Raw genomic sequence first — 71,172 nt, forward strand, 5'->3', positions numbered from 1 at the left:
CTGGCTGGCTGGAGTCGTGGCCCCTGCCTGCCTGCCTTGGCTGCCTGGCTGGCTGGAGTCGTGGCCCCTGCCTGCCTGCCTGCCTTGGCTGGCTGGCTGGCTGGCTGGAGTCGTGGCCCCTGCCTGCCTGCCTCCTTGGCTGGCTGGCTGGAGTCGTGGCCCCTGCCTGCCTGCCTTGGCTGGCTGGCTGGCTGGTGTCGTGGCCCCTGCCTCCCTGCCTGCCTTGGCTGGCTGGCTGGAGTCGTGACCCCTGCCTTCCTGCCTTGGCTGACTGGCTGGCTGGAGTCGTGGCCCCTGCCTGCCTGCCTTGGCTGACTGGCTGGCTGGGGCCGTGGCCCCTGCATGCCTGCCTGCCTTGGCTGGCTGGCTGGCTGGCTGGAGTCGTGGCCCCTGCCTGCCTGCCTGCCTGCCTAGGCTGGCTGGCTGGCTGGCTGGAGTCATGGCCCTGCCTGCCTGCCTAGGCTGGCTGGCTGGGATCGTGGTTCCTGCGTCCGTCGGCTGGAGTCGAGGTCTGTTGTTGCGTTGGCTGGAGTTGTGGTCCCTGCCTGCCCGCCTCGGCTGGCTGGCTGGAGTCATGGTGACTGCCTGCCTGCCTTGGCAAGCTAGCTGGAACCGGGGCCCCTGCCTGCCTGCCTGCTTTGGCTGGCTAGCTGGAGCTGTGGCCCCTGCCTGCCTGCCTTGGCTGGCTGGCTGGAGTCGTGGCCCCTGCCTGCCTACCTTGGCTGGCTGGCTGGCTGGAGTCGTGACCCCTGCCTGCCTGCCTTGGCTGGCTGGCTGGCTGGAGTCGTGGCCCCTGCCTGCCTGCCTTGGGAGGCTGGCTGGCTGGCTGGAGTCGTGGCCCCTGCCTGCCTGCCTTGGCTGGCTGGCTGGATTCATGACTCCTGCCTGCCTGCCTTGGCTGACTGGCTGGCTGGGGCCGTGGCCCCTGCCTGCCTGCCTGCCTTGGCTGGCTGGCTGGAGTCGTGGCCCCTGCCTGCCTGCCTGCCTTGGCTGGCTGGCTGGAGTCATGGCCCCTGCCTGCCTGCCTGCCTTGGCTGGCTGGCTGGAGTCGTGGCCCCTGCCTGCCTGCCTGCTTTGGCTGGCTGGCTGGAGCTGTGCCCCCTGCCTGCCTGCCTGCCTTGGCTGGCTGGCTGGAGTCGTGGCCCCTGCCTGCCTGCCTGCTTTGGGTGGCTGGCTGGAGTCGTGGCCCCTGCCTGCCTGCCTGCCTTGGCTGGCTGGCTGGAGTCATGGCCCCTGCCTGCCTGCCTGCCTTGGCTGGCTGGCTGGAGTCGTGGCCCCTGCCTGCCTGCCTGCTTTGGCTGGCTGGCTGGAGTCGTGGCCCCTGCCTGCCTGCCTGCCTTGGCTGGCTGGCTGGAGTCATGGCCCCTGCCTGCCTGCCTGCCTTCGCTGGCTGGATGGAGTCGTGGCCCCTGCCTGCCTGCCTTGGCTGGCTGGCTGGAGCCGTGACCCCTGCCTGCCTGCCTTGGCTGGCTGGCTGGAGTCCTGGCCCCTGCCTGCCTGCCTGCCTTGGCTGGCTGGCTGGAGTCGTGGCCCCTGCCTGCCCGCCTTGGCTGGCTGGCTGGAGCCGTGACCCCTGCCTGCCTGCCTGCCTTGGCTGGCTGGCTGGCTGGAGTCGTGGCCCCTGCCTGCCTGCCTGCCTAGGATGGCTGGCTGGCTGGCTGGAGTTGTGACCCCTGCCTGCCTGCCTTGGCTGGCTGGCTGGCTGGAGTCGTGGCCCCTGCCTGCCTGCCTGCCTAGGATGGCTGGCTGGCTGGCTGGAGTTGTGACCCCTGCCTGCCTGCCTTGGCTGGCTGGCTGGCTGGAGTCGTGGCCCCTGCCTGCCTGCCTTGGCTGGCTGGCTGGCTGGAGTCATGGCCCCTGCCTGCCTGCCTTGGCTGGCTGGCTGGATTCATGACTCCTGCCTGCCTGCCTTGGCTGACTGGCTGGCTGGGGCCGTGGCCCCTGCATGCCTGCCTGCCTTGGCTGGCTGGCTGGAGTCGTGGCCCCTGCCTGCCTGCCTGCCTTGGCTGGCTGACTGGCTGGAGCCGTGGCCCCTGCCTGCCTGCCTGCCTTGGCTGGCTGGCTTGCATCACAGCTGGTGTTCTGTTGTCAGGTTTCCCGTGTTTAGAGCTTTTGTTGGGGTGTTGCCTCATGGCATCATAAAGCCTTGGCTATGGATGCCTTAGAATGTTCCTTGAGAACTAAAACATGGCTGCACTGGAGGATTGGCTGACTTTGTCCTGACAGTTGCCCTGTGTTTTACCACTGGGATTCTGAGGGGCTCCATTTCCAGGCCATTTCTCTATATTGTTTTTACTGTTGGTTCCAATAAAGATCTGTTAGCTGTATCAATGAGTTTGTGGATGATGCTAAGCTGGGAGGAGTTTTGACCTCCTTGAGGATAAAGAGGCCTTGCCTTGAGATCTGGACAAAATGAGGGTGGTTCCCATCTGCACAAAGAAGGGCGAGCGCTGGGTTCTGCACCTGGGATGGGGTGCCCTGGCTCTGTGTGCAGACATTGTGGGTGAAGTTCTGGAGCGCAGCCTGGCAAAAAGGGATCTGGTTTGACGGCAAATTGCATCTGAGGCGGCAGTGCGCCTGGCACTCAGAAGGGTCAACCGTACCCTGGGGTGCGTCAGGCCCAGCACTGGCAGGCGAGGGAAGCGGCCGTCCCGCTCTGCTCTGCGCTGTGCGGCCTCGCCTGCAGCGCTGGGTGCAGGTTGGGGTGTCACTGCATAAGATGCGAGGAGAGAGTGTCCACAGGAGGGCTCCAGAGATGGAGGAGGATCTGAGGGCACAGTGTTTGAGGAGCAGCTGAGCACCGTGGCTGTGCTCAGCCCAGAGCAAAGCAGGTTGAGGGCAGCCCTCATGGCGGCTGCAGCTGCTCACAGGGTGCGGAGGGCAGCGCTGAGTTGTGCTGTGCTGCCTGGTGACAGCGACAGGGCCCGAGGGAACGGCATGGAGCTGTGGCAGGGGGCCCCAGGGGCGGCTGGGGGTCATGGAGAGGGCCTGCACCAGAGAGCGGTGGGCATGGAATGGGCTGCCCCAATGGGCAGTGGGCACGGCCCCGAGGTGCTGCAGATGAAGGACTGTCTGATTTAGGTGGTCCTCTGCGGAGTGAGGGGTTGGACTTGCTGATCCTTGGGGGACCCTTCCAACTGGAGAGATCCGTACCATCCTAGGATCATAGAATTGCCTGCGTTGAAAAGGACCTCAATGATCACGTAGTTTCAACCCCCCTGCTGTGTGCGGGATCGTCAACCACCAGACCAGGCTGCCCAGAGCCACATCCGGCCTGGCCTTGAATGCTTCCAGGGAGGGAGCATCCACAACCTCCTTGGGCAACCTGTGCATCACCACCCTCTGTGTGAATATCTTCCTTTTCATATCTAACCGAAACCTGCCCTGTCTCAGGTTAAGACCATTCCCCCTTGTCCTAGCACTGCGACCCTCATAATCAGCCATTCCCCTCCTCTTTATATGCTCCCCTCAAGTACTGGAAGGCCCTGGAGCCTTCTCTTTCCAAGCTAAACAAGCGCAGTTCCTTCAACCTTTCTTCATAGGAGAGGTGCTCCAGCCCTCTGCTCATCTTAGTGGCCCCGCTCTGGATCCACTCCAAGAAGTTGACTTGTTATTAGACAATGCCTTAACATATACCAAAACAAAACAAAAACAAACAAACAAACAAACAAAAAAAGACCAAAACCACCCAATTAGTCGTGTCTCTGAAAATTTGTTAGGGGGAGAAACTGCCCCAGCATGGTCTCGACAAATCGGACATGACCAAGGAGTGTTTAATTCATTTTTTCTCTGTTTATTTTATTATTCTGAATCCTGGCTGGCGTCACAGCCACTTCCTGACGACAGTTGTTCGATGCGTGGAGTCGTAGCCCCTGCCTGCCTGCCATGGCTGGCTGGCTGGCTGGAGTCGCAGCCCCTGCCTGCCTGCCTTGGCTGGCTGGCTGGAATCGTGGTTCCTGCTTCCGTCGGCTGGAGTCGTGGTCCGTTGTTGCGTTGGCTGGAACCGTGGCCCCTCCTACCGGCCTTGGTTGGCTGGCTGGAGCCGTGGCCCCTGCCTGCCTGCCTTGGCTGGCTGGCTGGAGTCGTGGCCCCTGCCTGCCTGCCTAGGCTGGCTGGCTGGGATCGTGGTTCCTGCGTACGTCGGCTGGAGTCGAGGTCCGTTGCTGCGTCGGCTGGAGTTGTGGTCCCTGCCTGCCCGCCTTGGCTGATTGGCTGGAGTCATGGCGACTGCCTGCCTGCCTTGGCGGGCTAGCTGGAACCAGGGCCCCTGCCTGCCTGCCTGCTTTGGCTGGCTGGCTGGAGCTGTGGCCCCTGCCTGCCTGCCTTGGCTGGCTGGCTGGCTGGAGTCTTGGCCCCTGCCTGCCTGCCTGCCTGCCTAGGCTGGCTGGCTGGCTGGCTGGAGCCGTGACCCCTGCCTGCCTGCCTTGGCTGGCTGGCTGGAGTCCTGGCCCCTGCCTGCCTGCCTGCCTTGGCTGGCTGGCTGGCTGGAGTCGTGGCCCCTGCCTGCCTGCCTGCCTTGGCTGGCTGGCTGGAGTCGTGACCCCTGCCTTCCTGCCTTGGGTGGCTGGCTGGCTGGAGTCGTGGCCCCTGCCTGCCTGCCTTGGCTGCCTGGCTGGCTGGAGTCGTGGCCCCTGCCTGCCTGCCTGCCTTGGCTGGCTGGCTGGCTGGCTGGAGTCGTGGCCCCTGCCTGCCTGCCTTGGCTGGCTGGCTGGAGTCGTGGCCCCTGCCTGCCTGCCTTGGCTGGCTGGCTGGCTGGTGTCGTGGCCCCTGCCTCCCTGCCTGCCTTGGCTGGCTGGCTGGAGTCGTGACCCCTGCCTTCCTGCCTTGGGTGGCTGGCTGGCTGGAGTCGTGGCCCCTGCCTTCCTTCCTTGGCTGACTGGCTGGCTGGAGTCGTGGCCCCTGCCTGCCTGCCTTGGCTGACTGGCTGGCTGGGGCCGTGGCCCCTGCATGCCTGCCTGCCTTGGCTGGCTGGCTGGAGTCGTGGCCCCTGCCTGCCTGCCTGCCTTGGCTGGCTGGCTGGCTGGCTGGAGTCGTGGCCCCTGCCTGCCTGCCTCCTTGGCTGGCTGGCTGGAGTCGTGGCCCCTGCCTGCCTGCCTCCTTGCCTGGCTGGCTGGAGTCGTGACCCCTGCCTGCCTGCCTTGGCTGGCTGGCTGGCTGGAGTCGTGGCCCCTGCCTGCCTGCCTTGGCTGACTGGCTGGCTGGAGTCGTGGCCCCTGCCTGCCTACCTTGGCTGACTGGCTGGCTGGGGCCGTGGCCCCTTCCTGCCTGCCTGCCTTGGCTGGCTGGCTGGAGTCGCGACCCCTGCCTGCCTGCCATGGCTGGCTGGCTGGCTGGAGTCGTGTCCCCTGCCTCCCTGCCTGCCTTGGCTGGCTGGCTGGAGTCGTGGCCCCTGCCTGCCTGCCTTGGCTGACTGGCTGGCTGGAGTCGTGGCCCCTGCCTGCCTGCCATGGCTGGCTGGCTGGCTGGAGTCGTGGCCCCTGCCTGCCTGCCTGCCTTGGCTGGCTGGCTGGAGTCGTGGCCCCTGCCTGCCTGCCTTGGGAGGCTGGCTGGCTGGAGTCATGGCCCCTGCCTGCCTGCCTGCCTTGGCTGGCTGGCTGGAGTCGTGGCCCCTGCCTACCTGCCTCCTTGGCTGGCTGGCTGGAGTCGTGGCCCCTGCCTGCCTGCCTGCCTTCGCTGGCTGGCTGGAGTCGTGGCCCCTGCCTGCCTGCCTGCCTTGGCTGGCTGTCTGGAGTCATGGCCCCTGCCTGCCTGCCTGCCTGCCTAGGCTGGCTGGCTGGCTGGCTGGAGTCGTGGCCCCTGCCTGCCTGCCTTGGCTGGCTGGCTGGAGTCGTGGCCCCTGCCTGCCTGCCTTGGCTGGCTGGCTGGAGTCGTGGCCCCTGCCTGCCTGCCTTGGCTGGCTGGCTGGATTCATGACTCCTGCCTGCCTGCCTTGGCTGACTGGCTGGCTGGAGTCGTGGCCCCTGCCTGCCTGCCTGCCTTGGCTGGCTCGCTGGAGTCGTTGCCCCTGCCTGCCTGCCTGCCTTGGCTGGCTCGCTGGCTGGAGTCGTGGCTCCTGCCTGCCTGCCTTGGGTGGCTGGCTGGCTGGAGTCGTGGCCCCTGCCTGCCTGCCTGCCTTGGCTGGCTGGCTGGATTCATGACTCCTGCCTGCCTGCCTTGGCTGACTGGCTGGCTGGGGCCGTGGCCCCTGCCTGCCTGCCTGCCTTGGCTGGCTGGCTGGAGTCGTGGCCCCTGCCTGCCTGCCTGCCTTGGGTGGCTGGCTGGCTTGAGTCGTGGCCCCTGCCTGCCTGCCTGCCTTGGCTGGCTCGCTGGCTGGAGTCGTGGCTCCTGCCTGCCTGCCTTGGGTGGCTGGCTGGCTGGAGTCGTGGCCCCTGCCTGCCTGCCTTGGCTGGCTGGCTGGATTCACGACTCCTGCCTGCCTGCCTTGGCTGGCTGACTGGCTGGAGCCGTGGCCCCTGCCTGCCTGCCTGCCTTTGCTGGCTGGCTGGAGTTGTGACCCCTGCCTGCCTGCCTTGGCTGACTGGCTGGCTGGAGTCGTGGCCCCTGCCTGCCTGCCTGCCTTGGCTTGCTGGAGTCGTGGCCCCTGTCTGCCTGCCTGCCTTCGCTGGCTGGCTGGAGTCGTGGCCCCTGCCTGCCTGCCTTGGCTGACTGGCTGGCTGGAGTCGTGGCCCCTGCCTGCCTGCCTGCCTTCGCTGGCTGGCTGGAGTCTTGGCCCCTGCCTGCCTGCCTGCCTGCCTAGGCTGGCTGGCTGGCTGGCTGGAGTCATGGCCCCTGCCTGCCTGCTTTTGCTGGCTGGCTGGAATCGTGGTTCCCACGTCCGTCGGCTGGAGTCGAGGTCCGTTGCTGCGTCGGCTGGAGTTGTGGTCCCTGCCTGCCCGCCTTGTCTGGCTGGCTGGAGTCATGGTGACGGCCTGCCTGCCTTGGCAAGCTAGCTGGAACTGGGGCCCCTGCATGCCTGCCTGCTTTGGCTGGCTAGCTGGAGCTGTGGCCCCTGCCTGCCTGCCTCCTTGCCTGGCTGGCTGGATTCATGACTCCTGCCTGCCTGCCTTGGCTGACTGGCTGGCTGGAGTCGTGGCCCCTGCCTGCCTGCCTGCCTAGGATGGCTGGCTGGCTGGCTGGAGTTGTGACCCCTGCCTGCCTGCCTTGGCTGACTGGCTGGCTGGGGCCGTGGCCCCTGCATGCCTGCCTGCCTTGGCTGGCTGGCTGGAGCCGTGGCCCCTGCCTGCCTGCCTGCCTTGGCTGGCTAGCTGGCTGGAGTCGTGGCCCCTGCCTGCCTGCCTGCATCCTTGGCTGGCTGGCTGGCTGGAGTCGTTGCACCTGCCTGCCTGCCTAGGCTGGCTAACTGGCTGGCTGGAGTTGTGGCCCCTGCCTGCCTGCCTAGGCTGACTGGCTGGAATCGTGGTTTCCACGTCCGTCGGCTGGAGTCGAGGTCCGTTGTTGAGTTGGCTGGAGTTGTGGTCCCTGCCTGCCCGCCTTGGCTGGCTGGCTGGAGTGATGGTGACTGCCTGCCTGCCTTGGCAAGCTAGCTGGAACCGGTGCCCCTGCATGACTGCCTGCTTTGGCTGGCTAGCTGGAGCTGTGGCCCCTGCCTGCCTGCCTTGGCTGGCTGGCTGGCTGGAGTCGTGACCCCTGCCTGCCTGCCTCCTTGGCTGGCTGGCTGGAGTCGTGACCCCTGCCTGCATGCCTTGGCTGGCTGGCTGGCTGGCTGGAGTCGTGGCCCCTGCCTGCCTGCCTCCTTGGCTGGCTGGCTGGCTGGAGCCGTGGCCCCTGCCTGCCTGCCTGCCTTGGCTGGCTGGCTTGCATCACAGCTGGTGTTCTTTTGTCAGGTTTCCTGTATTTAGAGCTTTTGTTGGGGTGTTGCCTCATGGCATCATAAAGCCTTGGCTATGGATGCCTTAGAATGTTCCTTGAGAACTAAAACATGGCTGCACTGGAGGATTGGCTGACTTTGTCCTGACAGTTGCCCTGTGTTTTACCACTGGGATTCTGAGGGGCTCCATTTCCAGGCCATTTCTCTATATTGTTTTTACTGTTGGTTCCAATAAAGATCTGTTAGCTGTATCAATGAGTTTGTGGACGATGCTAAGCTGGGAGGAGTTTTGACCTCCTTGAGGATAAAGAGGCCTTGCCTTGAGATCTGGACAAAATGAGGGTGGTTCCCATCTGCACAAAGAAGGGCGAGCGCTGGGTTCTGCACCTGGGATGGGGTGCCCTGGCTCTGTGTGCAGACATTGTGGGTGAAGTTCTGGAGCGCAGCCTGGCAAAAAGGGATCTGGTTTGACGGCAAATTGCATCTGAGGCGGCAGTGCGCCTGGCACTCAGAAGGGTCAACCGTACCCTGGGGTGCGTCAGGCCCAGCACTGGCAGGCGAGGGAAGCGGCCGTCCCGCTCTGCTCTGCGCTGTGCGGCCTCGCCTGCAGCGCTGGGTGCAGGTTGGGGTGCCACTGCATAAGATGCGAGGAGAGAGTGTCCACAGGAGGGCTCCAGAGATGGAGGAGGATCTGAGGGCACAGTGTTTGAGGAGCAGCTGAGCACCGTGGCTGTGCTCAGCCCAGAGCAGAGCAGGTTGAGGGCAGCCCTCATGGCGGCTGCAGCTGCTCACAGGGAGCGGAGGGCAGCGCTGAGTTGTGCTGTGCTGCCTGGTGACAGCGACAGGGCCCGAGGGAACGGCATGGAGCTGTGGCAGGGGGCCCCAGGGGCGGCTGGGGGTCATGGAGAGGGCCTGCACCAGAGAGCGGTGGGCATGGAATGGGCTGCCCCAATGGGCAGTGGGCACGGCCCCGAGGTGCTGCAGATGAAGGACTGTCTGATTTAGGTGGTCCTCTGCGGAGTGAGGGGTTGGACTTGCTGATCCTTGGGGGATCCTTCCAACTGCAGATATCCGTACCATCCTAGGATCATAGAATTGCCTGTGTTGAAAAGGACCTCAATGATCATGTAGTTTCAACCTCTGCTATGTGCAGGATCACCAACCAGGTCCTTGCTCATCACCCCAAATGACAATGTTTTGGAGGTATTTTCACAGGTGCTTCTCACAGTTCTAGGCTCCCTGTCACACTCCACTTGTGTGTGCACCATACCTTTCCATGGCTCTAGAACAGATTTCTATGCCAGTCCAAAATACCTCATTTTCTCCATTGGCAAAAGCATCTAAAATCTTTGTCCTACAGCAGTGTTCAGGCTTTGCACCACCTACTCTCTGGGTGCTTTCTGGTACGTAGAAAACAAATTTTGTTTCATTTTTGCCAAATATTACTGCTTTCTATCTGGAAATAAGATATGTTTAACTGAACAACTCACAGTTGAACAGTTTCTATGTTAAAAGCTAAAATAATTCTTACCTGAAATCACAAGGTCTGATCAAGATTGCAGTTTTATGACTATAGTCATACTACAGAAATCAACATCCACTTGGTCCAGTGAGAACTGAAATAAGGCTGAACAAGGAGCTCATGGCCTGAAGAACAGTATTCTCGAAATCACTTCTCTCATCATTTGATGATTCTCTAGGTCCCTTCCAACCTAAGCCATCCTATGGTTCTGTTATCACCGGTGTCAAGTCCTGAAATTTAGTACTACAACAAGCCCAAGTGGCAGATGAAGGGAAAGAGCTACTTAAAAGCTTTGGAGAGAAACACTGTCTGCATGTACGTGCTAACTAACAAGCTTCCTATATTTTATCAAGAAGACAGACCTCCTTTTTTTTTTTCTTTCTTATTAAAATAATAATCTGTTTTAAAGATGTAATTTCTAACATATGTTAGGTTTGGTACAAGAAGTATTTACACAATAGGAAAAGAGAGAGGTCTTGTAACTCAGTAGTAATCCTCCCATTTAATTACACCAAGCAACAGAAGAAAGTTCAGCCTGACAGGACAGAACAGAACTGAACACCAAGGAAACGTTTTATTATTAAAGCTCTATATTGGAAGAACAACAGAACTAGAATCAGATAATAGAAAACTGGCACATAAAATTAGATCTCCATGTGGCACTGTTGTAGACTGATTTTACACTGACACCCTTTTTCTCTTGCAGCTCTTCTTGTGTTCACAACAAAGGGTCTTCATCCTCTTTGCTCTCCTCAGGCATTTTCTCCCTGCTTTTTTCTTCACAGAAAGCAAAAATCATTTCCTCCCTGTCTCTTCTTAGTGTGGCATGTTTCATAGCCGCATCTGAGCATTTCACATCTGATGCCCAAGTTGGTGGCAGCTGAGCTGGGACACAGAGAAAAATCCTGAATCCTGAAGCTCTAGAAAGTTGAAGCCTTTTGCCCATGACAGGTTCCTTCTTACACCCCACACATATTCTTACACTTAGTGAGTCCCGTCTTTTTTTTTTTTCCACTGTACTTTTCCACAGCTTTAACCCAAATTCAGAGGCTCTCCAAAACCACACATACCTCACCTTCCCCAGCCTAACAAACTTTCTCCCTATCAAGAAAGACCTTACCTTGTTCCCTTCCCTCCTGCCACCTGCTCTGCATGCACTGTTCCACCTTTCACCCCACACTGACTCCTCTCCTGACTCACACACAGCTACACTTCCCTTGCAGCTCACCAGTCACCAAGCTGGCCCCAACCAGTGGAGCAATTTCCATCTCACGGTTATTCAGGTCCAGCCAGTGGCACGTGCTTACAAGTGGCACATATTCCTTCACCCATCCCTCGTCCTCTTGCAGAGTTGCTCTAACTGTCCATGCCTTTGCCTGCCCAACTTTCTTCACCTTTCTTCCTGTTCACTGCTGTTCTCTGACCCTGCACCCCTAGTTCAATGCTGTACTCTCTTCTCTGAGGCTGAAGCCATCCTCTTTCTCCAACAGCTGCCTGCACCCAGGAAGCCAGAAAGAGATCATCCCCTCCCACTACCAGGTGTCGAACCACAAATAGGCCTGTCTTCAGTGCTTTACAAGCTTCCAAATGTGGTGAAGTGGTTTTTTGTTTTGTTTTGTTTTTTCTGCCCAGAGAAGTTGTGATGCCCCATCCGTGGAGGTGCTCAAAGCCAGGCTGGATGAGCCCTGGGCAGCATGAACTGGTGGGGGCAGCCCTGCCCATTGGGGGTTTGGAACTTCCAGCCCGAGTTATTCCGTGACTCATTCTACGATTTTTCAATTACTGAATCGTTGCATCATTTAGGTTGGAAAGAGCCTTTAAGGTCACCTAATCAAAACACCACAGCACCAGTGTGTAACTGCTACCAGTTAGACTTTCATACTACTAAGTTTCATACACAAGTTCTACAAACCGGAGTACAGAACCCTGCTCAAACGCCAGGGCAGGCAGGAGGAGCACCACGAAGGGGCTGGCTTCTCCAGGCCACAAAAGGCAAGAGGGGACTCAGCACGAAACCCAGCTGGCCAGGTCAAGGAAATCCTCGTCCCACGAGGAGCCTCACGGGGCGGGTGGCGAGTGATCAAAACAACACAGCGCTGCTCAACTGAGAGGCGCGCTGCCAAACGCACACCTCCCCCTTTTCCCCCCGCACCTCGGCCGCCCGGGCGACTCTGACGGCTGAGCGCCGCGGCAGGGGAAACTGAAGCGACCGGAGGGGGAGGGCGGCCACCGGGCGGGGCGTCCTTGGCGGGGCGGGTGTGGACGGGGCGGTGCGAGGCCGCTGCCTCTACGCCGCCTCCGCTCGGGTGTTCATAGCCGGGCAAGGGCACTCGAGAAAAGGAGCTGGCTGAGCGGCTGCTCGCGAGTCGGCCGGGCAAGAGCGGGCGGCAGGAAGGCAGGCAGGTAGGAAGGACGGACGGACGGACCTCGCTCGCTCGCTCGCTCGCTCGCTCTCCGTCCCCTGCCCGCACCTGCTCCGCTGGCACTCGGGGCTGTGCGGTGCGTGCTGCCGCCGCGTACTGCCATGGCGGGGTGCGGGCAGCGCTCCGGGCAGCGAGCGGCGGGAGGCAGCGAAGATGGCGGGAGGTGGTCCCCGTGCTGAGGGACCGCTGCGAGGGGCGGCGGAGGCCAGGGGTTCTCGGGGGGAACTGGCGGGGCTCCTGCAGCCGCGACCCTGGGGTGCGGTCCTTCCCCTCCCGGAATCTCGGCACCCGGAGGTCAGCCTGCTCGGCGGGTTCCCCCGGGATGGTGCTTTTTCCCAAACAGTGCGAAGCTTGGTTGCTTGTCTGTGGCTTATTGCCCAAGGGGACCTCAAGAAATTCGTGAGAAGAAGCTCTGGGCTGCTTTTGGAGTTGTGCGTTTTCCTGATGGTCACAAACGTGTGATCTCGAAGGACTGTAAGTGTGTCTGCCTCTGGTTTTTGTCGCTTGATGCTCATCACTTCCTTCTGGAAGTTGCTGTGAAGTGCTCTGCCTTGCTACCTGCCAAAATAAAATCTGTCTGTGGCTTTAATCGTGTGCATGGGCCTCACTTCCCTCTCACATCTCTCTGTTTTCCCTACAGGTGCTCCGGAAAACAAGAGCTGCTTTGCTCCTGTCTGCTGCGAGTGTCTCGTAAACAGCATCCCATTGCCGGGGACCCGCAGAGCTCTTGTTAAATGTGGGTCTTGTCCTCCTTTTCTGTATGGCATCCAGCCCATCAGCTGGTGAACTCTGTCTTGCAGACTCCTGTCTCTGGCCACACATCCTTCCTTGTGTCAGTGTCAGGGCACCTTCCCAGCTAAAGAAGGGAGTGGGGCTGCTTGTAAATTAGTTCGTGTTTTAGCTATTTTTCTCTTATGGCCTGCTGAGATGATGTTGGCAGCTTCTTCAGGAATTGTAGCTTTGTCTGGCATCAGACAGAATCCCTGATGCTCTGCTGGTCTGTGGTGAGAAGGATTCCTTGTGCACATGTGTCTGAAGGCTGGCAGGGTTATTCTGCTTTATGAAGTTTCCCAGCACTTCCCCAGATGCTTATCCTATCACACTTGCAACATTCATAGGTAACAACACAGTGTTACCCTTACTCTATGGGCTGATAACCACTGTTTTTGTCAACTCACATAGACAGTTTCTTTCTGTGCCATCTGCGGACTGCTACGATATCTTTGTGCACAGCTCAAACTTAGAAAACCCTTCTCCTGGGATGTCAGAGTTGTATGCTGTATGAGGTCAGAACACTGTCAGGCACTAATTAGAGACTGCATATGTATGAGAACAAATTGGCATCTCAGAACCTGTTAGTGCTTGTAGCCTTAATGCTGCTTTCTTGTAGGTAGGAAACAATATATAATCCAATCAGGCTAGTTGGCACTTACACCTAGCTTTACACACAAGTGATTAAAACATCAGAGGGAGATGCATGGGAATAAGGTGGTAAACTCCAGCTTGTCTTAGGCTGACCAGCTGAGCTCACAGAGGAATTCCTCTGCTGCCCTTGAAGCTAAGACTGCAATATCTTAGGGAGAAAAGCTGTGGCACAATAAAGAGCAGAAAATGTGGTGGGGGCAGATGCAGACATGAATGGAGAATGAAGTTAGATGGAAGGAGGGTGGGGGGGGGGCAATACAGAGTCTGTTTGTTGTTAGAGTTTTTGTGTGAGAGTTATATCGAATAAAGTTGAGAGGACTTCCCTCCAGATAGCTTGTCCTATTAGGATTCATGGTTTAATTTCTAACCTGAACTAAAAAAATAATAATCATTATCATCGGAGAATAGTGGTAATTTCCCAGTAGGAGGTAAAAAATGGGAAATAAGAACGAAAAGATTTAAAAGGCAAACTGAAAGAGGGTATGTTACAGTTGTGAACAAACAGTTTTTGAAATAGTTGCATGGTTGTGATCCTCCTTCGTGGAAAAAAAAATGGTTCCTTCTGCAAGGAATAGCAGGAATGAGGTCTGTGGTATGAAACATAAAACAGAGAGACAGCAGTGTTTTAATTCTTCCAACACCTTTTTCTTTTAATCCTCAATTTCTGAATTCGTGTAACTGCATGAAGATATCAAATTTCAAGTGGGTAAATTTATAGCTCTAGTATTTGCAATGGAAATCTTGGAAAATACAGTGATTCCAACAGAAAGCAAGAAGTCTTGGGTTTATAAGAAAAAACTGTACTTTTAAATTTATGGAGATGCCTATAATGTGAAAGCTGTGATACAGCTTTGTTACACGCAAAAACAACAGCATTACTTCCTCTTCTGTATACCTGGAATGGGCTAGACTTATAAAAAGGTAAAGCACTGTATCGTTCTGTCTTATAACCAGACCTCTTTTACAGGCAATGTTTTCATTTCCCTCTTCCTTCATGTTTAACTGCCTTTTTGCTGCTGAATTCTGTTCTAGCAGTTTCTCACCTGTTGTTTCCATGTCTGTTCTCAAGCTTAGGGTAAATATAAAGAGAAGACTCCCTTACACCAGGTATGCATGTGGAGATACCTGATCTAGTGGAAGTATTTCAATCACACAATCAATACAAGCTGTTTTCTTAAAATACTTCTTAAAACACAAGAAATGCAGCTTAATCTTAGGTTGGGTTTACTGTCAAGAATTGATGGTAGCACAAATGAAAATTAGTCCTCCCTTGGATACTACAGAGTAAGTCCCTTACTGTTGCTATTTGAGGTAACCAGCCAGGAGATTTTGTGGCTTCCTGCAGTGGCCTTATTGCTGTTGTACAAGAACAGCTTGTTTCTTGCCCTTCATGTCCTGAGCTTGCTGTGCCTTTTGCTGGCATGCTGCTCTTTGCCTCCTGTGCTGCTTGAGGTCCAGCAGTAGAAGATTCAGTAACTTCATCGCTTGTGTCTGGCAGTTCACCCCTTTCTTTAAATGGGACTCTGCTTCTATGAGTCTCTAAGTAAAGTGACTCAGTGTGTTGCCTTGCAGTGAAGACAGATAATTAGTTAATTATGTATGTGAGTGACTGGTGGGTTTTATGGTTCTGTTTTGTTTTCATCCCAGTGGGACACTGCAGCTCCTGGGAAGTGACAGAGAGCTTGTTGTGGCTGACACATGTTCAATGGTTTGCTTCCAGAAATCACAGAATAGTTTCTTGTGGAATAACTGTTGTTGAGGCATATGTAAGGAGGAGTTGGTCTAACTTGACTTGTAGCTTGCAGTTGTCTGAACTCAGTGCAGGGCAGTGGAAGCTGGTAGAGGGGAGGGGCTGAAGGTTAGCTAATAAACAGCTGTAGCTAAACCCATTCCCCATTTCTATCTGTGACAAGCTACTCCAGTAGCTGTCTCCTTATGATATTTCCAAGTCATAACCAAAGAAGACTGACCTGGGAAACTGCTGGTGTGTGGAAGAAAGCCATTAAAACACTGCAGTGTGGGCAGACCTGAGTGCCTCCTGCTGACAATAAGAGAGAAGTTTTACCATGGTGTATCTGGACTTGCTGTTTTCCAGTCTGAAATTTCCCTTGCTTTCAGGTAGCTCCTCGTGCAGAAGGTTGCCACTGTGATTGCAGGTATTGTTCTGATCTCTGTGTCAGAACAATACAACTTTCCTGTTACTAATGGCAGCAGTGAATTTTTTCTAGAGCTCACTGAATAGCACTCTGTCCCAGTTTTCAGGAAGGCTTTCCCTGCCCCGGTATGTCCACATCAGCAGATTGGTTGTCCATATGCACAAAACTACTACTGGGCTCAGCACTGGCTGAATCCAGGCTCTGAGGGCCAATGGGCTTGAAACCTTGTGGGACCACCTTTGTTATTCTTTTTAAGGCTTTCTTGCAGCAAAGAAAAAGTTTTGGGAGCAGGGGAGTTGAATGAAGTGTGGGAGCAGCATGCTTGCTAACTCTGACCATGGAAGTGAAACTTGAAGTACAATCTCTTTCATGCTTTTTTTTTTTTTTTTTTTTTTTTTTTTCTTCCCTGCAGAATAGAACCAAAAATCCTTCAAGTACTTGTTCTTGTAGTTATGTAGGACAGGAAGCTGGCAGGAGAGAAACTGAGAAACTCTGTTGTGTCTCTGGAAGTAGAAACAAGATCTATGCTCTGAAAAGATGTGTTATTATGATTTATGTTGGAAGATTTACTTGGTAAAAAGCCTGGTAGTTATCTGTACTCAGTTGCATTCAGGTTCCTTCTTTCCCTAGTTTTCTTCTCTTACTGTTTACTACAGAAATTTTGCCTAGCTTTCTTCAAGGGTAAAGTTAGCCTCTCCTTGTTCTGAATATTCAGACTTTGATATTAATGTCCCATTAATCATACAACTGTATTTCCAAAGATACAGTTCGTTGAGTTGTACATCAGCAGTTGTGTTGTTTTCAGTCTGTGTCTGGCCTGTCATCTGTTTTAACAGCAACAAACTTAATCAGGCCCTTTATTCCATAACAAAGTTACTGCAAAAGGAAGAATGTACCAAGAGCATGTAATACCAATAGGCTCAGTAGCAAGCATAGTAGTAAAAATCAGTGTAATTCTTTCTGCTATTTTTTTTCTTTTGTCTCCTGTATTTTCACAGATCTACTGTGGATTTCTGCCACTGAATCCTAACAGGAAAAAAAAAAAACCAACCCGTCAGTCTGAGGAGATTCAGTTGTAATGTATTCACTGACTGTTCCAGTACCACTAGGTGAAGAAAATAATGGACATTATAAGAAAGCTGCTTTTTTCCTTTTTCTTTTTGGGGCCATATTGCTCTGTGGTGGATTCTTGCTTTCAGTTTTCACCCTACAGTCATGCCCTTTTGAAACCTTCAATGACTGTAGTGGGGTCCTGAAGGCTTCTGGGCCTGTGCTGGGTGTAATTGGATTGCTTTGCATTTTAATTGCAAGATCAAGGGCCAGGTTTCATACAAGCCAAAGACAATTGCAAAATGAGCAAATATGTCACCTTTTTTTATGTCGAAAGAACTGCCAGTTTGTCCAGTTTCTCATCTTTGGATTCCTGTTTTTGACAAGTGGAATGCTGATTAGCATCCTGGGTATTTGGGTCCCTGGCTGCAGCCCTGGTGGGCCCAATATACAGCTCAACCAGACTAGCAGTTCTGATGAGGACCTCCAGGGCTGTGGATTCCTGTCATTTCAAATCCTGGGGCCTCTCATTGTGCTTACTGGGTTGTGTTTCTTCGTGATAGCTCATGTTAAAAAGAAGCAAAACTTAAATCTCAACGAAGAACCTTTGGGAAATGAAGAGCGTACTCAGAGCCCTGAATCTTTTCAGGTTACACTAGGTGAGTAAATAATGTGAGAACTTTTAAACTTTCTATTTATCTATTAATATTTGTCTATTTCAGGGATTTACTCTGAGCGTTACATGTTTGTGCAGTAAGCATACTGATCCTGTAATCTCCCACCAGACAAGCCAATGGGCAGTTGCTTTGTCTTAGATGTTTTCTGTGTGATCAGTTCAGTTGCCTTTCTCCTGAGGAATTAACCTGTCTTTTGGCAGCATCTGATTTATAATATGGCACAAATGAGTCCAATCTCACTTCCTTTCCCAGAAAGTGTTGCTAACACTCCAAGTCACATGGTCTCATGGTTTCTGTGACTGTGTCTAAGACTTACATTAGCCTAGAACTCTGACCTCCCCCCACCTAAAAAAGCAGTTCATAAGGTTTGTATTGTATTTCCCTGAATAATGGCCACCTCTTCTATCAATCTTCAGATGTAATTGCAACATGGTTCTGTTAATTGTAGAGCATACTGTATTTAATGAACTATTAAGAGGGAATTATGCCCTAAGTGGTACCCTGCTGTTAATAAACCATGAATTTATTCAATATATAGATTATTCTGATAACTTTCTAGTTCTGAGGAAGGATGAATGAGTAAATTATAGCATTGCTCAACTGTCATCTGTCAGGACTTGAAGTCCAGTAAGCAAGGCAGTTGCTCTTCTGTCTGTCAAACTGATGTATAGACCTATAACTTGATGGTCCTTGAAAAAGATGAGGGTTTATTGTCAATTTTGCACGATAAATCAAAGGGGCATGGAGAATCAGTCTGATTACTTTTTAAAGGCAGTAAAGCAGATTTTGTGGATTTCTTCCTTTCATAATTCCATCAAGGAGCGTAAAACTCAAAGGTTAAAGAGTGAGGACTTACTGACAGTCACCACTGTGCCAGAATGTGCCCCTGCCTAACTCAACATCTGTTATGTTCTATGACTTGTCAGTGCAAATTGCAAAATAATAATAATAATAATGAATGCCTGTATGAATTATTCAAGCTCAGTGATTGATACAAACTTTATTTTTAAAAAACAAAAATGTAAGCTCCTCAAATGCAAAATGGAATTGACAGGTAAGCAACAGAGTACACTTAAAACTGAATTATTTATCTACAGTTTTGTGGTACTCAGGTTAGTAGTGTGCCTGAGTAATTTGGCAGAGAAACTGTCAAAACATTCAAAATCACAGAATCATAGTGGTTGGAAGGGACCTCTGGAGATCACCTAGTTCAGCCCCCTAATAAAGCAGGTTCCCTACAGTAGGATGCACATGTAAGTGTCCACGTGGGTTTTGAATATCTCCAGAGAAGATGATTTCACAACCTCTCTGGACAACTTTTTCCAGTGCTCAGTGGTCCTCAAAACAAAGGACTTTTTCCTCATGTTCTCATGGAACTTCCCATGTTCCAGTTTGTGCCTGTTGTCCCTTGTCCTGTCACTAGCTATCACCAGAAAGAGTGTTCATTCGCTTGACCTCCCTCCTCCTCCTCTTTAGGTATTTATAAGCATTGATAAGATCCTCTCTGTCTTCCCTTCTCTGGGCTGAACACCCCCAGATCTCTCAACCTTTCCTCATAAGGGAGATTCCCCGGGCCCCAGACATCTTTGTAGATTGCAGATGGACTCCTTCTGAGTTGTTCTCTGTCTTGAACCAAGAAGCCCAGACCTGGGCACAGTATTCCAAATGTGGCCTCCAGGGCAGAATAGAGGGAGAGGAATCACCTCCATCGCCATGCTGACCATACTCTCTTTAATGCACCCCAGAATGCCATTCTTGGCATCTTCTTGGCCACCAGGGCACACTGCTGGCTCATGGCCAACCTTTTGTCCATGAGCCTTCTCCACAGAGCTCCTCTCTAGCAGGTCAGTGCAGGTTAGGGGCTGATGTGTGCGGTTATTCTTCCCCAGATGCAGGACAGTTCACTTGCCCTTGTGGAACCCCATTAGATTCCTTTCTGCTCAGCTCTCCAGCCTGTCCACGTCTTGCTATATGACATCACAGCTTCTGGTGTGTCAGCCACTCCTCCCAGCTTTGTATTATCAGCAACCTTGCTGAGAGTGCACTCTTATCTGTTCATCCAGGTCACTAATGAAGATGTTCAACAACATGTAATCAGTAATCGAGGCTATCCGTGACTCAAATGTTTTTTATTCCATCAGTATCTACTTCAAGGCTATACTTAGAAAATGCCTGTTTTAGATGCATGAGGAAAAACCAAGTACTCATCTGCTCTTAAGCTGAGCCAACAGTAGCTGTTGTCTTTGTACTTGTTTCTGAGGACAACCAACATGTAAGAGATTTGTCTCTTTGCTAAATGAATCACTTCCTCCCACTTAGTGGTATTTTCTAGAAGAAATATTCCGTTCATGATTGTGCTTTTTTGGGGGGGAACAAAACTTCAGTGTACACCTGCATTGCAGAATATAACAGATCCTTATGTAGCGTCATTGCTTTTTGTCTTAAAAGTTAGACAAGTACCACTACCATAATTCTGAAGACAGGAAACATTCTGAAATTCAACTAGAATAGACAGGGGAGCTCAGTTTTCCAGAGGTAGTAATTGGTGCTTCTTTTTCATAAGGTGATGCTGTATTGATGTTCCCACCTCCACCACCACCATATTTTGCTGACCCTCTGTCTCCAGCTGTGACACGTTGTTTTACGTCAAGTGCTTCACCTGCACCTCCACCGTACCATTCCGTGTTCAGTGATGGGTAAGGCTGTTTTATTGTCTGTTTTGTTGTAGTTTGTTTGTTTTAAATCCAAGATGGTTTTTCAAGGTATCCAAGATTATATTCTTAAATAATCACTGTTAACTCTATGCTAGGCACTATGAAGTTTTCTATTGCATCATTGAACTTCCTTTAGATACTTTGGTTTTCTGGTACTGAAATATCCTCGTATAAAAGAGGAATCACATTCCAAAATATCTTTTACAAAAGTTAAACTTAAGTTTATTACTGGAAGGGATGTCTGGTGATATTCTGTGGAAGGTTGTTAGTTTTTGTTTTTTTGGGTTTTTTTGGGTTTTTTTGGGTTTTTTTTTTTTTTTTTAAGCCTTAAACCTGTGGCCTTATTCAGATATTACTTGATTGGAGTTCTTCCATAGACTGTCAAGAAAAGGTACTCCTCACAGCAGTTCCCCAGTGACATGGTAACCATGCTGCCAGATTTTAGGAAGCCTCTGCAGAGCCAGTGCAGTGAGCACTTCACAATACATATCTAGATGCCCTGTGATGCTAGGAGTGCTACTTTGGTTTGTGTCCTGTTCTCTTGATGACTCCTTTGGAAAGTCTGAGCTGGCTTTCCCTGATCATTCAGTGACAGTGTGGTGTGACAGAATATATTGATAATGTGGAGGAATAGCAGAGAATGTTCCAGGGAGCTTAAAGGGAAGGTTGCAAACCCAATTTCATCCAAGATAAGAAGGCTGTCCCATGCAGCCACTTTTCTACACACTGAGCATAGGTGACTTGCTCAATGCTGCCACCACCAAGCTTGTGCAGCAGGAGTTTCTGAATGAAGAGTTGCTTGCATCATAAGAATTTGCAGGGATATCTCCCTGTGGGATCCAAGCAGTGGGTTCCTATCTTGAGGGTGAAAGAGGCCGCATACCAGAACTAGGTAAGGCCAGGAGGTAGATGCCAACATACATAGAGCCCTCAACTTATTTTCATGCTCTTGATGATTCAGAATTGAGGACCTTTGGAAGGTCCTCTATGAGTCTTTTAGGACTTGTTCATCAGGATGTCCTTAGTCTGCAAGACTGCACAGCATATCAAGCACCATCACTGCAGCAAGAACCCTATCTGCCTAGCTGTGTCCGCTTAGCAGTAGCTACTGGGTTGTTTCTATAATAGCTTTCCACTATACTCCAGACTTCTGCTTACGAGTGGCAAATTCCACAAGCATCCATACCAGCTGTCTGCCTCATGTCAGTACTTCAAAACTCTACCATCTTCCCCTCAAAGCAAGCAAGCACAACCTCAAAGACCTAAATGCCCCAGGAGGAGGTTTGTGATAGCAGTGTTTATTCCTGTTACCATACTGTTTGAATCCATGTTTGTGCTTTTCTGCAGTAAATTCACACATAGCTTCAGTGCTGTTACTAAGAAGTGAGGTGACTATGCTTTATTCCTGCTCCTTGTGCAGAATTGTTCAGTGTAGAAATGTACATGTGAGTATGAGATAGCTCTGAGAGTCAAACATAAAGAATGAAGTCTTTGCTTTTCTTGGAAGCTGCTTAAGTGTAATATGCTGAGGGCCATCTCTGAGGTGAGATGAGCAAGGTACCAGAATGGTGTTGGCGCAACTGAGATCCAGTTGTAATGGTCAGAGGAAGGTTGTGAATACCTCGTTGCTCACTTTTGCTTTCATTATGAGCTTAGTAGTCCACTTGTCCGGTTACTTCTGAGTCTCTGTCTCTCAGCAGCAGTGTAATTGCATATGTCTAATGTGTTGCTGGAAAACTTATAAAAACTTCAAGTTACCTGTAATTTAAGATCTCAGGCAGCTAGGAATTTTTGTTTCAGTTATGCAATTTTAAGTCTAGTAACCATTTTTACAGAAGAAGTGGAGAATGGACTGTGGTAGACTGCAAAAATGAAGATGCATTAGGAGTAAAGGTTCAGAGGTTTAATAGGATTGCCCTGTTAGAAGCAGCTAATACCCCTAAGTCAGGCTATGATGTGAATCGGAAGGGAGTGTTTGCTCTTTCTTACCAAAATAATGGAATTTTTGTGTCATAATGAAACTCTCATGCCTATGTAAGTTGTTTCAGGGATTCCTAAAAGTTGTGCATTCATATACATTTATGTAAGTCAGGGGTAAGTTTCACTTGCTGTAGAAGGAACTATATTAACACACAATTTTCTGTTTTATAGAGCGCAGTTTGCGGATGATCAAAGAACAGTTGCTGTTAGAGACGAAGAAACCATATACACAATTTCTGGGTGCAGTTCACCTTTGGTTATCTCTCCAGTGCAGTTTTTCTTCTCTGAACCACCTCCAGGCTATGAAGAAAAAGCATCAGTGGAAAGTAATGAATATTCCCTTTCTTCTTCTCTTTCATCTTCTTCTGTAGTGACTACTGACACCAGCTCATAGAGGGCTGTCAGGTAGACCAAATTTTCAGATGAAATTGTACACTCAGATTTATGATCTTTAAATTTATTTACATTTTCTAATAAAATCAGTAACACTGCATTTGTCTGTTTTTTCATTAACAAGCATAAGTGAAGAGTTTGAGTTTTAAGAAATAAGAGATAATGCTGGACTTTTGAGTTAGTGGTAAGAAGGGATTCAGTTCACTATGAGAATGCTGAATGTTCATCTTCTTGTGTTTTATGCTTCAGTTTCTGTATTTAGTTCTTTATATAATGAAGGCAGAAAGTTGTGACTATTGTATTTTTTTGCTTATTTTAGTTAAACCTGCTTGGAGTTTCAAAGAAGAAATCATTAGAAAGTGTTCCTTTTTTTCTGTTTTTGTATTACTTTGTAGTAAATGCTTGTCTGCTGTTACTGATTTCATATGTTCTCGAGAGCATCAATGATAGCAGTCTTAAAATATGGACCATCATAAGATGGGGAGCTAATATGCTGTGGAGACCTTAAATGGTTACATCTTGGTCTGCCTGGTAATAAACACTACATGGCTTAATTTAGTCACTCTCTGGTCCTTGTGTGAGTATAATCCACAAGAAAATAACTTTTATTCAGTGGAAGAGTCCTGTGGCAGCATTGAGGATGGTTAATAGTCTAATACTTTAATTATGGTAATGACTGATTTCAGGGAGATTATACTACTGTTGTATATTGTTTGTGGTTTACACAAGCAACACCAATTAACTTCAAGGATGAGATCCACTTAACAACAGTATCTTTCAGGAGCAAACATTATTTACCAGCTAATGCAAGACATACTATTTCATGGGAACGTGTACAGCACATGTTTATAGCTGACAAAGCACTTCCTACATTTCCCTGTATTTCTTTCAGAAATACAGCTTTCTTTAGGCTCATCCATACCTGTGTGGCTTCAAAAGTCAGTGGCTGCTGCCTGCTGTCATGGATTGACAAGAAGTTGCAGGTCCACTTTAGATGTTTGCACCTGCTCCCAGATTGAAAGCTGTGCTTGTAGGAGTTGAGGATAATTAGCAGGAACTAAGCTGCTGCTAGTATTTGGTGCACTGTGACTTGCTGTGAAGTTTGCTGCAATCTGTGAAGAAAAACTGACCTAATTCTGTGCCTGGAAACCGAAGGTGACAAATCTACTATTTCTGCTAGATTCAGTATGAATTTCTACCAGTGTCAGTGCACCCCACAGAAGTGGTCTGTCCTCAGCTGAGTCCTTGGACATCTGCATGCTATGGGACCTCGACTGCAGCAGGACTTGTTTTCTGTCAGGATGAATTCTAGGAAGTTGACTGTAACAGAACACTCAAGCTTTGAATTAATCAATCAGGTTCCCTCCTCTGCCTGGGAAAGGCATTTGCCTTGTATTTCACATGAACATGCTTTTTGCCACCAGAGTAGGCAGGGAGATGTTTAGTAACTTCTGCATTTGGCCTTTTGTTTCTACTTATGTGTTATTCTCTCAGCCTTGCAGGAGTAGCAGTTTTTGTAGCAGTGTGAAGAAACAAACTGGTCAGTGACATGCAGTTGTATTTAGAAATCAATAGAGCTGGAAACCAGCAAGTGATGAGGGAGATATGCTTATACAGCAAAGGAGCTGAGGAACTCATTTTCTCTAAGGTTAAAAGTCAAAGACTGCTTATTCTAATACAGAAATATATATTTAATTATGTCATAATCTTTTTCTTTCTTTCTTAAAAAAACAAAAAAAAAAAAAACAAAAAAAAACAGGCATATCTGCCTGCTAACTATAGAGGCCTTATGAGCTGTCTGCAATCAGTTTTTCCTGAGATGTATCAAAGAGATCAGGCACATCAAGTAAAATATGATGACTCTGAGCTGAGTCTTCAGGAAGTGAAACATAATCTTACTATTTTTCTTCAAAGTTATTGTTCCTTGATCTTCTGCTGCGGAGTCTTCCTTGTGCTTCACTTTATTTCTGAAAACCAGGCTTGAAGGAAAGCTGCTTGGAAGCAGCTGAATGGTTCTGAATTTCCTGGGAGTGGTGGATTTACTTACTCTTTAAAATAAGGCTTCGCAACAGAAATTTCCTATGTATCATCCTGAGAAAGTTGCCTACTAAATAGTTCATCTTACAGCTGTGTAAGCACCTTCTATTTTTGAATTGAGTAGTCATTCCTTTAAAATTCCCTGGATGTGCTAAGTGCATTTCCATGACTTTTTGAACACTGACAGCTCTCAACGCCAGGGCAACAGCATTTGCTTACTGAGTTGTCAAAATCTATTTCAGCAAGGTCAGAAAATGTGAAAAAAGACTGGCAGCTCCACATCCACCACTGATGGCCACCACTGCATGAACAACATTAGTAGGAGGAATTTTTTTATGTGGGGAGTAGGGGTAAAACACCCATACTAGAAAGGAAGCATCACCTTGTAAAACTATAAAAGTAGCTTAAAATAACACAGAATAGCAATTTTGTTGAGGAAATGACTTACTTTACTACTGTAGTAGTGATCCTATAACCCCCTTAATACCTTAAGGTTAGCTTAAGTGCTTGACATGCAAATTCTAGCAAGCAAATCAAGTTAGTTACTGATTCACATACTTAAACAGGCAAAGTGGGAGGTAAGGGCTGCTTATCCTCTCTAAGTGAAGTTAAGGTCTGTTTGCACTGTCATTGCTTAGCTTCTAACTGGATCAGTATAGCCCTTTGGATATGAGAAGTTCACAAATGCATGAAGGGATAACTCTTTTCAAGGATAAGTTTCTTCCTGCATCCCCAGCACCCAGAAATTTTGAAAACAAACTCATCTGTAAAACTGAAATTACAATGATTTTTTTAAATGGTGGCATGTTTTTAGGATAGCCCCATCCTTGACCTCTGCCACTTATAACACCATATCACACTATCCCCTTTCTATCCTACCTTCTAAGGTCACCATTCATGGGTCACATCTGTGTCCAGGCATGCTTCTGCAGTTGATGTGTCTGCCTTCACGTAGAACTGTGCTCCCTCCTCGACCATACAAGTGTATATCCGTGTGTTTGTGTATGGAAACACCTTTTATTTGATTGGACATCTGGCATGACAGCATTCTCTGGGAGAGATAAACCCATCCTGTAGCTAGAAACTGCTGAGGGCAGCTGGCTGAACTGGCTCCGTTTGGCATGTTTCAGCACTGGGGCTGGCATTGCGGCAGTACAGGGCCACAGGGTATGAGGCTCACTCATGGTTAGTTGATAGTCTAACGTGTAATTTGTGATTTTCACTGAGGATGCCAAGTACAGTTTCCTTTCTATAGGAAAAAAAAGTTCTTTTAGTCCAACCACTTTAGCCACTCTGCAGTTGAAAATTGTATTATGGAGTTGTATTTTGTGCCTTCTATTTTAAGAGCTCTTTTAAAATAAAGCCTAGCTTTCTTTTAGGGGTTCTATAGCTAGGCCCCTGATTCTATGTAAGAAATACAAGAAAACAAAACCTTACTATGACAGACTGATGTTTTGAAGCACGGAAGAATTGATAGCAGATAGAGAGGAGAAAGGAAAGATGACCTGAGGACCCGTTAGTATCTGCTAGGAAGACTCTTTAACTGGGTTAGAGAATCAAGAAGATACAGGAAGCCTCAGAAAAACGTCTTCCCACAGCAAGACAGTTATGCAGAGGAACAGTAAGCAAAGCAGTGGCTGAGTTTAGGAGTATGGTCCCTGAAGCAGATTGGAATAACACTGCAGTGAGGTCTGAATACAGTATCCATTTTGAAAAAGGGTCCAGAAGCCAGCCTGTGAGCTACCTGAAGATAATGGGGATGTAGTCTCCCATTTCTCTGCTTGACAGTACTGAGAGTAATATTCTGCATGATGCTCTCCTGCAATTAAAACAGAAAGATTTTAGAAAACACATTCAAGCCCATTTCCTGTGTTTCACCAGGTTGTTTTCACCACCATTCATTTAGCAGTTATTCCAGTTAAAAGGGGTGTGTTTATTAAATCACCGTCTGTAAGTAAGTTCCCAGAACATCCACTTGGAAAAGGAAAGTATTGGCCTTAAAAATCCATGTGATTTGGTAATCTCTTAAGACCTTGACATCTGCCTGGCTTTGGCACTCTTTGGGGAAACAGTGGGAAAAATGTGGGGAAGGTTAGAAAAAAAATGTTCTTTACAAGGAAAAGTGAAATTTTCATTCATCCGATCGTCAAAGTTGAAATGGCAATTAGTCTTGGAAGAAATCACTCGTATTCTCCAGCTTTGCTGTGCACGTCCTCAGCAAGAAATATACCATATCCCTGGCCACAGACAAGGAACATAGCCCAAGGACTGCTGCAATGCAGGAAATGTCTGATTCCATACAGCATCTGAGCACCACCCCTACGGAGGGCCCAAGGAAAGGATCCAGAACAACTCTCTTGTAAATAACAGTTGCAGAGCACTTGAATCATAGAATCGTAGAATCGTAGAATCACCAAGGTTGGAAAAGACCTAAGAGATCATCCAGTCCAACCGTTCACCTATTCCCAATAGCTCCCACTAAACCATGTCCCTCAACACAACATCCAGCCTTTCCTTGAACACCCCCAGGCTCGGTGACTCCACCACCTCCCTGGGCAGTCCATTCCAGTGCCTGACCACCCTTTCTGAAAAGCAATACTTCCTCATGTCCAGCCTGACTCTCCCCTGCCGTAGCTTGAAACCATTCCCCCTGGTCCTATCACTAATGACACGAGAGAAGAGGCCGACCCCCAGCTCACTACAACCTCCCTTCAGGAAGTTATAGAGAGCAATGAGGTCTCCCCTGAGCCTCCTCTTCTCCAGGCTGAACATTCCCAGCTCCTTCAGCCTCTCCTCATATGGCCTGTGTTCCAGACCCCTCACCAGCTTTGTTGCCCTCCTCTGAACACGTTCCAGGGCCTCAATATCTTTCTTGCAGTGAGGGGCCCAAAACTGGACACTGGAATGATTGAGAGTAGATACTACATCTGATGTGATACTACATCTCCACATACCATCAGTGCAAAGACAGCAATTGTAATATGTTGATTTAAAGAGAATGTTGGAAAGCTTGGAAGATTAAGCAAATGGAGGCAACAGTGATTCATAGTATGGAAAAACCTGACACACAGAGAGCAGTAACAGAAGTTCATTCAATGTATTTAAACAGATAAAAGATTAAAGATGATGTAGGTTTTAGCTAAATTACCAGTGCAATGATGGCTTATCTAATATTTCAGCAGTTCTTAATTTGGTTGCAAACCCTGCCCCTCTCCTCAAGTCTTTACCTGGTGTTGGGAGAAGGGCGAATCTGTGAACTTGTCAGAAATTTTGTTGGCACCTTCGGTAATAGAAGAGCCATAATAATGACTCTGAAAAGTTCCTGGACATTTTAAAGGGAATTCAGCATTAACATTTCTCAGGGTGTCTCTGCTGACAAATGAGAAGAGAAAGACACAGCAGTATCCCAGCATCTCCTCGGAAAGTTTTGGTGAGCAGTCATGTTCGGAACTAATCTTAGAGCACAGTAGCTCAAGGCACTTTCATTAGTTGTGAAGAAGCCATCCAAAAGAAGGTGAGTTTTCTAGAGCTATTTTTGTTCCAACAACCTCAGGATAAGCTTGATTCCCCAGAGCTGCTGGTAGCAGGAAATAGCATTATGCTTTCTACCTCCTGAGGAGTAATCTCTGTATTGTATGTGCTTCCCTGCTATGCTAATCAAAACAGATTGAGTAGTGGAAGACTTTTCCTCTGTAAGGAATTACACAGAAGCGTTCTACCAGAACACTCCGGCAGCAATTACTTTTGTCTGAAATCATTAGGAAACAGAAAGTCTCAACATTCAATTCATTCGTCTGTTTAATATATGGCAGATAGGTAAATAATCCTGATGCTTTCTTGCATAGAGCCCCATCGTGCTATGATATTTACTGCAGTGGGAGAAGATGGGAACATGCTTCTACTCACAGTTTAGGTACATGCTGGGTGCAAAACAGCTGCCACAGGACACTGTGTTATCCTGCCATTATTGCAGTGCCAGTTTCAATCATGAAGGCCAGGTATTCAGGGAAAGGACAGGATATACCAGCCACACATTGCTGTCAGAAAGGATTCCAAATGATGAAATAATTTCTGAGAAAAAAATAATGTTCCAGGTACTGCTGAATACAACATTTACCCTACAGGTCAAGATCCCTTGCTCTGCCAACATTATAGAAGACGTTTCCCCACAGTGACAGGATATCTGGGTTTTAATCAGTCTAAACTCTGAGGAAGGGGTGTCAATTCCATAAGAAAAATGTCCACAGTTAAGGGGAAATCACTAATTATGCTGTCTTCAAACAGCCCCAGTTTTTGCTGAAGGGAAGCAAAATTTCTACCACAATCAGCAGCTTCTGCAGTCTTTCCAATGCCCTGTTTTTGTTTACCTCCCCACCCGCCAACCACTCCCTCCCATCAAACTCTCAGTAAGCTTCCTTTGATATCTGTATAAACCACAGAAGCTCTGGGCTGCAGGGCCAGCTGCAGCATGGTCTGGACATGGCTGTAACCATCACACTTCACAGGGCTCTGAAGCACAGCAGCAAAGGCCACGTATCTTCCTGTAGACACGAGTTGCCAAATTGGTGGCCCAAGGAAAGTGAGTGAGTCATTGTGCTGCTATGGAGTGATGTATGCTGTCCATATGTTGGATGCATTGGCTGCCAGGGGGCTAGGATAAGCTTCAGGGACCTCTGCTTCCTTTCTCTCCCATCTGGCACAGGCAGGGTGAGGAAATATTCGTGAGGGCCAAATTGAAGAAGAGGATAATCAAAAAGATAAGTAGCCATGCAAGGGTGAAGCTGTTTCGGAAGCAGTGGTGGTAAAGCAAGAAGTCTTTAGTGGTGACTTCAGGCTCCACTTCCCAGACCTTTATTCTTGTAAGCAAAGTTTATTCTTTCACATGATGGACTCTGTTAACCATACACGCACAGTGTCCTTGTATAATTAACCTGAACCTTCAACTTTCAATGCTCTGCAGAGTACCTTGCAAACCCCTCTCTGCTGAGAAAGATTCGTGATACTTGGTGATGGAACAGAACAACAGCAACGTGGAGGATTTCTCCCTGAATGTGTTTTCTGTCACTCCTTACCCGCCGAGTAGGTCTGATGCCCTGGTGTCAGATGGGGACAAAGCTGGTGCCACTCTGCTTTTCTCAGGTGTGTTCTTGGGACTGGTGGGGATCACATTCACCGTGATGGGGTGGATAAAGTACGACGGCCTTACTCACCTGGAGTGGACTCAGTTACTAGGGCCTATCCTGCTTTCTGTTGGGGTAACTTTCATCCTGATTGCCGTTTGCAAGTTCAACATGCTTACATGCAAGCCCTGCAAAGAAAGAGAGGAGAACACGTTAGACATCGAACAGAACGCAAGTGGACAGTCCTTCGTGTTCACCGGAATCAACCAACCCATAACTTTCCACGGTGCCACGGTGGTGCAGTACATCCCCCCACCTTACCCAGCGCTGGACAGTGCAGCCACCAGCCCTGGCTACATGCACCCTGTGCTCAGCTGCTGCGGGGCCATCTCCCCTGGTGTCTCTCCCATCCCCAGCCCCAGTTCTTCTCACTTCTGCCCTGCCTACTCTCTGGACAACCCCGCTTTCACCTGGGATGAGAGCTGTGCCAGTTACCTCGCAGAGAACACACGGAACCAAAGGTACATCTTCTGAAAAGTCTTAGCACGGTTGGGCATGGGCTGTATGTGTTTTAAGGTGTGAAGTATGCTTGCAAAGCAAAAAGCACCTCCCTTTGCGTGTTCTCCTCCAGACTTTTTTTTCTCTTGATTAGGAATATTTCTTGAGTAGAGAACATTAAGACATAGAAAACATTTTAGTTCAGGTTAAATTCACTTAAGAATTCCTTCAATTTTCAATCTATGGAATATCTTGTTATTTTTAAAGATATTTGTATATATGTTCCTGTTCCTGCATGGGTTTTTGTTTTGTTTTTTTTTATAGAATCGTGGAATGATATTATTTGAAGAGAATTCAAAGCCCACCTTGTTCCACAATCCTTCCATAGGCAGGGCTGCACCCATCAGCTCAGGCTGCCTTGGACCCACCCAGACTAGCCTTGAGAATGTCCAAGGATGAGGCATCCACAGATTCTCTGTGTGGCTGTGCCAGTGACTTTTGTTTGCTTGTTCTTAACATTTCTCTTAGTCTCTCAATCAGAAGATTGTTATTCCATGCCCAGGCAGAGCGTCCCACACAAGCAAAATCACAGAATCACAGAATCACAGAATCACAGAATCACCCGGGTTGGAAGGGACCTCAAGGATCATGTAGTTCCAACCCCCCTGCCTAGCAGGGCCACCAAACATACACATTTAGATCAGGTTGCCCAGGACCCCGTCCAACCTGGCCTTGAACACGTCCAAGGACGGGGCATCCACAACCTCCCTGGGCAGCCCGTTCCAGGGCCTAACCACTCTCCTCGTAAAGAACTTCCCCCTAACATCCAACCTAAATCTTCCCTCCTTCAACTTGGATCCATTTCCCCTAGTCCTGCTATTGTCAGCCCTTATGAAGAGTTTACTCCCCTCCTGGGTGTAGGTTCCCTTCAGGTATTGATAGGCTGCAATGAGGTCGCCCCGCAGCCTTCTCTTCTCCAGGCTGAACAAGCCCAACTCCCTCAGCCTCTCCTCATAGGGGAGGTGCTCTAGCCCCCTGATCATCTTAGTCGCCCTCCTCTGGACCCTTTCCAAAATCTCCATGTCTTTCTTGTACTGAGGGCTCCACACCTGGACACAGTACTCCAGATGGGGCCTCACAAGAGCCGAGTAGAGAGGGACAATCACTTCCCTGTCCCTGCTGACCACCCCTCTCCTGATGGAGCCCAGGATCCCATTTGCCTTTCGAAAATCACAGCACAGGAGAAGCCCACAAACAGCATTTTCATGAGGATGAAAGGGTGCCAGGCATTCTCCCTGCCAGTCACACCTGCAGCAATCTTCCAGCCATTATCACTGTCCTAGTTTTTGAGGTATATACAACATCACTAACAACACTAACTTAATTTACAGCTAAGTGTGAAACTGCTTTCATTAGTCAAAAGGCAATCTTGTACTTCTTTACTCTTACAGGAAAACATTCAAATTACAGGACTTACTCAGAATTATATTGTTTCTAGAAGTAATTCTGTTCCTTTATCAAAGTCTCTTTGCAAGCAGCTGGCAGCCTGTTGTCCTCAGCACTATGCACAACAGACATGGGCAGCAGAAAATAAAGATCACCACCTGACATCTTTGTACTTCACAAAAAGATTAGAGCCCATTGCTGAATCACAGTAAAAGTTCATCTTGCAATGTTTTCTCAAGCAAAACTCACACAGAGGTCAGGAAGTTCTTTGCCCAGACAAGACTGACAGGACAAAGAATGGAGGTTGCTTCATGCTCTGTGTTTGAATTTTATTTATTTATTTATTTATTTGTTTTTTGCACCCTCTTCTCTTCCTATTATCAGGTCAGAGGACAGCTCTGATGAGCCAGAAGAACTTCTGGAAGACCCCTGTGAAGAACTATCACCTCCTCGTTACGAGGAAATATATCCACTGTCTTCATAAATAACTACTGACAACAGACTGCTTCTGAGAGACACCAACTTCTTAATCTTTACAAATCTTTTCTTTAGCACTTGCACAATATGCAGGTGCAAGCAGAATGATTTCAGCCATACTGAAATGTGCTTCAGTGTCACTGAAAACATTTAACCAGCCCCTTCTTTTTGTTCCTCATGCTATTTTCTCTCTTGCTATGCAGTTCGATAGCAAAACCAATTAAACTCAAAGATGTAAATTCATTCAAGTTTTTCCCAACGAGGATCCCAAATTCCAGACTTGCTGAAATAGTGTGAACAGTGAATGCAAAAGATGTCACAATTACTCCTGGACTTCCAGCATCATTAGAGAACATTGGATTTGTTCTCAATGTATTATTGCCCCTTGATTGTTTGGGGAACTTCAGAAGTGCCCAGATGTCTGATCCACAGAAGTGCCCATAGTGTCTTTGCTTAGCCTGATTCCTTAGAATGGCTTGCACGTGAACAAGTCCACTCCACAGGTTGACTTCCTCTGCTTTCACCCAATCCCATAGGTAATTTCAGAGCATTCCATTGAATCAGAGCATCCCAGATGGGAGAAAAAGATCCACTGTGCATCACACTCAGTTTCTTTCCCTGCCAAGGGGGTACAAAGCATTGTCTCCCACCACAAGTACTAGTGATGGCTAGGTTGACACCACAAAAGCAAAAGTCACTGTTCTGGAGCCTTGGCAGAAATACGTGGTTCTATCGGTACTGAAGGCATTAGCAGGCCATGCTGTGACTCATAGCAATCTCCTCTGCAGGGGGGTCCGTTCAGAGGTGACTCTGAAGCACACAGCTCAGGCTGAAGTTCTCTCAGAGCACCATGGCAGCTACATGCTGCGGTGGACATTATTGTTTGAGTCTAGCTTGCAGGACTAACAGAGTTCCATACATTACATCTACAAATCAATCTAGATCTAACAATAGGTGCCGGTTCACAAGTGACAGAATCTTCAGTGTGAAGGTCCTGGAAAGCTCTGCTCAGGAGTCGTTTTACCCTCAGAGCAATGAGAAGTGTCTGCATGGCCTCACTAGTGATGAAGGTATGTATTTGAAGGGAGAGGCACATCCAGAACATCGTCCATCTACATGGAGCTTCAAGCACACATCTGCCTCCTGGACCTGTGTGTTCTGAGCATGCCAAGAGATTATTAGATTAGATATTAGGAGGAAATTCTTAACTCAGAGGATGGTGAGGCACTGGCAGAGAAGCTGTGGGTGCCCCATCCCTGGATGTACTCAGGGCCAACTTGGATGGGTGCTGGGCAGCCTGAGCTGGTGGGTGGCAGCAGTGGGTTGGGGCTGGGTGGACTTTAAGGTGCCTTCCAACCCAACACACACTGTGATTGTAGGAGTCTATGAAGGCCTTTGAAGGGGTGCAGGAGAAATTTCATGGTTGAAGTGCTACACTCAGTGGTGCTGCAAATGGCACTGAGAGGCCACATTTGTAATGCAACATTTAAGTTGATTCTGAGCAGGATAAGTAGCTGCAGCAGCAGCTGCAGCTACTGGACAGTGTCTACAAAACATGCAAGAAGTTTTCTTACTAGGGCAATGTGGAGCATGCTGACTTTCAGCAGCCTGGTGTCAGCAGGTAGCTGGAGAGAGGCCAGCACACGGTGCTCAGCACTGTCTCAGTGGGACTGAGTGAGAGAGCAGGAGGTCTAAAAATAGACATAATGTTCCCTTGTGGAAACATCTTGTTCCCCTTCCAGAACTCACATGGAAGTGAACCCATCCTCTGCAGCAGCTAGCTGGAAGTTCCTGGTTCCTCAGGAACAGACACCTGCACTTAGCACGTAGTGCTGCTGAGTCCAGAAGCACAGTGGAGCACAGAGGACGGGTGTGATGGGTCCAACTGCAGTACTGCAGCCAGCATTCCTGGCTGATATCTCTCCCCTGCAACAAGAAAGTTCTCTCTGTCAGAAACCACAGACTTGCTGCCGCTCTTTTTGCTTTCCTCACATACATGACATGGCGTGTTACCCAGGGAAATCAGAGGGTTTGTTTTCACGGCATCTAATTGCACTGCTGGAGTAAATAAAGGAAATCCAGGAGGTTGCTCCATGGACTTGATTTTTAAGGTTTATTTTTGAAGAAGCTCATTGAAAGAGTCCCGGGTTGCCTTTTTTGGAGAGATTATTGAATAAGAAATTTTTAATAACTATGTATTAAAATGATCCATAAGATGGATTCTGTCTGGATTCAGTTGTGGTTTTATTGCTACATGGTTACCTGGAAATATCCAGCCTGAGGACTTTTCCTTGTTGTTCTAATTGACTTTTAAAATTATTCTTGTTTGTTTAATAATGATACAACACCCTACAAAGGCATTTCTTCTTCCTCTTCTTTCCATCTTCTACTTTCATCTTTTCTCCAATTTAACAATTCTTATTCCTAACAGCAATTTTTATTGTATTGTATTTTATTGCTTTTAGTGATACAAGCTCACTTTTGAGCACTATGGTCTATTTCTGCATTACAGTGAGAGACAGAATAAGCACATTTCTCCAGACCTTCAAATCTGAAGCGAGGTAAAACCTAGGTAAAAAATGACACCAACGGTCTCCTCAGAACAGCCAGAAAGTTGTAATGGAGATGTTACTTAGTATATTTATCATTTATAGTATTGCTTTTGAAGCAAGATTATTGCTTTTCTCAAACCACCTGTAATGCTGCGCGCCTTGCAGAATGACACTTTAATAAAGTTTTAGAGGTAAAGTTTTAGTCACAGAGTCAGAATGTTTGGTGTGATTGTCCGTTGGGATTTTCTCCAATACGATTCCATTTGTAGTGTTTCCACTGTAAGCTGGCTAATATTTAAAATTGGTAGAGATGAGTCTCTTACTACAGGTGAAGATAGGTACAGTGTGTTTTTTAAAGCAAAAATTCTGCACAGAGTATTTCAGGAACCTTTCTCACCACGCCGAATGTCACGCGCCAAAAGCAGCTGCAGGGTGCAGGTTTCTTTTCAGATAAAATCTAAATCACAGCTCTGCTTTTAGAAGTCACATCTGTCGTATCTGAAGGCTACGGGAGCCAGCGATTGCTTTCTGACAAGATCCTAATTTCACCTGCTGTCTCCATCTCTCTTCTGCCGTGTTCCCGTTAACACACACAGGCACAGAAACACTAGAGCTCACGGCTAGGGAGGAGGGCTGAGACACTCTACAGCATTATCTTTAAACCGAAACGGGATTTCGGAAACTGGGGCCTCAGGAGGGCAAACCAGAACCCTAAATGGTTCTGCTTCCCCTCACCCACCCTGCAGCGCGGCGGGGAGCCCAGCGCTTCCCCGAATCCTGCCGGGAGAGCCCCGTCCCGTCCCGAGCCGACCCGGGCGCGGCCGCCGCCAGAGGGCGCCACCGGCCCCGCCGCTGCCCGCCGGGGATCTGCTTTGCGCCGCCGGTGTGAGGTTCTTCTCCTCCGCTATGAAAATTAATGGGCTGAAAAAAAAAAGCACCCTGAGCTCTCGTGGGAACGATAGTTGGCTTAGGAAAAAATACCCCATGGAGGACAGCATAGTCACATCAAAAACAGGGTATCAGGGCCCTCACTGGAGGAATGGGCCTTTTTAAGGAATTCAACCTAGGCAGAGATGCTGTACTTGCAGCTGTCCTCCTCTTCCTTGCCCCCCTCAGCAGAAAGGAGCAGGGGGAGCCTGAGGGTGAAGAACTAGGGCATGCTGTTTATATACAGCACACGCTTCAGTTTGTGCTTGATGCAAGTATCACTCTTGGCTCCACTTTAACTGTCAGAGCAAATAGATGTCAGGAGGATGTGCTGAGCATCCCTGTGGCCACCCCACCCCCAGGCAGGAAGCAGCAGGTCCAGGAGCAGAGCAGGTGGGCCTGAACAAGCTGGGCAGGCCCACAAAGCAGGCCACCAGGTTCTGAGAGCCCAATGTGCATTCATTGCATGTTGGAGAGCTTCTGTCAGGCTCTGTCCTGTGAACTGGGTGCCTGCTAGTGGCTGAAATACACAAGCTGTTCTCCCAGAATTTTCTGGCTTGCTTTACCCACTAGGCATTGATCAGCTCACCTGCAGCCACCCACAATATAGGGGAACTGGAGGCAGAATCTCTCCTGCTGTGCCCTGCAGGCTCAGGGCTGTAGTCACCCCCAGGAGCCTTCCTTGCCATCACAACCACGTGACAGCAGCACAGGGTGGAAGACCCACACAGGCTAGCTGGCTCCTGGCAGCCTCTCCCAGTTTTCTGCTGCTGCTGTCAGAACACCTTTGGGACATCTCAGGATGCATTGTTACCTCCTCCAGAGTCACTCAGAGCCTGGTTTTGGGATGCTGCAGTCCTATGTCTTCCTGAGCAGCAGTTACAAACTGATAGAGAGTATTTTCCTTAGGGAACAGACCAAAATGTCTCCCTCACTCTAGCAATGAATCGGGAAACGCTGTTCTTGCCCACACTGCCACCATGTAATGACAGCATGGGGTCAAGGGGAAATTAGTAACGCCACAGTTGCTTGTATCTGTGCCATGTGTGATAACTGTAATGAGCAATTGATTGCACATACATGCACTGTTTAGCAAACACCACGGGACACAATGCAGCAGATCAGCTGCTGTACATCTTTTAACAGTTCTGGGATGAGATTATTGCTCTCCCGTTTGGATTATACTATGTCAGATTTATTTAGAACACAGCAGGTGCTTTTTGAGCCACCAGATGCCACATGAGGCTGTATTCACGCTCATGTTCTGGTGTGGGGCTGGCCATGCCTACTGCATGGCCTGATGTGGGATTAGGCCAAAGGCAGGGCCAGCCATGCTCTAGGACCTGGCAGAGCCACCAACATCCCCACCACCAGCGAGCCACCACTGAGAGGCCTCCCATGCAGAGGCAAAACAGGACACGCCAGGAGGTCCCAAAGAGGACAGACCTTCCATGCCAGAGAAAGCCTTAACAGGATGCAGCCTCTCTGAGGACACAGGCAATAGCAGAGAGGCATTGTCTCCACAGCCATTCCTTCTTCCCACCTTGGCCATGCTTCAGCTTTGAGTTTCAATTCAGGCTTAGTGCAGGGGAAAGCAGACAGACGCCCAGCTGAAATACAGCAGGACAGAGGTGCCACAGCACATCATAGCTGTGTTATAAGTCTTTTCAAAAGCCTATTACTTTGATGATCAATTGACCTCTCTCTCCTTATGCCATCTTCAGGGTGGGAGGAAAATAACTGAAACTAGCAAGACTTGGGCAGAAATTAATTTTTGCAGAACTGTGAAGATGGTTGTTTTTGCTGTTGTTTTTGCCACAGAAGAACATTTCTGTGTAGCACCTTCCATGGAAAGGGATTGAAAAAGACAGACAAATTACTGTAAATGGTGCTGTCACATAGCTCCAAATTTGTACATGTGTACTACAGTAACACTGTGGTTTTACTAATCTCAATAAAGCATTATGGGAAAATAAAGGTTATTTTTTACCACATTTGCTCAAATAAGGCTTACACATTCCCCTTCCCAGATGTTCCTCAGAAAAGCAGAAGCTTTTGAGCTCTTTTCAGTGTGCCAGCAATCCACACTACTATAGCCTGTTCTCTGCTCTGTAGGACAGGTACGTTGGGCATGCAGGGGCTGAATTGCCCTGCATCAGGTCTGGCTTTGACCAGGAGTCTTTCTCCTCCAGCAGAATGTGCCCCTTCACCATCTTTGCAAATCAGTCGTTCTTGTATTTGGTGGACTTCATTTGTGTGTGACAAATCTTGAGAGGCATGTGACCATAGAATTCCTGACAGAATGGGTGAGGGCAGGACTACGAAATATCCAATGCTTCTTCTGTGTTTATGTTTTGCAGCCTGCTGAAACCTGGATGTACTAGGAAAGAGCAGGAAGGAGCATGGAGAAGCAGTATCAGTGCCTTCTATAGATCTTTCCCTTAACTTCAGCAACCTCAAATTCCATCCAGCACCGAGGAAATCACTGTACAAAGGCACAAATGGGCAAGACAAAGAAATGGGGAACTGCAGGAACAAGCATAGCACATTGGTAATGGGGAGGGGATCCCCAAATGATGCAAGTGATCACTTCCTTAAGCAAAATTTTTCTTGCAAAGAAACATGTTTGAGGTTTCCTCCTCCACCTGTGTTTCTCAACTAGTTCCACTACATTCAAAAAGCTGGCAGTACAAATGTGAGAACCATCAAAATATGTGATATGCACAAAACCCAAACGCACATGCTCACAGAGCAGAATAACTTGCTTACATCACCCATCAAAGCCTGTGCTGATGGGAACTGAACTAATGTAACAATTGATGAGTGGCTGCAGCACTGGGAGCACTGAAATGGAAACGATTTGCACGGTTCCAGCTGGGATAAACAACTGCACAATCCCTTCCACGAATTGTTCAAGCCTTATGTTAACATCAGTTAGGATTTTTCCCTGTTTTTCTTGAAAAAGCCAAGAAGAGAAAGTAAAGTAATTCCCAACAATGTAGAAAAGAGAGAACAAGTTAAAACATAGGAGAAAAAATATACTCCTTTTACACATTATGCTACCTGCTTTAAATGCCTCCACCTTCTCAGCCTGTGCTCTGTGTGTTGCACTTAATATTGACACTAAATCAAAACCAAGCAATAAATGTGTTAATGTTTAATGTTTACTTAGCCCTGCAGAACAGGAGGTGGTGACCCACAGGGCAGCATTGCTAAGATGTTTTGGTTTTACATTACATGTTCAAGTATTTTATGTTACTTTTCCACTATTTTCACAAAAAACAAGCTCTCCTCCATCTGCTTAGTAAAGAAAAAATATCCAAATGAACTTCAAAACTATGCCCCTGCTACAAAATGAATAGTGAAACTTTACCCTGTAAGTATAACTTCCCTCATCAGAGTCAGGCTTGTGGTTTAATTGGATAATATTTCACTAATAATATCATATCAAAATGATTATCAGCACGTATTGTTGGTGCAGGTGTAACTTAAGGAGTTCAGGCTCATTTTATCTGGCATTAATCTGCTTATGTTGGTATTGGGAGCATTAAGTCCCCCAGTTTTTCATAGCAGGCAACAAAATCACACTTCCACAGAGAAATACAAATCAGAGACTTTCTAAGGTGCCTAACAGAAATGTTTATGGTTGCCAGATTCACTGAATCACAGAACTGTAGGGGTTGGAAGGAACCTCTGGAGATCATCCTGTCCAGACCCCTAATAAAGCAGGTTCCCTACAGCACGTCACACAGGAAAGTATCCAGGTGGGCTTTGAATTATCTCCAGAGAAGGGGACTCCAAAACCTCTTCAGGCAGCCTGTTCCAGTGCTGTATCAACCTCAAAGTAAGGAAAACTTTCCTCAGATTCATATGGAACTTCCTGTGTTTCAATTTGTGCCCACTGTCCCTCGTCCTGTCACTTGGCCAAGGAAAGCATTGACCCATCCACTAGACCCCTCTGTTCGGATACTTATAAGCACTGATAAGATCACCTCTCAGTCTTCCCTTCTCCAGGCTGAATACTCACAGATCGCTCAACCTTTCATCATATGGGACGTGCTACAGGCCTCAACCATCTTTGTAGCACTCAGCTGGACTCTGCCCAGTAGTTCCCTGTCTTTCTTGAACTGAGGAGCTCAGACTTGGTCACAGTACTCCAGATGTGGCCTCACTAGGGCAGAGTGGAGGGGGAGGATCATTTCCCTCAGCATCCTGGCCATGCTGTTTTTAATGCACCACAGGATACCACTGGCCTTCTTGGCCACAAGAGCACACTGCTGGCTCATGGCCAACCTCTTGTCCACCAGGACACCCAGGTCCTTCTCTGCAGAGCTCATCTCCAGCAGGTCATCCTCTGACCTGTACTGATTCATGCTGTTATTCCTCCCCAGGTGTAGAACTCTACACTTGCCCTTGTGGAACCTCATTAGATTCCTATCTGCTCAGCTCTCCAGTCCATCCAGACCTTGCTACATTGCAGCAAAGCCTTGTTGTGTGTCAGCCACTCCTCCCAGCTTTGAATCATCGTTAAACTTGCTGAGAGTGCACTTGATCCCTTCACCCACGTTACTGCTGAAGATGCTGAACAAGACCACAGTACCAACCCCATATATCACTAGCTACAGGTCTCCAAATAGACTCTGTGCCACTGACCACAATCCTCTGACCTTTTATATATCCACAAAGCAGAACTGGTTATAACAGGTTTTGCTGTCTATTTTCACATAATTGTTTCAGCAGAATATGAAAAGTAATGTGGAAAAGTAAGATGATTAGCCTGCTCCTGAAGGGCTCTGTCAAAGACAGAGTTGATAACTTGAACCTGAATGCAAGCTCTGCTGGTAGCCTTTGCTGCTGCAATGGAACTTGTGTTTCAGACTAGTCACATTCATAGAATGAGTCATGAGGGCTGAAAACAGCCTGTGTAATTTCAGAGCCATGTGCCCATCTAGAGCAACTTAGTGTGCATGAGTACGTGCACCTGATCTGCACACTGATGGGCAAGCCTAGTAGCTCATGACTATCATCAGGAGACTGATAAGAACAGAAACAGATATTATTTGGAAGTTAACATTTCTGTTCACTGTTTACCAGAGCACAAATTATTCTAATTGTTCAGTTGTAATAGAAGTTATTATGGTAAGGGATATGCCATACAGCATAATATTTCTGAATTTGTATCTAGTATATACATTTCCCATCTTCCACTCACTAAAGATTTATATAGTCTTACTTTGATGCTACTTAACAACATACCTTTTTATGTTGCCTAGCTCCCGTGCCTCTCACTACCTTTGCCCAGACTGGCACAGAGAACTGAGAGAACTTTTTTGTGTGTCAAAAGGGTAAAACTGCACATTGCCTTTCATACCTGAATACATTTTCAGCCCTCTGTGAAAACTTTCATATACTGATTACCTACCATGCCAGTACTAATTCAGCTGTGGTTTCCTGGGTGCCATGGTTTCCCATTAAAATGGTTTCCCATTAAAAATATTGTCAGTTGAAAACAGAAAAAAACTCTCTTCATTTCAAGCATTCCTTGTCATTCACCAGCCAGCTATGAGAGCTGAAGACAACGATAATTTCTTCAAACCATTATTCAATCAAATATTCTTCAGAAAGTGCCCCAAACAGGGATCGTTGCTGCTGCTGTAAACAACCTGTAAGTAACACACAGATAAATAACATATATGAATTGTCACTGGCTTATCTGTTTTCCTTGGGAAATCAGTTAACATCTGAAGTTAATGTTCCCTTAGAAAGTTCTTTTTTTTTTTTTTAACAGAAATAGCCTTAGCAGTTAATGTCTGGCAAAGTTCCAAAATGAGAACTATATTACACTGATAATTTAACTCTATCTTCTTAAATAGATCCAATTTTAATGTATGAATACAAGCAAGGCAGGGCAGAGCTCAAAGAACTACCTTTTAACTGGGCTTTATTCTGTCCCATGAAGATTTGCAATTCCTTCTGTTTTTATTAATAGCTGTTAAGTGCTGACAGCGTACTTGGCACAGAATAAAACACAGGAGCATACATGGTTCTTGTTAAGGGTGGCCCTCGGGAGGCCATTTACTGTGTGTAACAACAACAACAACTTTATTGGGGTAGTAACCTACTCATGCAGCTGCAGCTCGAGTGTCAGGAGATGTCGCTGTTTAGACAAAATAGTGATGTGCACATGCATGTGGATGTAACTTGTCCAGGAATTAATTTCTGTGACGGGTAATGGGGCTGTGAGCTGAGCAAACAAGACTTTGAGAGCAACTGGAGCCTGGAGTGCCATTTTTTAAGTTCCCTCCCTCCGCAGCAGACATATAGAGCAAAGGACAGGCCAAGCAGTTGGGAGCATTGCAATGATGGGCATGCTGGTGGGACATGGGGTGATGAAGGATGACCTGCAAGGGCAGAGTCAGGAACAATGTTGGGTGTGGGTTGAAAAGAAATGGTAGAAAATTGCAGGTGGGAATTTCAAGCAGAAGGGCCTTGATGCTGCCTCACATTGTTGGCTTCATTTTGATCCAGCAGCTGCGGAGGCATTGAACAAAAGGGATTTAGAGGGACTGGGGAGATAGTGTGGGAAATGGCTACAGATGTAGAACCCAGGTGGCATGCAAAGACAATCCCTTCTGACCTTTAAGTTCCTAAGAGATGTCCCCGGTCTAGTCAAGGTCAGAGTTCTTCAGCATCATCACATGCAGAAGATGGAAGAGAGAAGAGATGCTCTGGCACCGAAACTCTACCCAGAAGGCTGGCACTTGTGGACGGACACACATGAAAAACCAGTATGGCATTACACAAGTGTTACTGGAGGATCCTGGATTTGAAGCATCAGGAGAAAAGCTCCCCGGAACAAACTGCTATGCCATGTAGGATGCATTTTCTCCTTTAACCTGAGTGTCTTGAGCCTGACCACTGCTAGCAGCAGCAGAAAAGCAGGTCCAACCAGCTTGAATGGTTCTCCTGAAACTGCTGTTTCCCCTAAGTTTCAGTAAATGTCTGACTGGTTTGTTTCCTGCAGCACAAAACCCTCACTTCCCTTTCTGCATCACCTGCTCTGGAACACAAATTCTAACAAACCTCATCCTCACTTCATTGCCTCCTTCCTAACACTGGTTTCACATATGTCTGCTTTTGATATAATAATATCAATACCTTTGCCAAATAGCAGCTAGATTGTCAGAAAATGCCTTATAACACTCTATAATCCATATAACTTTAAGCTGAGAATTTCAAAAATAATAAATTCAGACACCTAGTTATTTATTTCCTCAGCTGGGAACATGCTCCCATACCTCCCAGAGCAGCAATTGAAGTATTATTCATAGGCAGCCTCCATGAGGGAGATCTTTCCAAGGCACTGGAAAGACCTGAGATTACAGGTACCCTGCCCAGGCTGCTGGGACCTGCTGCATGATCACAGGCACTGGATGAGTGAGTGGCCAGCAGTCACATACAGCTGGTTCCTTGGGTTCTGCAGCCATGTGGTGAGACAGCGTGAAAGGCTGAGCAAACTGTTTGGAAAGCTGAGTAAATATTCAAACAGTGCACTCATGATGCTACAGCTGGGTTAATTGGATTATCAACGTTGGTTTTCAGCTGTGCAGCATCACAGAGTTGTGGATGTGGAGCTGATGTTCCCCTCGCTCCTTGCACTGCTGGTGGTGCTGATACACTCTTAGTCTAAGCAAAGATGAAAGATGAAATATGTCTATCAACAGGGGTAAAGCACAGCAGTAAAGTATATGTTACGTGATAGTGAAAAGGAGGTACTTTACTGAAGAGTTTGTTGAGTTTCTACATTAAAACCAGCATTCATACATCCTTGGTTTCTCCTTTCTTCCAAAGAATATTTTAAATTTAAAAAATTTAGGGCTAGAGAAGATGTCTCCCTCGTGCTCGTTCTTTACTAATGATTGCCTCATTTCACATCATCATTGTTTCTTAAGCCCAAGGCACCTAGCTGATCCCCACCTCTCTCCTCCATTAAGTAACCATTTGAAGTGTCTCATACCACTATTTTATGTTCTCTTCTGTGCTTGGGAGTATGTTTAATTTGTTCCCTTAAACACTATGAATTCCTACTATGATTACTCCATCGTTCTGGTAAGGAAAGCATTCTTCTTCCATTCAAGTAGTCTCTCTGTTTTGTATTGCGTTAGTAAGTTATCTAGCATTTCAAGGTCATGTTTCTCACTTCTCAAGTGTTGTTGCAGATAAGGTCATAAAGGCATTTCCAAGCAGCCTTTGAGAAGAATTAAACGCTGCTGCAAAGCATCCTTATTAAGGCACAAAAAGGCCCTGGCAATCCTCATGGTACAGCAAGTAATCTTCTTCCTATCTCTTAAACTCAATAATTTGCAAATCACAACTGTATTGGAGAGTTGTATCTGCTATAACTTATGTCAACTTGGATTCCCCCCTCCTTTTTCTTAAACAATGTTTGGCAGCCAACTGAGTGTGGAAACTCAACTGTTTTACATTAGTCAGCAGTACATTTAAATCATTCTTACCGAATGATTTACTGTGGATTACAAATTCTTATATGGCATTTTAAGTTAATGATTAGGCAAAGTAATATATCATGAAAATGATTGGGTGCACATGTATTTTGCTTTGATGATTCTAAATTTCTCTTTGTTTTGGAGGACTTCTGTACTCTTATTTTCCCTAGTTGAAGAAAAAAAATATTTTTAAGGGAGAAGAGGGCAGAAGACTCCATCATTTCTTCATGTTTCCTTCAACTGTTGCCTAAATCAATAGAATTTTCCTCCCTGCAGGAGAGTCATGTCAGGAGGAGATGCTGGTAAATTGCATAGTGCTCTCCAGATGCATTTGGCAGGTGTCAGTATTGCACAGCATTTCCATGTGTTATCATGTTCCAAAGGCATGAGAAAAAGATGGAGGAGAATGGATTAAGACATTTTTTATAAAACGAAAGAGTGAATGAGCCATCAGGAAAACAAAAAAGTGAGTGAGACATCAGGAAAGACCAATCATTAATCAGAATTTGTAAAGAAGGTATCTCATAATAAAAAAAGAGACTGTACTCATTCTCCTTCCACAGGTATTTCTGCAGGCTTATAAAAAACATGCATGTCCTATGAGAGTAGAAAAAGGGGGTTTGCTGACTGTCTGGCAAGTGGACTTTGGAACCAAGATGAAATAAAAGTAGAGTACACTAATAAAATGACGTGTGTCAGGTAATTGGCATCTTAAGAAGAAATAGTCACATAAAGTAAAACATTTGTTTATTTTATTGCTGTGGGCCAGCATTTTGCAAGCACTCAAAGATAACAAGCAATTTCACAATTGCAGCATTAGTGAAATAAGGAAAACAATTTCCTCTACTTCAACAGAAATAATAGAATCAGTAGAAAGTTAACAGTGTGTAGCTGCATGCAAATCAGGACCTGTGACTCTGACACTGCAACCTGTTGCATGCAAACAGTTGCATAGTTATTGCATCTCACTGGTTTTGTTGGGGTTGTGTGCGGCTGCAACAGCCCACTTGTTTGAGCCTCATGCTTGGAGAAGCAAAAATAGGCAAGATCTAAATCGTGTGCTCATTTGGGCAATAATCACAACTTTCATCTGCAGTTTCAAATGGCTGACAGATAACAAGCAGGATAACTGCAGTGTTTATTTCATTTGTTCACACTCTTAGCCCTTGCTCAAAGCACACAGAAACAAACAAACAAACAAACAAACAAACAAAATCCCCAGGGAGAAGTCTGACTTTTATCATTAGCATCTGATTGGACTCCTTATCCTTTCTCAGGTTTCTGGCCGCTGTGTGACCGATCAGACCCTGTACACTCCTCAGAAAAGTCCATCCCTGGTCATCCTGCAGAAGACAGGCTATTTCCAACATCATGGTTCTTCACCAAATGTTTTTAAAGATAGGTATCTTTCTCCCATCACTGAAGGCAGAGATGATAGTTCTTCCTCCTCAGCCATTACCAACACTGAAGAAGTCTCAGTAGGTGGGAGGTAGTTGCAAGGACACAGTTTCAGATCATCAGGGCAGGCCAACACTTTGAGTTGCTCCTAGGACAAAATTGAGAAGTACAGAAAGTCAAAGGTACAATGTTGTCTGATGGAGAAGCAGACTGGGGCGAGAGTTTAGGAGTATCTGAATGAAGAGAGTTCAAGAGAAACTGAATCCTGAAGTAGACAAAACCAGAATAATCATAGTAATGTGAGCATACTGGGGAAGAAAATCATAGATTCCCAGTCTGAAAATGATGAGATGGTTGTGCAATAAAGAATGAAAGATGTCACAGACGATGGACAGCACCTAATTCAAGTCTGAACTGAAATCCAGAATCCAGCCTGAAGTGTCCAGGCCTTACGAGTGCATAGACACCTTTGAAGATGGCCCCAGTTCTTCTGACATGGAGCATGGTGTTGTAGAGAATGGACTAGCAAGGAATGGTAGAGACGGCTGGGCACATCACATGAAGTCCTGTTGGCACTTCTGCAGTTGAAGCATATCTATGTAGGAAGCTACCTCTGCTTACTCTGTAAGCAACACAGTCCAGCACCATTTCTGGGCCATACGATTCAGAGGGAGATGGGGTTTTGCCTCAGGTGAAAAGCACGTCATCATTTGCTATTTAGTTAAATATTAAAATAATATTTTTTAAAGTGCATTATGGCATTTACTTTGGGAAAGGCAGAGAAGGATGCCTTTGTTTCCTATTTTAGCCCAGTGAATAGTGGCTTACATCTACATCTCCCTTATTCATAAAAATGTCAAATTTTATTCATCAGCTGTATGGAGTGAAGAATTTGTGATAACAGTGAAGGAGCATGACTGTAGTCTCAAAATCTGCTCTCTCTGGATGTATGGGATATCTGAGGCTTTGAGTCCCCTTCTGAGGAGTTAAAAGCATTGCAATAGAAGTAATAGCAGTCCAGGAAGTGAGTACCAGAAGTATCCCTGGAAGTCCCAAACATGAAGATGTAGAGTAGTGCTCCATTCCATGAATTCCATGGATTCATTTTTGCATGTTCCTGCAGCACAGCTCAGTTTAAGAAGGATAGTGGATAAGGTGTTCCTATGACAATTAGGAATGTAGATCTTCATAGGACCTTTCAGCCTTTTGGCTGAGGAGGACATCGAGCTCAGGTCTCTCACTTCTGTCTCAGCATTGTGCAAACAGTGGGCTCCATCATTTAGTCCCATCTTTCAAGGACATTTTGTCTGAATATTATAGATATATTAAATCTTCAGATATATTAATATATCTGAAGATACATTAAGTGTGAAGTCAGATTTTCCTCCCGTCTCTCTGGTGAGCTTAAAAATTACATACTCAAACAGGATGCGTAGGGAAGGGCTATTAAGGAAGAAAGCTTGGGGAAGTTTAAATTATTTTGAGCTGAGACTGAAGTCTCGGGAACCTTATTGCACTCATCAGCACTTGGTAGGGACAAGGAGGAAAAAGACAGGACTGTAATCTCCTGGAAAAGTTTGTGATGGTGCCCATAATGGCTGCAAGGCCTTCTACCACACCAGCTCAGACCACCATTGGTTGGAACACCCAGGTTTCTGAATTTTGAACAGACATAAATAAGAACAATGGATTCATGTTCCAGTGTAAAGTGGTTCGGAGTAGGGATTGTAAATGTAAACATCTGGGGTGTTACGCAGCCACAAAGACGGGGTTTTGTGGGACCCATTAGGCATCCAGTTCCTTCCCAGCCCTTTCTCCCATACCTATGTGTTTAGTTGTGTACTGTCCCAAGAGATTTGATATAAATTGTTGAATGTTATGCAGTGAGACAGTGATGACAAGAAACATCTAGGCATTAGACTGCATTGCTTCTGCTTCCAAAAGGTAAAGTTCAGTTACAGCTTTGTATGCTCCATTCTGTGAGTTAAAAGAAGTATAATATTTGCTGAATAGACTCTCTAAAAAGACCTAAGACACAGTCCTCTTGGAATTTTTTTTTTTTTCAGCTAAGACAGCAGGATCCAGCCTTAAAGTATCTTTGTTAAACTAGTTAATAGATTATTGTCCAAAGTAAACATATTTCAGTAAGTGCAAGACTGTTTTTTTTTCCTCCCTCTTTCCGTCTTTTGTTCGACTTCAGCTCAGCTATTTATGATTCATTTCATGAGACACTAGGTTTTCTCTGAAGGCACTAAAATCGACCAGAGCTATCAAACAGTTTTAGTGACTAGTACCAACAAGGAACTGTTTTCCTCCATGCTATAAAACAGACACTGTCAATAGACTACAACCGGCAATAAACTATTAAAAAAGGAATTTATGATGGCTACTTATTATCCTCCTGAAATAATGTTGTTACAAGGCTGCCCTTTTCAGTCAGATGCAGGGATCACATGGCCGATGCTTAACAAAGGCTAAGGCCCAGATCCGCAGGGAATGGCTGCAAATAGCCCAGGAATTGCCCCACACTATGTGGCACACACTGCACCAGGGTTTCAAAGCAGCAGAGCTATTGTCCCACACTGGACTTAAACTCCTTATACATGGGTGCTGGATTTAAGGTGGAATCTTGCCAAGTTACGAGTAGAAGTTGTTCAATTATTTCAATGGCTAAATATCAAATTATGTAGGAACATCTATTATTGTTTAGCATGAAACTGGTGAACCACAGGGATAAAATAAAAAATGGTACAAATCTCAAATGGAATCAGATCAGCACCCTTCTTTGTATTTCAAAAAAAGTTCCAGTTCCAGTGCTCATCCCTTCCCTCCAATCCCATAACAGGCTTTCTGCATTGCTGAAGTGTCTGCCTCTGTTAGCTGACATATGACTGTGGTACAAATCTGTTGTGCTATAAATTGTGGTATACCACTGGCAGCAACAGAGTTGCACTATCTTACTCCAATTAATGAACAGTTGTCTTTGATAAAGTCTCTAAAAAGAAGGGTGAAATTATACAGTTCAACTTTCAGAATCATTTGGGCTATCTGATTGGACCTTTGCCCACCACACCTCTAGAGTGAAGAACTTCTCACAGTTCCAGGCTGGAGTCCTGTAGGCAGCGGTCAAAGCTGAACATATGGCACTAAAGAGATGCCTACACATAAGAAGTGATGGAGTATGTCCAAAAGTCTGCAGGGAATAGATGAGGGTGTTTTGAAGAGCCGAAGGAAAAAATAATTTTGAGGACTAAAGAAGGGAAAATTAAGCTAGTCTGGAAAAAAAAAAAAAAAAAAAAAAAAAAAAAAGAGGAGGAATGGGATGGGAAGGGTATAGTCACAGGTAAAAGGTGAAACACGATTGCATCATCAAGCTTTCTGAATGTCCTTGTCACTACGGCAGTGTTATATAGAGAAGGAGTCTCTCTTCCTCTCTTCCTCTCTGCTCCTGAACACGAAGCATGGCTAACCAATATCCAACGCTGCAGGCAGTTCAACTGGGGAAAAGAAGAACAATGTATTGTAACGTCCGTTATTTATCCTGAGAACACGGGGAAAAAAAAAAAAAAAAAAAAAAAAAAAAAAAAAAAAGCTATTAAGGATTGTTAAAACCCAGATTAGTTAATTTTATTAATTCCAAATTCCAAAGGAAGAACATACACTACCGAAAATCGAGAAATTGCATGCAAAGGGAGCTCAAACGAAAACGGTCCATTTTACTATGGAGACATTTGTACAGATAAGCCTTCTGTGCTAAGAGCACTGGTGAGCATGAGTTAAACTGCTGCTGGGGTTATAGAGCTGTGTTTACAATGTGCTGGTTATCATTTCACAGGGAAGGAGACAGCCCTGCCTGTGACTGTCTCTTGCTGGCTTCTTGATTTAACAGCGCAGCTGTGTCAAGACAGCATCTCTGCAGCATGAGGAGCAACAATTAAAACACCAGGTCCATATGAGAAGCCATACATCCCGCAAAACCGCCGAAACCAGAAGTTGTCATTTGCACCTCGGAGCGCCTTTTTATCTCATTGCCTCTCAGGAAGTTTAATGACGATAATGACAAAGCCACCTTTCGTTCACCGCCCCCGAGAGGCTCCCACGGGGGAGTGGGAGTTCGGGGGACGCGGCCCCGCACGGAGCTCAGCGCCCGTCCTCGCCAGCCCCTGCCCGGAACGCGCTCGTTAATCTTCGTGTGACTCTTCTTGCCTTCGCTTCGATGCCCGAAACCATCACCTTTCGTTTATCCCTAAGAGAAGTGCAGAGAGAACAAGCAAGCAAGCAAACAAACAAACAAACAAACAAAGGACTCTGTGTCATGGCAGTAATTTTTTTAAGCTTTAAGGGGCTTTCGAGGCAAGTTTAAAAAAAAAAGAAAAAGAAAAAAGAAAAAAAAAGTGTTTAAGTATGCACGAACAGAGAGAACCATTTAATTGAAAGCATGAAAGAGGACGAAAGACCACACTCGTTCCCGCTTTTTGGTAACATATGCCTATCCTATAATTGCCTGTAAATAGCCACCGCAAAAGCAACTCAGATTAGTGGCTTTCTGGGCGAGGGATGGAAACTCTGACGACTTGAGCTGTCAAAAGCTTACGTGAACTTGTGCTACACGAGAGGAAAAAGAAAGAAAGAAAGAAAGAAAGAAAGAAAGAAAGAAAGAAAGAAAGAAAGAAAGAAAGAAAGAAAGAAAGAAAGAAAGAAAGAAAGAAAGAAAGAAAGAAAGAAAGAAGAAAGAAAGAAAGAAAGAAAGAAAGAAAGAAAGAAAGAAAGAAAGAAAGAAAGAAAGAAAGAAAGAAAGAAAGAAAGAAAGAAAGAAAGAAAGAAAGAAAGAAAGAAAATAAGAAAGAAAATAAGAAAGAAAGAAAATAAGAAAAAAAAAAAAGAAAGAAAGAAAAAAAAAAACCCTATGGAAACGCTGGCTCGCAGGGATATTTTTCCAATTATCACCTTGGCAAGATATAGACCCCTACTTACAAAGCCGAACTCTCCCTCTCGGTGCGGGTTCTGCACTCTCCCGAGCCTGCTCCGCTTCCCTCCCTCCCTCTCACGAGCTTTCCACGGATTGTACAGATCTCCCACAGAAATGCCCCCCGGTGTCGCCCCGCAGCGCTCGGCGCTGTGTCAGAGCCTCCCCGTCCCACCGCACGGCCGCATCCCCGGGTTCCCGCGAGCCGCCGGGCAGACACAGCCTCGGGGACCCGCGCAGAGGCGAAAGTCTTTGCCCGGTGAAAGGGGAGGGGTACCCTCTGCCCAGCTCCTCGGTGAGATGCCTCACATTTGAGGAGAGGGCTGCGAAGGAGAGAGGAGGAAAAGAGCAGAAATGTGCCCACGAGCGGTCCTGCAGGAGGCTTGCCAAGCCCGCTGCTCCTCGAGCGGGCACAGTCACTGCTCCGCAGCCGTGGTACCCCCTCAGCATTCACCCCTGGTCGAGTCGGGGCAAAGCCAGGCTCTCACCCCTCGCCGCGGGGCAGCAGCCGCGGCCAGCGCGGAGCTCCGCGCCCCTCCGGGGCTGCGGCGGCGGCTGCGAGAGGCGCGTTGCGAGCAGCGCTGCGGTACGCACGGCCCTGATTGCCGGGGACCGGGCGCTAGGCTACGGTTTCCCGAGGGCATCGAGCTGGGAGATGGGAATTTATGCCGAATGGTTCATATGGTACACCGCTGTATTACACTAGAAGCCATCAGATTATGTGACCGCATCGGCAGTTTACTCCAGGCACAAATATGACTGAGGATGCCAGGCTGGCACGAAATGCCCCCTCACTCCACCTCACTGCTGCAGTTCCTCCACGGATAATTCGGTAAAATACTAGCTGCAGAAAATTCAGCTGCGGGTCATCGGTGCGAGCTCCCGGCTCCTGAAAGACACAGTCGAGGTCTTTCCGCTGTGCTTGCGGCACCGGGCAGGTTCCGGAGCTTGGGAGCACGCAGACCTCCTCTGCACCATCTCACCATGAAAATCTGGTCCCAAGTACGCGGTTTTTTTTGCAAGACAGTTTTCCATTACCTGTTGACTGGGAGCACGTATAGAGAGGAAAGTTTCGATATAATGCTGTTTTCGTTCACAGTAAACCCCATATGTTGCAGACAAATTCTTAACAGCTGGGAGGGCCAGAGCAGTAAAATCCAGTAATTCTGTTTCATCATAAATCAAGTTTATGAACTGTAGCACAAGGTATATAACTCTAGAAGTTGTGCTTTTTAGTGGTAAATGGCTGTTGAAATATTCGTCTGTGGCATTGTCAAATTTCCTTTTCCACCTAAAACTTGACACAACCTAATTCTTACAGCGATCAGCGTCTCTTACTTAATTTGGAAGAAAACCGCCTGGCATAAATTGTATTAGACAAATAGAAAAGGAAACCTCAGAGTGGAGCATGTGGAATAAAATCCCCGGGCTGGATGCCGCAGCCTGCAGCTCTTTTTCGCGCATTTGTAATCAAATGTGTGCAGGCTGCCGGCAGCAGTAGGTTGCCACGTAGTTGTAGCCAAAAAATAAGTGACCTCATTTAAAAAGAAAATGTAAAAATACGCACTCAAATTTCGTTTTAAAGAGGTCTTTCCCCCGTCTCTACGCTTCCAACGTGTACAACAAGATTGAGACAGAATGATTCCTGCACAATATATTCAAGACATATCTCAGCACACTGTACGTGGTATTTTCTCCTCGCTTTTAATTTCCTATTGATTGATTCAGAAGAACTTCAGAAAAAGGAGGTGCAGGAACAAACCCGTGGTGACCTCCCATTAGTGGTCGCAGGTTCCTTTCGAGCAGATTAAGGTCCCTCTCTGCTCAAACTTTTAGATTAGCATCTACACCGAATATTCTTCTTTGCTTGATGCTACAATAGGTGGAAAGGTTCTCAAAGAGGTTCTGGAGGAAAGTAATTCTGCACATTATTTGCTATTGAATTTTTCAAAACTATACTCTTTATTCTTGAACATTTTCAGAATGAAATACTTTGTTGAGAAATACACCGACGGTTATTATTAATATAATTTCAACCAACTACTACCAATAAAACACATCAATTCCACAGCGCAGAACACCGCAGCACAGCGAGATAATTAAAGATTTCAGCAGACTTTTCCGGGTCCCGGGAGACAGGGTAGGGTCTCTACCGGGGCTCTGCAGCTTGTCAAAACCTGTCTCATCAAAGGAAGTGAAAGTGGGGAGCGAAAGGATCGGGTTTTTACCGTGCAACTTTGGAGCTGAGTTGGAGATAAGAGCCGGACGTGGCTTGCCCATGCCAAACCGGTGAGGCTGCGGCGGGCACTTCAGCCAGGAAACACTGCTGATACGTTGTCGATTTCTCCCCCCCCACCCCCCTTCCCAAAGAATTATCCCAAAGATTCTCGTGTGAAAGCTGTCAAGGTTTTATCCTTGGAGGAATGAAAAAAGAAACCACATGCCACACATCCCCACACCGCATCTCAACGACAACCTGCTATATGCCGGGGACCCCCGGCACTCTCAAGGAGGTGTATCTGGCGTTCGAACTAATTTAGAGACATTTCCAGCTAATTATTTTTCTCTTTAATAATGGCTCATATTTCTGGTCCCATAGAAGGAGATTCAGTCACCGCAGATATCCCCAGCCTCCTCGAGAAAGCACAGAGTCGTGCTGCATCTTTCTCTTTCAGGGGCTGAGTTTTGTCTTTTACTCATTCGAACCCGCGTTCACGGCTGCTGTGCGGCACCTCGAGCAACATGCGGGCGCTGCGGAGCGCACTGCGGTGTGCGGCACCCGGAGCTGCTGGCGGGGCTCCCTGCACGGGCTGCGAAGGGGCTGCGCACGCCGAGCGCTGGCGCGGGCGGCTCATGTGCTGCGTGCTTGCGAGCTGCAGGAATAGAGGCGTTGTTTATCATCATCATCATCGTTATTAATTCTCTAACGCATTTCTTTATTTAAAAACATTTATGGCGGTCACAGACTCTCTGTATGGATTAAGCTGCTGAAGAAGTCCAGGATAAACAGACAGAGAGCTGCTATCGTTTGTGAGATCGTCTTAACACTGTAAAACAAGACTGGGAGATTAAAATCCTGCAATGCGTTTTATTCCTCGCTGCGCTCTCAACTCATCAGGCTCCTCAGTGTCTGGGGTTGCAGAAACGTCACATTTTCTACCGAGGCGAGCTCTACCAGCGGGGTCTGCTCAGCTGGAATTAGATATGTGATCTTTCCCGGTTCCTCGCTTTATCTGTCTTGAATTTGATCTGAATTACAGTTGAGTCTGCATTAATACCGCCTCGTCTAGAAAGCCCACCGACACGCCCTGCTTTGCGTTATCGGGCTGCAGCGCCCGCGTACGACTGGCAGCGCGGTGCCGCGTCCATCCGCCTGGGCACGCAGCTCCAAAGCAGCGACAGCACTCCCGCTTTGCCTCCCCACACGCGAAAGCGGAGTGCACGGAGCGGCTGCCTGCTGCTCGCTGATCGGGCTCAGACCAGCAGCACCGGCTTTAGTAGGGAAGGTGCAGCGAGCGCCGGCTGGGCACTGCTGTGACGGGACCGGGCGAAGGACGGGAGGCGACGGGAAGGGCTTTATTAGATAAGTACATTAATCTGGATCCCAGCTGCACTCTCAGTGTTTTCCAAGAATCCTTTCAAAAATCTTTCTTGTCGGATGTGGGTTTCCCTAATTAATCACTCATGCCGTTGTATACATTACAGCTCAAGAGTGTAATTTTAGTCAGTTGTTTTGAAGCGCTCAGCCCTCCCCATCTGATCCGCATTTGCCGGTTAAGCCTACACGAGACCCAGCGCCTGCAGACGGGAGCCCGCGATCCGGCGGCGCGGAGCCTGCGGCCGGAACGCCCCGCGCTGCTGCCGGGCGGGCACCCACACGGCCCCTGGGGCGCCAGCGCCGGCGTGCCGCAGACGAGGCGAAGCCAGCGCGGGCACAGGGCACTTTATGGGGCGGCCAGCCCGCTGCGGGGCTGCCGTGTCGCCCGGGGACTACGCAGCGCCGGGGCCACCTCGCGCGCCCACCCCGGCGCTCGTTCCGCCCGACGGAGCGATGCCCGCCGAGGCGGAGCCCGCTGGAGGGCGCGGCCATCTCGGGGCGGCGCGGCCATCTCGGGGCGGCGCGGCCATCTCGGGGCGGCGCGGCCATCTCGGGGCGGCGCGGCCATCTCGGGGCGGCGGGGCGGCTCCGCCCGCGGAGGGGCGGTGTGAGGTGGCCCTGGCCGCCCGCCCCGCTGCGCCGTGCATGTCTGGGGACGTCTCACTTCATCTGTCACCAGTCCCGCTCGCCTGCCCAGCTGTCAAAACAGGGGGTGTCTTTTTCATTCCAGCTCACAAAGTACCAAAGGGGAAAGGGGCTTTAATGCCTGTGTTTGGACACAAGCAATTATCCCTAATTATTGTTTTTCTTTTGAGCCTGCCCGTCCCGCTGGAGAGCCAACAGATGAGCATGCCCTAATCCTCCCCAGTCGGTTGATCTCAGTGGGTTTTGCGGGACAAACCGGGCGAGAAGGCTCCGCGACTTTCATCTCGATGTGAGTTTTGAACTGATTGAAACTCGTTGCGATGGGAGAATTAACCTCGGAGCCCAGGCTTTCAATGGCCCCTGATAAGAGATTATACGTGTTGATGGCAAGCTTTTCTTGGCAAAATGTTTTCAAAGGGCTTGGAGCTGTTAAATCAAAGCACGATTGAATTGGTGGTAGGCCTCTTTACAGCGTTCTCTCCTCCTTCATTCCCTGGTACTATGCGTTGGTAATTACTGGCAGGGGTGGGAGAAGGAAAACAAAATCCTCTCGGAGATACGCAAGCATGCAGGCAGGGTGAGGAGCAATGCCGGACACAGAGCTACAGGGCAGCCAGAGGAAAATTTTCCTAACCCCGCAGAGGAAAACTACATAAATAATCAGGCCAGTGCAGGATAAATCCCATTCTGCTGCGATCTCCTTCCGCATGTCTGCTTCTTGTTTTTGCTGTGTTGCCGTAGCAGTGCAAGGATCTATGCTTCAATGTTATTTAGTCAATAATTCGCTCTTATTAAAAAAAAAAAAAAAAAAAAAAGAGAGATGTAAAAGAAAGGACATTCACAGGAAAACTAGAGGCTATGTGGGTCTTTCAGCCGTGAATAAGTGTATAACTAAGAAAAATCTAGGTAATGCTTCAGATTTGCAGAAGCCTCGATCAGTTTGCTTTGACCGTGAACCACTTGTTCTTTAAGTGTACTTCTTAACCATTTCTCTTCAATTTATGTCCTGGATTCTGGTTTTACACATCTTGTTAAAGAATCATCATAATTGTGAAATTTGAATCACATTTGGAACATTTTCTCTTGCACTCTCTGAGAGCAGAGAGTTTGAATAGCCTGAGAGCCAAAGCAAAAGCTGTCTGTTTCTGACCGGGGAATCTCTTCTGCACTGATCCACTCTGTAGTTCATAAATGAAAGAGTGCTTGTTAGGTTTTGGGATAATGGATGTAGTTCTGATTTTCATTACGGAAGGCTAAGGCCAAACAGAAGAAAAAAATAGTGGTAAATGAGGAGGAGATAAGCATTGTGTGTTGGACAGATCATACACTTCAAGAAGAATGCCTACAAGAATGAAGCACACACTGCAGAAAGCCATTGAGCTGGAAAAAGAACATTCAGCTCTGTACTAGAATCTATTGGCAGGCAAGGAGAGGTGTTTGGGCCAGACCTTTTTTTATGTGATTATTACAAAGGGCTTAAGGACATTCTTATTAAAATAACATTCTCATTTGATGTTGAGAGAAAGAATACATCAATATCGACTTCCAGAAGATGTGTATGCAAAAGGTCTGCTCAAGTTGCCACCGGTGACAGCAGCCTCTCCAGTACCATAGATGCTCTGGTAATGGAGGGGCAGTGGAAGCAGCAGCCATGTGGCAATACATAAACTGCAGCAAAAGAGGATAGGGGTAGAAAGCTGGCAGCCGGCAGCGGACAAGCAGAGGGAAACTGGAATTTGAGGAAAGCTATTGTTCGGGAAGTTCTTGCACTAAATCCATCAAGAATGGCACTGCACTGCCAGAACTCCTGTGCAAGTCCCCCTGCCTAGTCCCTGTATTTTTTCTTTTTGTCTACTTTATAGGAGGGTACCCAGAAACTGACTTGGAGAAAAGAGATGAGCTCAGCCAGGAGCTGGTTTGCCTGGACAAGGACCAATGAGGCAGTACAACTAGCTGCCTCAGCAAACAGATGCAGCTGAGAACTGAGATGGCACAGAACTCTTGGAAGTACTCATGGAGGGCTGAGAATCGCATGACTTTGGGCTGCTAGTTTTCCAGGTGGATATTTTATTATATTTTTTGTTCAGTGATGTTATGCAAGTATCTGAAGTGAGGCAATGCTGTTTTTTGAGCGCTCTGTCACTGTGCCTTAGGTTCCAACTCCTGATCCAAGCTTGAGCCAATGCAATTTACAGACAGCCCCAACACCCTGTAATCACCCTTTCTTAATGCCTATAAATATTTGACGAGATAGAAGAGAAACACTTATTTGTTTGTTTCTTTATTTGAAAGCTTGAACAGTAATTATTAAAATATTAAGATTAATGTGGAAGCAATTTCACAGGCACTATCAGTGTTAAAAGAATAATCTTTAATTTTTAAGTAACATTAAATTTAAAAAAATAAAAAAATAAATAAATAAAAAGGAAAAAAAAAAGAAAGAATCCAGGTTTTGGGGGGATACTGTTCTTAGAAAACCATTCAGCTTGCATCATACCATGAAAGTTTCCTGCTGTGTGGGAGATTGTTTATTTGGAGGTTTGGTAGTAAATGGAAAATAAGTTTGGGGATGAAAATTGGTAGTTTTTTTGTTTGTTTTTGTTACATTATGTATTAACAATAACTGGAATGGCAAAGCATATGCTTTGGCTTGTTTAGTTCTTACTGTTGACTGGGCCTGTGAGTATTATGAAAAAGTTAGGAAGAGTAATAATAGCCTTACTTGTTCTGGTTTGATTATTAGAGTGTTCTGCAAGGGAACCCTGGGAGTTCACAGGCTGTGTATGCAGGGTCTCAATAGAGTTTGTACATTGTACAGGACCTCTTCTTTCCTGAAGCACCCAAATCATCAGCTGACTGTTGCAAAGCTTGTCAGGAAGAGAGTACTTGCAGTTTATACTCTCCACAGAAGCAAACAGCTGCAGTGTGGATTTTATAACTTATGTGGGATGAAAGAAACCTGCAAGAGTTAGAGTGTATTTAATAAAGTGGCTTTATATATATGTTTGGCAACCCTGAAAAGGCATCTGGGGCCAAGGCTGTTTCGTTAATCATTGCTACTTCAGAAATGCCTCTAAGTCCTGCAGTTAGAAAGTTTGCCACATAAAACACTTATGTCCAATTTATAGAATTAAAGAGATGGTTTCAGCTCCAAAGACCTTAACATTTATATATTCAGTGAGAAGCAGTAGTTGGATCCAATAAACATATGATAGAAACATGGTGTAACAGCTACACCTTTATGAGACCCAGAAGCAGCTAGCTGAAGCATGCAAGCTCTTAGCCATGGTTGCAGACGGACGTCATCTCCATCACCAGAAGAGAAAGACCCCCAGTGTTCAATACACAGACAGAGCTTAATACACAGATGGAACTTCTGATATTTTGAGGATTGGAAAGATACTTTGCTTCAGTAGCAGCTTCTGTGCTCTTGGTATGTGGAAGAATAAAGTTTTTTTAGCAATAAGGCAATTCTTCTTTTCACCTCACATTTATTTTTTTAGCAACAAGATTATTTTTTGAAGTAAGAGGTAAATATTTGTAGTGTTATTATTTGTTCAAGGAAAATTTTACCAGGCAAGATATTTGTGTTTCTGTATAGCTTGATGCACTGTAATTGAATTTGGAAAAAAAAAATTCAGTACAATGTAATCTGGAAATGCTTACAAGAGAACTCATGTGGGAGGCCATTTGTTCTTTTTTATGTGTCTTATGAGGACCAAAAGCCAAAATGCTCCAACCTGTAGTGGCTACCACAAGACACAGAGAAAATATTACAATGAGTCCTTGCATGCAAGTACTGCAAGGAAACGGTAAATTGAAAGTCACAGCTGTTGTTATTGGGCTCAGACATCATTCAGTGATTGAAAGACCTTTGCTGATATGTTGGGTACTTAGTTAATTCTGGCACACTGTCCGTGGGTTATCTTGACTATACACAGAATAATGTGCACTGAATCAGGTATACTTTGCAGAAGCAGAAACTTGAATTGACTCATTATTCTGCTTCTTATATCCATTTGAGAGTGGAATCTTTCTACACAATCTTTTGTTTAATGCCTCTAAGAGACTCTATGAGACATTTCTTTTCATTTTCCTTTTTTTTTTCCTTATTTTTTTTTTTAATTGGCATTATGTTTACTGATCTGGTTTTCTTAATTCTGACATTTAATCTCCATGCTTACTTTTGCTTCTGTTTTGATACTAGTCCTTGGTCTCCCTCTGCTCTACTTCTTTGAAATACATTCTGCAAATTTCCATGAGCACATGATGGACCTGAATGGGATGCTTTGCTTTAGAACACAGCTACAGCAAGTGCTGAGTGAATGGCTGGCTGAATGAGAACAAGTGGAGCTGAACTTGCAGACTTGTACTTGCAGCTCACTGGATATACACAGAGAAACATATTTTTACATGGAATTATCTTGTGGTGGCTCTCAAACCAAGATGATGGCTGCACTAGGTCTTATGTGCTCATGGAGATGAGAACCTATGCAGAAACAAGGGAGAAAGTCATAGACTTGAAACTTACTTACATTATAATGTAGTCTGCAAAAATACTGAGAGGCATATTGGAAACTAATGGCTTTCTTACAGAGTAAACAGTCTGCAGCTCACAAAGACTGTGAGTAAATGCAGCTCAGTTCCCATGCTTCATGATCAGTGACTAGCTCTGTCTGCCCTAAATCCCCAGTAAGCTACAAAATAGTAGGTGATGAAAGGTCTACAAAAGCCAGATCATTTCAGGGTGCACCTTCGTATGCAGTCTTGACATATTTCCCAGTGGAGCAGCCTATTGCATATCTCAGGTGCTCTGTTTCCACCTCTTCAGAAGTATAGGAATGTGTGATTCATGTCTTTTAGCTGTCAGTTCCTGAAGATCCTAGCATATAACTTGTAGTGTGAGGTGCTGCTCACACCTGGCCTGAAGTTAGAGTTCAAAGCTGGGAGACCTGTCACAGGCCATAATGTGAGCTTTAATTTTTCTTTTATAATCCCAGCAATCTTTACCCTCTGCAGAAAAGCAAGGAGCAGAGTTTCAGTAAGACTGCCAAATGAAAGTGCTACTGCAAAGCACCAGCCCAGGCTTGAGTCTAGTCCCTAGCTGTGACCACTATCTGAGACAAGGGGAAGTGTCAGTCTTCCCAAATAGAATATAGTAGCTGTAGAATGCCCTAGAGGAAAAATAGCATTTTTTTTTTCCCATTGCTGAAGCCATAGCAAATGACATATTTCTCTTCAGTTGAATTTTGGCACATCCTTTCAGTGCATTGTGTATTTCAGATACTTTAATTTGAAACACCAATGAATGATACCACTTGAGAAAAAACTGGTAGTTACTAAGCAAAGTTCATACCTCTATGATGGAATGTTAATTAAGATGGTTATATAGTTTGTGTAAGTCATGTTTTCTTTACCACAAGACGGCTTCTGATAGTCAGTAATCCAGAAAGAAATGCCCAAGTGCACTAGCAGCAATCGTTTTAAGACTGAAACCAGTGTTCTTTGATCTATAGGACTAGCAAAGAAAAACTTTTCCTGTTAGATGATAGGAAATGATTCGCTCAATTGCATTATTCCAATTTAAATTTTTAGTCTTTCACCTCATTTCTAATAAGCATTTTTGCGTGCAAAGGAGCCCTAAGATGCACTACAGTTACCTGCGTGAATAATAACAACAAATAATTACTGTGATGAATGTTGCCCTTTTATCTCAATTCTACTGGAATTATTTTAGCAGATGTTGGCATTTTAGAAACAGTTTTTATTAGAAGTGGCTGAGCATATCTTGTGAAATAATTGTTGAACTTTCAGCTTTTATGATCAGCAGCTGTGATCATGTGCTGTAGATTAGAACCTAAAAAGCAGATTGTTCTAGATATGCTCAGCTTATGCATGTAGCTCTGTTGTTTGGTTTTTTTTGGTGTTCTAGGGAAAGCTATTTGAAGATACTCAAATCAGCTGCTTATCCTTTTAGTGCACTGGATGCTTATATATTCTTGCTCTATGTATCAAAATTTAGTCAAAATTTGCTATAACTGCATGAACTGGAGACTCTTTGATCTAAGAATAAGATGATGTATATTTTTTAAGTAGCAGATGCTTTTAGTGTATACTTAAAAATTCAACAAAACAGAATATCCTGGTTATTACACAGTAAATATGACAAGCATTAAATAAAGCAAATAAAGTAGTAGGACAGTCAAAAAATGTCTTGAAATATCAAACATCCTTTAGAAATGATCTTGATTTAAATATTTTTACGTTTCTGAGACTCAAGGAATTTTAAAATATATTTTTTGTCATTCTATGGAAAAAAGATTCAAAGTCTCACTACAACCTGTAAGCTGAAAATCCTGAGAGGCCTCTTGCTTTGACCATGCAAAGTAATTGTAATACCAAAAGTATACCAAAAAGTAATACCAAAAGGATGCAAGGTACAGGAAATATACGGAACTTTTGAAACACATCTCTGAAAAAGACAAGGAATCCTCTAAAAGTGAGTGTGATTAGAACAACAACAGGAGGAGAAAAAGCGTAGAAAAACAGAGAGGAGGAAGGCAGTAGCTAAGCTCATATACACAGCAGGTGTTGTACATAATGTGAGAATTAAATAAATATTTTGCACACTTTAATGTTTTTGACAGAACTGAGAGGTGGCTCACAACAATTAGAGATCTTTGCAATTTTGTTTTTGTTTTTGTTTTTGTTTTCCCTGGGAATATCCACAAAAGTGTTGCTCACGAATGCACTTGTTTAACAAATTGCATGAACCCATTTGTCACAGACTGAACTCCCAGCTGCTCTCAACACTGTGTCCAGCCAGCAAAAGTGATTGCCAATCTCCCCTGGGTCAAAAAAGCCCCATTAGAAGCACTGTTCTCTTATCCATCTGCTGAAACTGTTATTGGTGCAGCTAATTATATGTTTCATTCTTTCACTTCCAGGATCAAATACATTTCTCAGCCTCTATATCATTGATTACATTAACTGGAAATACTTGCTGTAATCAAAGACAGTGAACTTTACTTTACCCTGAAAATAGGAGGCTGTAGACTTTCCACTTCTTATTTTTTTCTCTTTCTAAAATTGTTTAGAACACATAATAAAAGCAGGAAAAAGAAATACGCCGTGGATAGAAAATAATAATAACAATCTAAGTGTGGCTTATAATGAGTTTTACCTTCTAGATAAAATTGCACTTATCCTTCATTTTCATGCTTTGCTACCCATGCAGTAGTAGCTGTTTTTGACCTTTTCAGTACAAATTGCCATGTTTCAGAAGATAGCACAGAACAGTGCTGATAACACTGTGTACTGAAAGAGGCAAATAGTTCTCTGCACTGTGAACTTGTTAGTTTCAACTTAGAATGGATTTAGTGTGTGGATGGGAAAATTTTGCAGTGCTGAGTTGCACTTACACCAATTCTCTGAACTGCCCTGAGAGGTTGTCTGGTACAAAATGGGTTTACGCTGCGGAGAGATGCTACCATTGATTAGAATAAGACTGTGATCATTCATGCTAGTTGAAACTGGAATTATAATTTTTAAAGGATGGAAAGAGTTCTCCAGATGGACCAGGCAGAGTTGGATTGAATTCTTGTCTGCAGTTCTACCTCTCTGGTGTCTTCCTCCTGTTTTGGCTCATCTTAGCACGCACACATTTCTGCCCCAAACTCTTCTAAACAGATGTGACTCACTTTGTTTCACTCAGTAACATACTTGAGCATTGATCAAAGGCATTTCATTTCATACAGTCAGTGCCCTACTACTCGTTCAGGAAAAATGTTTCCAAAAAGGCAAGCTGTTTTTGTACACAAATTAGAGCGTTGTCCCAGTTCCTCCCACGTGCCATATAATGAAAAGATCGATTACTTGTTATCTACTTCTTGTCTGACTGACAGTTCTCAGTATTGCTTGTGTGCTGATAACTGGACCGTGTTCTATCAGATCATTTATATGGGTCTATTTCTTTGCTTTCCCTTTCCTTGTTTAGTAGTATATTTCTGAGGTGCATGGCAGCAATAGGGAACTCACTGCTATGCGTGAGGTGACTGTTCCAGAAATGTAGTGATTTCCAAAGAGTGGGCCAGCAGTAACAACTTGGGGATATGAAGATTGTCCTGGGGAATCTCTGCTAGAGAATTTTACTGGTCACAGATGAGCAAACAGGTCTAGTAGTAAAACTAAATCCCTGACAATGAGCTGTTACATACAGCTTAAACTGCTAACAGGCATTTTCATTGTCATTGTGCACTTTAACCTTCATGACCAGAACAGCATTATCAGCCATAAAGTAGTTGGCTCTCACAGCTGATTGTACGTTACAAATAATTAGCTAGTGATCAGTTATCAGAGCATTGCTTGCACACTTTCCGAGATGCTGTCTTAAAAGAAGCCCATTGCTTAAACCAACAGAAATTAGTACAAATATGTTACACTTTCCACTGCAGAGAGCTGGCCATTTGAGTCCTGATAGAGAATGGCTTTATTTGCAAGCTTTCTTTATATCATTTACCACTCTCACTGGCCAAAGAAATATAAGAGGTAGGATGTAGCTTATGTTTTATGATCTTTTTTATTTGGATATTTTTTCCATGGAAGTTTTAATAGAAAATGCCCAGGTGGAGATGACATGAATTTCTGAAGTCATTGTCTTAAAGTAGATTAAATATGCAGATAAAGCTCCTCCCTTTCTCTGTCAGGTCTTCTTAGATTGGATTCAAGCAGCTATTTACATTCTTATTTTCACTCCTAGTGTACAGTGTTTTTTTGTTGATATCTTAGTTTTGCATGATCTTGAGTTTTACTCAAATTAACAGAACAGGGCAAGATATTGAACACATTTTTTTTCTAGGAAGAAAATTCTATGTACTTTTACATTGAATTTAAATATTGCATATGATTTTCTTGAAATTATTCAAGACAAAGCTGGAGAAGATCCTGGGGAATGCTCATAAATGCTACTGCTGCATTATGAAAGAAGTGATTGAAGCAACTTATTACTAGAAAGGTGTTGGAAACTTGCTTTTTTGTGACCCAGGGAGCCTTAAACTGTGTTAAAATTGACCCCACTTGAGGATGACTAGATTAAGAACTATGGAAGAGAACTATATAGGAGAACTATAACATGTTTGAAATGCTTGCATAATGTCCTGTTGGATCTTCAGATATCATCTATGAAATCCTGTGATATGAAAGGCATAATTGCAAACAAAAGCGGCTCACAATGAGCTCATGAAAAACTTATTAAATCCAATGGGAGGAGGATAGCTGAGTAGCTCTAAAGGTAAGAGAAGTGAAAAGTGCAACTTCTTCACTATGCAGTAGGTCAGAATTTAGTTAATCACACCAGCATATTTTGCTTATCTGCTGGTAGATTTGTGTTATCAGCCGTGAAATTGGTTACAGCACTGAAAACAACTGCTTTCAGAACACTCTTTGTACACTTTTTCTCTCCACAGGAATTTTGAAAATACACTTTACCTGACTGCTGGCAGATATTTGTAGTTCTTTGCTGACACATGAGTAAAAATACATATGAAATCAGTTTTAGAATTTTACACCAGATTTTACCCGTTCCTATAGTAATATAAATACAGAGAAAAGCTACTGCTTTCTGCTTGTGTAACCAAAAGCAGAGTTTTGCTGTAAGCAACACGAGTGCAAATGGCAAGATATTAAAAATACAGATGTACAAAGAGAGGTCCATGTGTGGAAATGCTTTACATTAAGAGGCAGTTGCTGAAGCCCATTTGGTCCAGTATTTGTCTTTGTGAGTAGCAGTTTTAAAGAGGTCTGCCATAAAGAAAATTTGTTCTACCTACCTGTTAGTGCTTCAGATCACTGCCCCTCTCCTTGCACCATTTTACATTTTTCCAGAGTGATGCTGGACCAGATCCAAAATCATAGAATCATAGAATCATAGAATCATAGAATCATAGAATCATAAAATCATAGAATGGCCTGGGTTGAAAAAGACTACAATGATCATCTAGTTTCAAGCACCCTGCTATGTGCAGGGTCACCAGCCACCAGACCAGGCTGCCCAGAGCCACATCCGGCCTGGCCTTGAATGCTTCCAGGGAGGGGGCATCCACAACCTCCTTGGGCAACCTGTGCATCACCACCCTCTGTGTGAATATCTTCCTTTTCATATCTAACCGAAACCTGCCCTGTCTCAGGTTAAGACCATTCCCCCTTGTCCTAGCACTGCAACCCTCATAATCAGCCATTCCCCTCCTCTTTATATGCTCCCCTCAAGTACTGGAAGGCCCTGGAGCCTTCTCTTTCCAAGCTAAACAAGCGCAGTTCCTTCAACCTTTCTTCATAGGAGAGGTGCTCCAGCCCTCTGCTCATCTTAGTGGCCCTGCTCTGGATCCACTCCAAGAAGTTGACTTGTTATTAGACAATGCCTTAACATATACCAAAACAAAACAAAAACAAACAAACAAACAAACAAAAAAAGACAAAAACCACCCAATTAGTCGTGTCTCTGAAAATTTGTTAGGGGGAGAAACTGCCCCAGCATGGTCTGGACAAATCGGACATGACCAAGGATTGTTTAATTCATTTTTTCTCTGTTTATTTTATTATTCTGAATCCTGGCTGGCGTCACAGCCACTTCCTGACGACAGTTGTTCGATGCGTGGAGTCATAGCCCCTGCCTGCCTGCCATGGCTGGCTGGCTGGCTGGAGTCGCAGCCCCTGCCTGCCTGCCTTGGCTGGCTGGCTGGAATCGTGGTTCCTGCTTCCGTCGGCTGGAGTCGTGGTCCGTTGTTGCGTTGGCTGGAACCGTGGCCCCTCCTACCGGCCTTGGTTGGCTGGCTGGAGCCGTGGCCCCTGCCTGCCTGCCTTGGCTGGCTGGCTGGAGTCGTGGCCCCTGCCTGCCTGCCTGCCTACCTTGGCTGGCTGGCTGGAGTCTTGGCCCCTGCCTGCCTGCCTGCCTACCTTGGCTGGCTGGCTGGCTGGCTGGAGTCGTGGCCCCTGCCTGCCTGCCTTGGCTGGCTGGCTGGAGTCATGGCCCTGCCTGCCTGCCTGGGCTGGCTGGCTGGGATCGTGGTTCCTGCGTCCGTCGGCTGGAGTCGAGGTCCGTTGCTGCATCGGCTGGAGTTGTGGTCCCTGCCTGCCCGCCTTGGCTGATTGGCTGGAGTCATGGCGACTGCCTGCCTACCTTGGCGGGCTAGCTGGAACCAGGGCCCCTGCCTGCCTGCCTGCTTTGGCTGGCTGGCTGGAGCTGTGGCCCCTGCCTGCCTGCCTTGGCTGGCTGGCTGGAGTTGTGACCCCTGCCTGCCTGCCTTGGCTGGCTGGCTGGAGCCGTGACCCCTGCCTGCCTGCCTTGGCTGGCTGGCTGGCTGGAGTCGTGGCCCCTGCCTGCCTGCCTGCCTTGGCTGACTGGCTGGCTGGGGCCGTGGCCCCTTCCTGCCTGCCTGCATTGGCTGGCTGGCTGGAGTCGTGGCCCCTGCCTGCCTGCCTTGGCTGGCTGGCTGGAGCCGTGACCCCTGCCTGCCTGCCTTGGCTGGCTGGCTGGCTGGGGCCGTGGCCCCTGCCTGCCTGCCTGCCTTGGCTGGCTGGCTGGCTGGAGTCGTGACCCCTGCCTGCCTGCCATGGCTGGCTGGCTGGCTGGAGTCGTGGCCCCTGCCTGCCTGCCTGCCTTGGCTGGCTGGCTGGAGTCGTGGCCCCTGCCTGCCTGCCTTGGCTGACTGGCTGGCTGGAGTCGTGGCCCCTGCCTGCCTGCCTGCCTTGGCTGGCTGGCTGGAGTCGTGGCCCCTGCCTACCTGCCTCCTTGGCTGGCTGGCTGGAGTCGTGGCCCCTGCCTGCCTGCCTGCCTTGGCTGGCTGGCTGGAGTCGTGGCCCCTGCCTGCCTGCCTTGGCTGACTGGCTGGCTGGGGCCGTGGCCCCTGCATGCCTGCCTGCCTTGGCTGGCTGGCTGGAGCCGTGACCCCTGCCTGCCTGCCTTGGCTGGCTGGCTGGCTGGAGTCGTGGCCCCTGCCTGCCTGCCTGCCTTGGCTGACTGGCTGGCTGGGGCCGTGGCCCCTTCCTGCCTGCCTGCATTGGCTGGCTGGCTGGAGTCGTGGCCCCTGCCTGCCTGCCTTGGCTGGCTGGCTGGAGCCGTGACCCCTGCCTGCCTGCCTTGGCTGGCTGGCTGGCTGGGGCCGTGGCCCCTGCCTGCCTGCCTGCCTTGGCTGGCTGGCTGGCTGGAGTCGTGACCCCTGCCTGCCTGCCATGGCTGGCTGGCTGGCTGGAGTCGTGGCCCCTGCCTGCCTGCCTGCCTTGGCTGGCTGGCTGGAGTCGTGGCCCCTGCCTGCCTGCCTTGGCTGACTGGCTGGCTGGAGTCGTGGCCCCTGCCTGCCTGCCTGCCTTGGCTGGCTGGCTGGAGTCGTGGCCCCTGCCTACCTGCCTCCTTGGCTGGCTGGCTGGAGTCGTGGCCCCTGCCTGCCTGCCTGCCTTGGCTGGCTGGCTGGAGTCGTGGCCCCTGCCTGCCTGCCTTGGCTGACTGGCTGGCTGGGGCCGTGGCCCCTGCATGCCTGCCTGCCTTGGCTGGCTGGCTGGAGTCGTGGCCCCTGCCTGCCTGCCTTGGGTGGCTGGCTGGCTGGAGTCGTGGCCCCTGCCTGCCTGCCTGCCTTGCCTGGCTGGCTGGCTGGAGCCGTGGCCCCTGCCTGCCTGCCTGCCTTGGGTGGCTGGCTGGCTGGAGTCGTGGCCCCTGCCTGCCTGCCTGCCTTGGGTGGCTGGCTGGCTGGAGTCGTGGCCCCTGCCTGCCTGCATCCTTGGCTGGCTGGCTGGCTGGAGTCGTGGCCCCTTCCTGCCTGCCTTGGCTGGCTGGCTGGATTCACGACTACTGCCTGTCTGCCTTGGCTGGCTGGCTGGCTGGAGTCGTGGCTCCTTCCTGCCTGCCTTGGGTGGCTGGCTGGCTGGAGTCGTGGCCCCTGCCTGCCTGCCTTGGCTGGCTGGCTGGATTCACGACTCCTGCCTGCCTGCCTTGGCTGGCTGGCTGGAATCGTGGTTCCTGCTTCCGTCGGCTGGAGTCGTGGTCCGTTGTTGCGTTGGCTGGAACCGTGGCCCCTCCTACCTGCCTTGGTTGGCTGGCTGGAGCCGTGGCCCCTGCCTGCCTGCCTTGGCTGACTGGCTGGAGTCTTGGCCCCTGCCTGCCTGCCTGCCTACGTTGGCTGGCTGGCTGGCTGGCTGGAGTCATGGCCCTGCCTGCCTGCCTAGGCTGGCGGGCTGGGATCGTGGTTCCTGCTTCCGTCGGCTGGAGTCGAGGTCCGTTGTTGCGTCGGCTGGAGTTGTGGTCCCTGCCTGCCCGCCTTGGCTGATTGGCTGGAGTCATGGCGACTGCCTGCCTGCCTTGGCTGGCTGGCTGGAGTCGTGGCCCCTGCCTGCCTGCCTTGGCTGGCTGGCTGGAATCGTGGTTCCTGCTTCCGTCGGCTGGAGTCGTGGTCCGTTGTTGAGTTGGCTGGAACCGTGGCCCCTCCTGCCTGCCATGGTTGGCTGGCTGGAGCCGTGGCCCCTGCCTACCCGCCTTAGCTGGCTGGCTGGAGTCTTGGCCCCTGCCTGCCTGCCTGCCTGCCATGGCTGGCTGGCTGGCTGGAGTCATGACCCTTTCCTGCCTGCCTTGGCTGGCTGGCTGGCTGGAGTCGCGGCCCCTGCCTGCCTGCCTTGGCTGGCTGGCTGGAAACGTGGTTCCTGCTTCCGTCGGCTGGAGTCGTGGTCCGTTGTTGCGTCGGCTGGAGTCTTGGCCCCTGCCTGGCTGCCTTAGCTGGCTAGCTGGAACCGTGGCCCCTGCCTGCCTTGGCTGGCTGGCTGGCTGGAGTCGTGGCCCCTGCCTGCTTGCCTTGGCTGGCTGGCTGGAGTCGTGGCCCCCGCCTGCCTGCCTGCCTTGGCTGGCTGGCTGACTGGCTGGAGTCGTGACCCCTGCCTGCCTGCCTGCCTTGGCTAGCAGGAACCGTGGCCCCTGCCTGCCTGCCTTGGCTGGCTGGCTGGAATTGTGACCCCATCCAGCATGCCTTGGCTGGCTGGCTGGAATCGTGGCCCCTGCCTGCCTGCCTGCCTTGGCTGGCTGGCTGGAGTCGTGGCCCCTGCCTGCCTGCCTTGGCTGGCTGGCTGGGGTCGTGGCCCCTGCTGGCCTGCCTGCCTTGGCTGGCTGGCTGGAGTCCTGGCCCCAGCCTGCCTGCCTGCCTTAGCTGGCTGGCTGGAGTATTGGCCCCTGCCTGCAAGCCTTGGCTGGCGGGCTGGAGTCGTGGCACCTGCCTGCCTGCCTTGGCTGACTGGCTGGCTGGAGCCATGGCCCTGCCTTCCTGCCTTGGCTGGCTGGCTGGAGTCGTGGCCCCTGCCTGCCTGCCTTAGCTGGCTGGCTGGAGTCTTGGCCCCTGCCTGCCTGCCTGCCTGCCTTGGCTGGCTGGCTGACTGGCTGGAGTCGTGACCTCTGCCTGCCTGCCTTAGCTGGCTAGCAGGAACCGTGGCCCCTGCCTGCCTGCCTTGGCTGGCTGGCTGGAATTGTGACCCCATCCAGCATGCCTTGGCTGGCTGGCTGGAGTCGTGGCCCCTGCCTGCCTGCCTGCCTTGGCTGGCTGGCTGGAGTCGTGGCCCCTGCCTGCCTGCCTGCCTTGGCTGGCTGGCTGGAGTCGTGGCCCCTGCCTGCCTGCCTGCCTTGGCTGTCGGCTGGAATTGTGACCCCATCCGGCATGCCTTGGCTGACTGGCTGGCTGGAATCCTGGCCCCTGCCTCCCTGTCTTGGCTGGCTGGCTGGAGACTTGGCACCTGCCTGCCTGCCTTGGCTGCCTTGGATGGAGCCGTGGCCCTGCCTGCATGCCTTGGCTGGCTGGCTGGGGTCGTGGCCCCTGCCTGCCTGCCTTGGCTGGCTGGCTGGAACCATGGCCCCTGCATGCCTGCCTTGGCTGACTGGCTGGAGTCGTGGCCCCTGCCTGCCTGCCTTGGCTGGCTGGCTGGAGTCGTGGCCCCTGGCACCTGCCTGCGTGCCTTGGCTGGCTGGCTGGCTGGAGTCATGGCCCCTGCCTGCCTGCCTCCTTGGCTGGCTGGCTGGAACCGTGGCCCCAGCCTGCCTGCCTTTGTTGGCTGGCTGGCTTGCATCACAGCTGGTGTTCTGTTGTCAGGTTTCCCGTGTTTAGAGCTTTTGTTGGGGTGTTGCCTCATGGCATCATAAAGCCTTGGCTATGGATGCCTTAGAATGTTCCTTGAGAACTAAAACATGGCTGCACTGGAGGATTGGCTGACTTTGTCCTGACAGTTGCCCTGTGTTTTACCACTGGGATTCTGAGGGGCTCCATTTCCAGGCCATTTCTCTATATTGTTTTTACTGTTGGTTCCAATAAAGATCTGTTAGCTGTATCAATGAGTTTGTGGACGATGCTAAGCTGGGAGGAGTTTTGACCTCCTTGAGGATAAAGAGGCCTTGCCTTGAGATCTGGACAAAATGAGGGTGGTTCCCATCTGCACAAAGAAGGGCGAGCGCTGGGTTCTGCACCTGGGATGGGGTGCCCTGGCTCTGTGTGCAGACATTGTGGGTGAAGTTCTGGAGCGCAGCCTGGCAAAAAGGGATCTGGTTTGACGGCAAATTGCATCTGAGGCGGCAGTGCGCCTGGCACTCAGAAGGGTCAACCGTACCCTGGGGTGCGTCAGGCCCAGCACTGGCAGGCGAGGGAAGCGGCCGTCCCGCTCTGCTCTGCGCTGTGCGGCCTCGCCTGCAGCGCTGGGTGCAGGTTGGGGTGCCACTGCATAAGATGCGAGGAGAGAGTGTCCACAGGAGGGCTCCAGAGATGGAGGAGGATCTGAGGGCACAGTGTTTGAGGAGCAGCTGAGCACCGTGGCTGTGCTCAGCCCACAGCAGAGCAGGTTGAGGGCAGCCCTCATGGCGGCTGCAGCTGCTCACAGGGAGCGGAGGGCAGCGCTGAGTTGTGCTGTGCTGCCTGGTGACAGCGACAGGGCCCGAGGGAACGGCATGGAGCTGTGGCAGGGGGCCCCAGGGGCGGCTGGGGGTCATGGAGAGGGCCTGCACCAGAGAGCGGTGGGCATGGAATGGGCTGCCCCAATGGGCAGTGGGCACGGCCCCGAGGTGCTGCAGATGAAGGACTGTCTGATTTAGGTGGTCCTCTGCGGAGTGAGGGGTTGGACTTGCTGATCCTTGGGGGACCCTTCCAACTGGAGAGATCCGTACCATCCTAGGATCATAGAATTGCCTGCGTTGAAAAGGACCTCAATGATCACGTAGTTTCAACCCCCCTGCTGTGTGCGGGATCGTCAACCACCAGACCAGGCTGCCCAGAGCCACATCCGGCCTGGCCTTGAATGCTTCCAGGGAGGGGGCATCCACAACCTCCTTGAGCAACCTGTGCATCACCACCTTCTGTGTGAAAATCTTCCTTTTAATATCTAACCGAAACCTCCTCTGTCTCAGTTTAAAACCATTCCCCTTTGTCCTATCACTATCCACCCTCATAAACAGTCTTTCCCACACGTGTTTATGCCCTCCCTTCAAGTATTGGAAGGACACGATGAGGTCCTAGTTGTCCCACATACATAGTTAGCATTAAAACAGCATGATCCTTTTTTTTTCTTCATGCCATCATTTCCAATGAATCTGAAATGTTCTCTGTTGTGACAAATGTCTGCAGAGAATACACGAAACCTTTATTTTCCACGTGTGTTAAAGGCCTACTAAGTTATCTGCACAAAATGTCAGTGTTTCATTTTCAAACCTGAAGAAATTTCTGAGGAGAAAGGTTTAGTGTAAAATGAATTCAGGTCCCTTCATGTTGGATGAAGATAATAGAAAATATTGTACAAACTGATTTCCGTTTTTGATTGCTTGCAGGCAACCTTGTCATCTCGCTTCAGCAT

The 71,172-nt window shown here is 47.9% G+C and overlaps 2 protein-coding genes across 2 annotated transcripts; both read left to right on the top strand.

The window, feature by feature from the left end:
- Window positions 1–16,411: 16,411 nt before the first annotated feature.
- TMEM171 (transmembrane protein 171) lies at window positions 16,412–22,148 on the top strand (the record flags this gene model as incomplete). Its single annotated transcript, XM_079548671.1, has 3 exons — window positions 16,412–17,042; window positions 19,624–19,756; window positions 21,926–22,148. The coding sequence occupies 3 exons, from the start codon at window positions 16,412–16,414 to the stop codon at window positions 22,146–22,148; spliced, it is 987 nt and encodes a 328-aa protein (XP_079404797.1).
- A 7,045-nt stretch (window positions 22,149–29,193) lies between these two features.
- Window positions 29,194–31,732, top strand: TMEM174 (transmembrane protein 174; the record flags this gene model as incomplete). The annotated part of the gene is made up of 2 exons (XM_079548404.1): window positions 29,194–29,825; window positions 31,633–31,732. 2 exons carry the CDS (start codon window positions 29,194–29,196, stop codon window positions 31,730–31,732), a joined length of 732 nt encoding a protein of 243 aa, XP_079404530.1.
- Between the last annotated feature and the right edge of the window lie 39,440 nt (window positions 31,733–71,172).

This window comes from Tetrao urogallus (genome assembly GCF_951394365.1).
Source record: "Tetrao urogallus genome assembly, chromosome: Z".
NCBI lineage: Eukaryota > Metazoa > Chordata > Aves > Galliformes > Phasianidae > Tetrao > Tetrao urogallus.